We start from the raw sequence: 72,089 nt of genomic DNA, 5'->3' as shown, positions 1-72,089 counted from the left end.
ATGCTGGTTGTGGATGACGCTGGAGTCATCGGCCGCTGAAACTCCCCTTGAGATAGATGGGAGACAGATCTAGTGATCTTGCAGGCCGAACCAACATGTCGACACTCTTGAAGCATGTTGGGTTTCAACAACGCTATTTGAGCGGTCGTTGTCCTGGTGGAAATCATCCCCTCAAATGCTGTTCGTGAATGGCACCACCACAGATCGAATGACCAGACTGACGTACAGATTTGGTCAAGTTGAGTGCGATAATCACGAGATCGCTTCTGCTGTCAAATGAAATTCCATCCCAGATAACTCCAAGTGTAGTTCCAGTATGTCTAGGACACAGTTAGCTTGATTACGGACGCTAAACTGGCCTTCTTCTAGTCAAATTTCGACCGTCACGGAGGCAGAAACGGCTTTCTTCATGAAACACGACATACCTTCACTCGGCCCTCCAATGAGGTCTCGCTTGACACGAAAGAAGTCGAACAATGCAGTGATTTGTGATCAGTATAGTGCAACCTACAGGGCATCTGACGCGGCGCTGTCCTTGAAGTAAACAATAAGTGACAGACAGTTTGTTGTGTCGCTGCGGTGGTAACCGCTGCTGAAATTGCTGCTGCAGACACAGTACGATGCACCCCAACCATACGCTAAAGACAATGGTCTTCCCTCTTGGTGGTGACACACGGCCATCCGGAGCCCAATCTTCTTGCAACCGTACGTACCTGTGACCACGGCTGCCAGCCATCATGTACAGTGACTACATACCTGCCAAGTATTTCTGCAGTATCGCAGAAGGAACATACAGATTCCCGTAGCTGTATTGCACGACCTCGTTCAAACTCATTTAACTCTTAATAATGGCGTCTTTGTCGTCTTAAAAGCATTCTTCACTATCATCAACTTACCGGGTCCTACTACAAAAGTAACTAACGTTCATGACCCTTACAGCTCAAATTAAAACAAACCTGATTTTCGTCCTTATCCACTCTTATGCGATTTGAGCCGTGGGAAAAATTGCTATTTGGAAGAGCGCGCAGCGCGTAGTGTGAATCAGTCGCCCTCCGTTTCTGGCGGTGGCGCCACTGTGGCAATCGCAGCTTTGGTGTCTCCCTCTGGTGGGAAAGGGGAAAGGTTGCCTGTTCACGTGCATTTTAGGGACGCTATGAGCCCACCAGTCGGGCAGTCTGGGTCAGTCTCTCGTCCCCAGCTTGATAATCTCTTGTCCGCATTTGTTAGGCAGTTGGTGTCTGTCTGTCGTTCGGAGTGCTAGTATGTGTGTCGTTCGGATCAACCTTTAAAGCCGGCAAAATGAAAGTCTTTCCACTCCGCCAGTAAGAGAACTCAGCGAGTGGTCGCCCGGTCGGGGCTTAATTACGGCATCTGAGTCTGCGCTTTAGGCCACCAGTCTGCTCGAGTTTGCTCAGGCAATGGTCATTGGCGGTTGGATAGATCGGTTGGTCGGTCGCGCACTGAGACTCGAGACGACTCGTCCGTCTTGAGCGTCGGCGCATGTGGTGTCACCACGTGAGGCGTATAGCGAGGGGTAGCGACTTCGCGGTCGACACAGAAGTAACAGGAGTCAACCCACGACATCACTCTGGCCGGTGGGAGCTGCGACGCAGTGAGACGGGAGATCGGCGCTCCTTCCTGCATCCGTTGAAGCGGCTGGCAGCGGACGGTTCGGGAGAGCGATTTGGAGGTGCTGCGCCAGTTCTTCTCGAGAAATGGCAGTTCATTAGAAGTTAAGTGATTGGTGATATGTTGTGTGATTTACTCTTGTTATATTCTACTTGTTTTCTTGGTTAGTCTCTCGTCCCCAGCTTGCTCGTCTGTCTCTCGTCCGCATTTGTTAGGCAGTTAGTGTCTGTCCGTCGTTTGGAGCTGCCTCAGTATGTTTGTCGGATTTGGTGTGTTAACGAATTTATTGCTAGGAGTGTAACGTCCTAATTCCTGAAATATGTTTTGATCTTGCCTATCATCTTGAGAGGCGGTATCTGTGTAGTGTAGAGCATCTTAACTTGTTTAGCCAACCTTGTAGAATTTTATATAAGATTGCATTTTATAGGCTTTTATTTAAATGATCATTTTAGTATATAAAGTTGCCACCCTTTCACCGTAAGACTTTTTTTAGAAGTTAAATCAAGTTGCACCTTTCGTGGCAAAGTTAATATTTTAAATTTTACTTTTTTTGTACCATTTCAGTCCCTCCTACGGGGGTGCATAGTTTGTATGCTTGTGTAAATTGGTAAATTGGTCGTAACTACGGCCATGTCAAAAGGGAGCGGCAAGGTTCTCTGCCCGAAAGCTCGTACACTCAAAACTTGTTTCTTTCTGCCTCTGAATATATTGTAACTTGATATTTAGAGCGTGCTTTCTGATTATAATTTTAAATCTGTTTCTTTTAAAAAACGATATTAGGCACTAATTAAGTGAATTAAATTCCCATTTGTTAAAAGAAATTTGGTTATGATTTCACCAGTTACTCCCTGGCAATTACTAGCACGCTTACATAGTGTGATTAACTGTGTTAATGTTCTTGATGAATCGCTAGTAAATAAAATAAATTCTTAAGAATATTCTTTTGAAAATAAATCACGGTTCACGACTGCTACGAAATTCGAATACACATCACCTTTCAGATGTAGAAACACGTCTACGAAAGTTCGTTCATCTCGCACGCTTCCTGCTTGGTGCTGGTACATTTTTTTCAGATAGTGTGGATGTATGTATGTGACAAGTTATAAGGCTGCAGGTAATGACGTCATCCAGCAGCAGTAGTTGTGATTTTTTTTCCAGTCGCGTTCGTGGAAACCATTTTGAAATTCAGAGAGACATCGAATCTCCCTCGACATCTAATACCGTTTTGTTATAGTCAGTTGTCCTAGTTGCATCCTGGCACCTACAAAGTGTCAACAACTTCATAACTTATTCACTATTTTAAATTGTACGGTCAATACAACAGAACTTTTCTGTGCTTCCTTTCTCAGAGGTACAATATTTTACCGAAAGACACAGGAATTGCAGTAAAATACTATTAAAATCACTGAGGAGGCAAGGGACTTTTACACTGTGCTATCCATGACGTGCATCTGACGCCACAAGCCTAGTTATGGGACGGTATATGTTGCCTCAGACAGCTATCCCCGCTACAGGGGGAGGCCTATAAAGAGGTTACGACAAACAAGGCTATTGCCGGCGACTGCGGCACCCCGCCCACTGAATGGCGCGGCCGCTGACACCTCTTCCCACACTTCCGCCATCCTTCCCCCTGACCAGCCACTGAGATAACTCGCCAACTTATCGCGTGAAGCGCCAACTGCTCCCCCGAGGTGTACAAAACAGCGCCGTCCAGGACCGCCCACTCTCCACTGTCCGGCAGTTGTCTGGTGCTGCGGGCCGGCGGCGTGTTGAGGGCACCGAGTTACGAGCAGCCACTGCAGCGTGGTGCGCGCGTGCGCGCTAATGAATATTCGCGCAGCCAATCTGCGTGTTGTGTGCCCCGTGCCGCACCGCGAATCCGCGGTAATTTGATAACGCGTACCCCACCCGAGGCCCGTTTACGCGCCAGGTTTACAAGGTAATACGAACTGTTTAAGCCCCGCGCTAGACACGCCTCTCCGCCAGACAAACAGACGAGGGAGGGACCAGCGGCGTGGCCGACGTCTGAGCCCAAGTGATCTCCATTCAGTTCATCAGCGGTCGGACGTTTCGATCTGCATCCAAGCGACGACATTTCTGTCATAGTTAGAAACAGCACCAGACAGCGAGCTCCATTTTGGACTTCACTGACAGCATCTCAAGTGGATGACTAACAAGCAGTGCTTATTCGTCACCACCGATTTCGTCAGATTGTATGCTACATGTGTGGCTTGTTCAGAAATGGAGATCATATTATTGGGTGCCGCCATGTCCAAGCGTTTAGAACTAAATAACATTTTTGGCACGGATCGGGCTACGGAAGAACTATTTATGTTAGCGTACTTTCCATGCAGCTATTGGCGTAACGGAAGGACTTCAGAACGTTAATCCGATGGTCTTGCGGCCGAGTTCCTATGCGGAAAGTTTGTTTTATTTTCCTTTTTCCGTTACTTACATTGCTAATAAACAGCAAAAAGGCTCAATTTATTGTGCACCTTTCAAACATTACTCCTGGGAAACAGCGATAAAAAATTTAGAATAAAAGATTTTAAATGAAAACAGTCTAGGATCACATGTAAGTTGTTAAAATATATTCTTCAGCTGAATGGTTTCGAACGTAATACGATCAACATCAGACCATTAAGACTCCTTGATGATGGCTGGAGAGTGTACGGAGTATCAACCCTCTATGAAGTGTCTATAAACACTGCAATACTGACAACTTTCATGCGATCGTATATACTTTTTATTTAAGAACGTTCATTCAATGTGTTTCATTTTCATAAAAAGCTTAAGAAAAAGGTAAATCGAAATCTGGGACTTCAAACAAGTTTGTAAGCGGTAGCTGTAATTAAGAAAGCGTATCAACAACTTCCTGTGTACAATTAGACACTTTTATAATAATGCAGTTGTTGATTTAAAAGTACTTGGACGACACTCATCGCAAAAATGGGGGAAGCATTATTTTCATGTCATTTTGCACATAATACATACGTCAAATTTTCAAGCTTACATGGTATTTTAAAGTTTCTGTAGAGAAATAAACTTGGTTCGCATTCAGAAAAAAGTTCTCTCGCATCGCGCAGTCCGGCAACAAACCTCTCGTAACGCATTATTTCCCCAAAAAATTGGCAAAAATAACCGGTGATTTACGATGGAATGTATTTTGATGCAGTATTAATTCGGTTTGTTTTTACTGTAAGTAACGTAAAAATAGAAAATAAAAAAGTTTCCATCGACCACTGACCCTCGGATTACCGTTCTCTACTCTTTCTGCTGGGCCAAAGCTTGCTAACTACCTCATACCTCGCCCTACCCGTGCCACAAAATGCTATTTTTACGGTTCTGTATTTTAGTCGCTAAAAAGTGAAAACTTATAGGACACTTTGTTGTTCGTCTGCCTGTCTCTCCGACTGTTAAAAACGCTTTTTCCCGGAAGGAAGAAACATATCAAGTTGAAAATTGAATCACGTACAAAGGTTTGTGATGCCTTGGTAGTGTAAAAAAAATTAAGCTTGTAAGTCAATGTAATTAAAAGATACACCCATACATGTCACATACTTTGGTTCTGGCAAACTCCCTCATTGAGACGTATAGTCTACTTCCTGTTGACCTAGAATCATGAAATTTCGAAGAAGCAAGCTTTCGCGGTACAAGTAAAGGAAAGAAATTTGCCAATGGTTAATTTGTAATTATATCCCACGAAAAAAGTATTTTTTTCGCTTTTTGTTATCCGACTTCAAACGTAAATTGAAACACTCTCGAAACTCTTGGAATTCCCGGAACCGATATTTTTCCAGTATCAGTGTCTATAACAGGCAAAAATCGTCGAGATACTCGATTTTCGGGTCGGATGAACTGCCTGCATCCATGAATAAGTTATTAGGAACACTCAGAAGACGAGTCCTACTCGCTCATGGCCGAATTGTTTTCTAAACTCTTGTGCATCTGGCAAGTGAGGTGAATGAACTGTTAATTTGAGCGGATAATTTTGTGTCTTTCACATGTGTATGTATATTAGATCCTAGTGCAGTTAGGTAACAGCTCACGTGACCGTATATATAATCCGTAGTATCAAACAACGTGAATTGCAATAATTTAACAATCCAAGATTCTAACATCCCTTAACACAAGACGGGATGGTAAATAAGACTCGGAAGGGCAGGCACACAGTTGTCAACACCCGTCATTTACAAACTTATATTTATTTTTAATAAATGGTTCAAATGGCTCTGAGCACTAAGCGACTTAACTTCTGAGGTCATCAGTCGCCTAGAACTTAGAACTAATTAAACGTAACTAACCTAAGGACATCACACACATTCATGCCCGAGGCAGGATTCGAACCTGCGACCGTAGCGGTTGCTCGGTTCCAGACTGTAGCGCCTAGAACCGCACAGCCACTCCGGCCGGTGTATTTTTAATATACATAATACTTTAACAAACTGCATGGAAAATATGTGCCAATTTAAAAATACTCTGAAATTCACCAATAATTAAAATCAATGGCACCATAAAGGAAATTCTTTGCTAATTAAAAAATATCGAACTATCTCAGTCCTTACAGCTATAACTCTACAGTTAATATTTAATGACAGTTAAATAAAAGATTTCTGTAAAACATATTCCTCAAGGCATCTTCCGAGAGTTTTGGCTTTAAGGTAGGTAGATACAAATAGCCTTAACAAACCATATAATCTGGAGAAGTGGAACAATAGACAAATTTTCTTAAAAATGAAACAATATGTACATGACGCAAGATGACGTTATGTTAAAACATTAATTACTAAAAATCCATCCAGCCGGTGTGGAAGTGCGGTTCTAGGCGCTTCAGTCTGGAACCGCGTGACCGCTGCGGTCGCAGTTTCGAATCGTGCCTCGGGCATGGATGTGTATGATGTCCTTAGGTTAGTTAGGTTTAAGTAGTTCTATGTTCTAGGGGACTGATGAGCACAGATGTTAAGTCCCATAGTGCTCAGAGCCATTTGAACCATTTATGAACTAAAAATCCAGACATTAAAAATAACCTTCAGATGAAGGGAAAATTTTGTATATAAGACATTGCCGTAGAAAACTTATGCAATAAGGTTCACAAGCAATCGGAGTGAAAAAAGTGTAAGGGACGGATTTACTAAATTTTCCGTCGGTGCCCGGCAGGACATGACAATAACGGTAAAGAGGAAAACACTTCCTAACTTCTGCACAGTTTTGCAGAACATTAGGAAATGTTTTCCTCTTTAATGTAACTGACTGAACTGAAGGCTCACAACAATCTGAAAACATGACTATTATATACACACGCAGGCGTTAAAACAGTATCTTTTACGCGGGAAAGAGACGGGCTGATATATCTCAACTTAATCTGTAGACAGCCGACATAAACAAACTTGCACATGAAGGTGTGGCGCCGCCCCAGATACCACGCGATACCACAGACATCATGGTGTCACACCAACAGGTCTCCCTATCGCGGCAAGCACGCTACAATCACGCGAGGGCCCGAACTTCAGGAACACAATTAGCGAAAGAATACCATAACCTAAGCGAAAATAAATTAGGCCAAGACAACTCAAGCCTCTTCTAACAATGCTGACCAAAAGGCGCTATTAGGAGCTATTGATAAGAAGCCAGAGAATCATTCAGTCCGCTACGTATCTAGAAATGCCTTTACACATTTTAACATAAGAAGCTTAAAACAAAAACAAAAAAATGACACCACCACTTTCCAATGCGTCTCAGAGGCCAAAGCTAACCCGAACAAGACCAAGCGAAGAGAACAAATTAAAGACCAGAAAACGTACTTTAAATGTAAGGCCTTACAAGTACAGATACGGCAAAGGGTCATTAATGTAATCAGTGACTTAAAGGATACGTAAGCCTTACTTCTATAATTGATGGTATTTAGCATAACCTTTTAGCCACTTAGAAATACATCAAAATCTTAAGCTTGCACAAAATAAAACAATTCCCCACACTTATTAACAATCACAAAATTTCATTAAAAAAACGTATCTCTTTAAAATAATAAATAAGATGAAACAAATTCAAAGCTATCCCTAAGTACTAATGAATCTTCCAATTTTACGCCAGAGCTTGGCCCATAAGACTCCATAATTGTCAAATGGTTCAAATGGCTCTGAGCACTATGGGACTTTACACCTGAGGTCATCAGTCCCCTAGAACTTAGAACTACTTAAACCTAACTAACCTAAGGACATCACACACATCCATGCCCGAGGCAGGATTCGAACCTGCGACCTTAACGGTCGCGCGGTTCCAGACTGAAACGCCTAGAACCGCTCGGCCACACTGGCCGGCTCTATAATTCTCAAAATCCCATAAAGTAAGCCAAATATACACCACTGCACTTCGAACCAATCGCATAAGAACTGTTGCATAAAATTAAATTGCAACATATCTCAGAGAGCAACGCAATGCAAGAAGCGAGCGAGCAGACAGGTAATTAATACCGACCGTTACACAAGTAGTGCTGCGCAGTCCAAACACTTAAAATTTCAGTCAACGAACGAAATGCCAAATCTGCAATTACGGCAATCTAATACAATCGGGGACGATTCCAAACACCAATAACGGCGACGATTCCTCCAGTTCCTCTCGGCGCGCAGGGCTGGCTTCTCAAAGAACTGCCTGCCACCAGGCAGCGTCGTACTCCAGTACTCGGCTCTTGCCAACCCCGGGCGGGCGCGCAGGGCTTCTTATTTTTTCCTCGTTGCCAGGGCAAAGATAAGTGCAGAGACACTACACTACAACCATACCACATATCGAGATGTCAGTAACTAAGCCAAATAAAAGAGCTAAAGATTCGACGCGTGCTGACACGGCTCAGACACAAAAGTTACTTTATCTCTACTGTGAATCAAATTGTTTTGCTCTATGTAAGTTAGGTTTCCTATGTCGCATAAAATAATTAACAAGTAGATGTGATAATAGAAAGAATTCAGTTTAATGAAATCTCACAGTAATGGTGAGAGGCGTTTACAACTGTTACCAAGACGTACTTTGGCACTGTCCTAATTTAAATGCCTCTGTAGAAACTAATCTTCCTTGCTGCATCGAAGTGGTTTTGGCAGCTTGAGTGTAGGGTGACGTGACAGCACTGGAACGGAATGGGATCCACGTGTTTTGTTGTTCGCGAACTACGGGCATCACGTAACACGAGTACTGCCTGTTGGCGGCAGTGGTCGCTCGTTCGGGACAGTGGCGTTCATTGTGCGACATGGAGGGCTTTTGTGAGAGATATCTGTATCGCGTGTGAAGCTGCTCATTACTCTTTGTTTTCTTCTGGTGTCCGCTTTTTGGAACTTTGTCAACAGCTTTATAAATTACAGTGAGGTAATGAATATTTTTTGCCAGACTCTCTTCTATGCAAAAAGTACACATAGTTTATTATAAATTTACACATTTCACATGCCATACCTCTGTACATCATGCCAGACATTTTAATCATACGATATTTCATATTCTGTTACATGTAGTATTTTTTGCTACAGTCATATGGCCTCGCCGTCTCACCTTCTTTAATGCATAAATACAAACTTCCTCTTTACGGAACGTTCTTTGATTTCGCCCGTCCTCTCTAACGGTGTATAATACCAAATACTGTCACATTGGTACAGACTTGACGAATAAGTCGTATGAAACATACAGTGCGAAATAATCTGCCTTGCGAGAAAAGATTTGGTTGTCAGATCAGATTTGCGGGGCCTAAAATTTGGTGAGCTCTGAGATCCTTGTGGATTATTTTAGGATGAATATTGGTCAACTTCAAGCTATCCTCAAAATCTGTTACTATAAAAACCCAGAAGAGAAAATACGTGATGTCGTCCTGGTCCTCCAACCGTAAGGAATGGGTTGTTACCGTAAAGAAAGTAGTCTCAAATGAGAGGTCAGTAGACTGTGGACTGCTCTAGCAAGCAGTCACAATATCCTACAGACCAAAAAAAAAAGAACCAGTTCAAATGGAAACCAATACTCTACATTTCTCTTCGCCGTTTGCTTTCGTACTGAGTCGTTCATAGTATAACATATATTTAAATCAATTCATTCCCATGGTATTTTATCCATGATGAACGTTGTTCAACTCTGTGGCTGTTGTCCAGTTGAAAATTGTTAAGTGACATCGTAGCGAGTCACAAATCTGTTCTTCTTATAGTCTCCCTCAACATTTTCTGTAATTCGGGAGCCCGCATGTCGTGGTCGTGCGGTAGCGTTCTCGCTTCTCACGCCCGGGTTCCCGGGTTCGATTCCCGGCGGGGTCAGGGATTTTCTCTGCCTCGTGATGGCTGGGTGTTGTGTGCTGTTCTTAGGTTAGTTAGGTTTAAGTAGTTCTAAGTTCTGAGGGACTGATGACCGTAGCAGTTAAGTCCCATAGTGCTCAGAGCCATTTTTGTAATTCGGGAAGTGAGGTTCGATAGTTCGCGAAATGGAGACGACAGAGAATATCCGATGTACCTTGCACAGGTGTGTTGGGCAGTGTCTCCAGTATGCATGTCGACCGCGTCACGTCTCTCCTTTCAGTTCTGAGCACACGGTGAGCATGTAAAGATGCCTAGAACAATAGTGCCTCCCGCCAAGTACAAGTGTCCGCTGTGAGGTTTCACCTGATTTCATGCAACACTACATAACCTACCCGTCATGCATTTCCTTTTGCATGACAATTCTCGGCCATACTCTGCAGGTGCAATGGGGAAGCCAATGCAGCGTTTTCGATGGAAAGTGTCTGATCACCCACCATACAGCCCGCACTTTGCTCCCTCTAATGTTCATCTCTGATCACATAAATCGATGGCTGTGAAGACAACATTCAGGCACAGACAACAAGCTGTAAATCATCGTAGAGAATTGCCTTCTATGAAGAGAGTATTGGAGAGCTGGTACAATGTTATGACAAATGTCGGGGCGGCGACTATGTAGAGAACTATCAGGAAGATATAGCTAACTGTTGCAATGAAAACATTTTTGATTTTTACTGTCATTTCCATTTCGTGGCAGATGAGACGTTACTTGCTAAATCGTCCCCGTAAGTGATACACCGCAACCCTGTTATTGTAAAACGATAACTCAAATGTGCTGCGAGGAAGCATTGTAGATCTCCTAGTAAAATATGCATAATTAGATAATTTTCATTGTTTATTGAGAACTGATGACCCCTAGTATGAATCGGCGAAACACGTTTGGTTTAAAACATCATAATCAGTCAGTAGTAATAGAAGGCTCGGTTCTATCAACGTCATGAACACAATTTAAATGAACAAATTTCGTAAGAGTAGTTTATACGTTGGTCGAATACTTGTAAAATGAGAGTCATAGTGATAAGCGTCGATGTCCAGAATAACCTGCTGTTGCTTTTGTGATGTCCATGCTCTTTTCTCCACACTTTTACGTCTAGCGAAGTCTCGAAGACACCAGTCGTCTACACTCAGTTAATATCCGCGTGAGCAGTTTGGGTATAAAAGCAGTAAAAGTCAAAGTGGCACATAGCATTTCATTTTATTTCTGATATTTGTAGATACATTGTCTTAGGGGTGACGTCCCTTGATGGGAATAACTGAATACGATGCAGTGTGTTTACGGCAGCATACTCGCGTAGCTTTCAAATTCTTGTACGAACACCTACATCTGGGTTTCCTAAGGTTACCGTAAATGGCTTAACATGAATGCTGGAGTAGTTCCTTTAAAAAAGAGATTACATAATTTCTTGCATTACTTTTCCTATTCGTACTTATGACCCGTCTCCAATGACATTATCGTTGACAGTGCGTTAAACATTAATCGTATTTTTCTTGAGTGATAAGAAAATTGCTGTCACTTGAAGGCCTTGTTTAAGTTGATATCCGCGAAACATTGGGTTAAGAGTATCTGCGGCTACCGTAACTTACATATTAAAATTAACACCATCAGTCAACTCTCTTGCTTAATGTTTTCTTTGTATACTCTCAAACCTCCTCGGCTATGGTCACACATGCGATTTTGTCAATGGGATTGGAACTCGAAAAAGCGGCAGGAATTTCATTAAGTGTGCTCCCACACACAGCAGGAGAAACTGCCGGCCCTCGGTCACCATTCGGCCGTGCACACGCGCCAGAAAAGAAACATACCAAGCTCAATGGACGGCGTTTTCTTCAACACAATTTAGTTTTCACGCTATGTTTATTACGCGAAACTCGCTATCGAAGTCAAAGACGGCAGAGAAATAGTGAATTCAGCCTATATTAGATAAAATATAATCAGAGACAAGGTCTGGTATCCTACATAAGCAACTGATTTATCCGGATAATTTTTTGAGTATTATCAAATGCCAGTTAATTCAATCGAAAAACTTGTGCGTAGTGAAAACTGCCATTTCTAAAACGAATATAGTGATCAGGGGTTATACGTTTTGGTTGTTCTAGTAGGTCTGAGAGATAGCAAAAAGTGTTCCGGATAGATGGACGTGGGAGGGTATCAAGGACACTGATATATGTTCAAAGTAACTGATGCAGAAAAAAAGTTTACACACAGATAGTAAATTTGCCTCCGTCAAACCATCTTGCGTTGGTGGAACACGATCCGATGTCCTCAGCTGCGTTGACGCCAGCGCCAGACGCGTATCTCTGATAGTGTGGCAACAATGCATCATCGTCGTTTTCAGCTGCCATGACGAGAGCGTATGTCCAATTAGACTGCCGTTGCGCTTTGGCCATGCTCAGGGTTGGGTCTCGGTCTCTGCTTACATGAAATCCCCTGTCTTTCTCTATTAGTTCGTCGTGTACTTGGCACTCTACAGCCTCTTTTAGAACGCAATCCCTGAAAGTGCTGGACTCTTCCGGCACCTTGGTGGTGCCATAATTCCTATGTTCGAGAGAGACGCAATGCTTGTCACAGAGGACTCTATCGGCTGTTCTGGTCTGTGTGCTCTCTGCATCTCTACCGTACCGTCCTGAAGGGCTGGCCTACATACACTTTACGGTACTGACGAGAGATACGGTAGACTCCTGGTTTTCGGAGTGCTACGTTATCATAGATTGGTCCCAGCAAGGCTTTCGTCTCTGTTGGTGGGCAGAACACGTACTTTAAATTTTATTTATGGCGTATTCTTCCAATTTTTATTATGTGTTCCCGACGTCTGAGATAATCGTCGTTTCTCTTTATAGTAATCAGGCTCCAGTCTCTGCTTCTTTGTTCATAAGTACTATGTTGCGGTTGCAGTAACCGGTCATATGGAACATGGCCTGTAGATGACCATTGTCTTGGTCCAAGATTTCGCTTGTTCTGTGAAGTAATGTGCTTAGGACACCTTCTCGTTGTGAAGCGGTATGACAGCTGGATGCATGCAATCGAAAATTTGTATGTATCTGTTCACGATAAACGCTGTGTCCTAGTGTGCAATCTGGTCTCCGCTTGACGAGCACTTCCAGAAATGGAAGTTAATTAAGTTCTTCCATCTACATAGTGAATCTGATACTTTGGTGCAACGAACTTAGTGTTTCAGGAGGATTTGTAGGTAATGTCGTCCGTATGGCTATATTCACTTATGTAAAAAGCCATTAGTGCTTGCAGACCGACGATTTCTGGGCTTCTTCTTCAGATGCCTCCACAAACATATTGTTCATTGTAATTTCTGTCAAATAGAAAGTAAACTATCGTACGCACAAATCTAAACATTTTAGTTACCACTGGCCCAAAAGTTTCTCCCAATAATATTTTTGAGTCTCTAGAGGTTAGCTCAGAATGAGGTCTTCTTGGCGTAGTTGGAATTTCTTTAGCTGATGGACTGCTTCGCTGCCTTTCTGCAAGTGAGTGACATCCTGTACACTTTTTCAGAATGCTCGGGTGACAACGACCATTTGTGACTGTGGCAATTCCGGTACATCAGATCATCTCTTATGCGAATATCGTATAGTTGGAGGATATAGCAAGTACTGCTGCGCGGGCTGAGCGGTTCTCGGCGCTACAGTCTGGAACCGCGTGACCGCTACGGTCACAGGTTCGAACCCTGCCTCGGGCATGGATGTGTGTGAAGTCCTCGATTTGCTGAAACGTCGTAACTCAGCCTCAGTAAGAAAATTTTAACTGAAACTCACCCGAATAGGTGAGTTGACCAACGGTAGAGCGTTAACAGAATGTGGCGGTCGCAAGCAAGAGGCTGCGAGGCAAATTATTTCAGTTTTCAGCTCCATCACGAATTGCTTTACATGCGGCCGTTACTCGCAAATTAAATGCGGCTCGCCTTAACTACGCGACTATAAGCGTATTAGCAACGAATTTATATTTACATGCCCGCGCTACGGTGAATGCGGGGAATGAAATACGGCCGTCCGCACGTTCTGACTGCCCCCTTCCCCGGTCCCCCTCCCCTTCTTCGCTCGCAGTTCTCGCGCCGTAGCCCCTCCATCCCTCAACGGCCAGGACGAAAATGTTTCGGACGCCGAATTAACGCCCCATTTCACGATTTCAGGCTAGCGTGGCGGGAAGCAGCCTCCCAGTTCCTTTCTGGGGCAGGCGGTTCGCCGCACCCGAAAGCGAAACTCTGCCCAGGCCGATCCGCTGCTGTGATCTGCAAAAGCCCGTGGCACCTGCAAATGAAATGGAAGCTTTCATCATCGTCGTAAATACATCTGCAGCATTACGACAGGGATCATATACGCTCCGTGATTTTAACAGCCACCAGTGTTTCATCTGGTTTAAAAATCATTTTAACTTTTCCAGAAACAATGTCTCTGTGTGTATCCAGTGTTAAATTCAAGCGTATGCATTCTCCTTGGGATCTGAGCTTACTTCGAATTGCACCTATCCATCACACGGCAAACAGTCATACCCTTATAGACGTGTTTGCAATGAAATCCCCAAACTGAGCAATTCGTACCTCGCATATACGAAGCGCGTTTAGTAAGCAGGTTGGTTTTATTCAGGACTCCAATAAACCATATTATTCCCCGCTCTTTTAGCTACAAAACCCTACTTTTTCGCATAATTTCCGTTCAATGCGACGGCTTTACACCACCTTGCTTGGGAGGCCAGCGTACTGGTTTGGTACATCTCTACAGGTCGACGTGAGAACCAACATCTTGCTGCATCAAGAACTTCCCCATCATCCTATGGAGAGCACCCTTTATTGGGCCAACCAGATGGGTGTCGGAAGGTGCGAGATCAGGGCTCTAGGATGGAAAAAGTAACAACAGTCAAATGAAGTTGATCGTGACACCATCCGAGAGGACATCAAACAGAATAATCTCTTCAGAGCCCCAGAACAACGGTTGAGGGTGCGGTTTTGAACTTGCCTGCGGAGGTGGTGTGGCGCCACTACGAGGATTGCCATGTTGTTTCCAGTCTGAAGTGATGAACCCATGTTTCATCGTCTGTGACGATAATCGACAAAAAATTGTCACCATCAGCCTCGTAACGTGCAAGCAATTCCAGATGGTCCTCCATTGCTCTTTACGGTATTCCGTTGGGTGGCGAGAACCGCAGCATGCCCACACCTTTGAGCACCCAAACTGGTGGATGAGTATGTCAACACCACCAACAGAGACGTCCAGTTGTGCAGCGAGGTATTTAGTTACGATCCTTCGATCACTTCGAATGGGAGTGTCCTCAGGTTACAACATTGAAGAGCCACAGCTGTGTGCGGGAGATCGAACATATGTGCGCGACCTTGTTGGGATGACGATAGATACCTCTCCCAACCAATCAGCATGCGTTTGTTCTCTGCCAGGTCTCTGTAGACAGTCTGCAAGCGCCTATGAATATCAGCGATGCTCTGATTTTTCCGCCAAATGAAATTCAATGACAGTTTTCTGCCTGAAACGTACGTCCCTTACAGTGTAAGTGGGTTGCTTCTGTGTTGGCAGCGCCAGCCGGGGTGGCCACGCAGTTCTAGGCGCTCCAGTCTTGAACCGCGCGACCGCTACGGTCGCAGGTTCGAATCCTGCCTCGGACATGGATGTATGTGATAACCTTAGGTTAGTTAGGTTTAAGTTGGACCAAGGTTTAGGGGACTGATGACCTCAGATGTTGGGTCCCATAGTGCTCAGAACCATTTGAACCATTTTTTTGTGTTGGCAGCATTGTGTAGCGCTTTGCATTGGCTCTGTGACTGCGCTTTCTTTGTAAGATACTATGTGGCTGGTTGGAAGCTAGTTGCCAGCAGTGATGGAAGTACTGTTGGGCATTCGGAGGTGAACAGCCAGCAGGGATGGATGTTAGATGTGAGAAGTTCGCATTGATGGAGGGTAGAGGTCTGGCGAAGGCTAATGATCTGGAAGTATCCGACTTGGAGATTGAAAATTATTCATGATTATATATCTTTGTATTGGATGTCAATGACGATTTATATTCGTGTTAGAACTGGATGTCACATTATTAAGGTAAAATAATATATTTTCTGGTTCGCAACAAAATCTTTCCTTTGCTAACAACATGCCTATTAGTAGTAAGTGGCTATAGTAGTTAGAATCTTTTATTTAGCTGCCAGTATTGACGCTTGTAAGTGGGATACGGAAGTACTAAGGAATGACGAGATACGTTTGAAGTTCTCTAACGCTATAGATACAGCAATAAGGAATAGCGCAGTAGGCAGTACAGTTGAAGAGGAATGGACATCTCTAAAATGGGCCATCACAGAAGTTGGGAAGGAAAACATAGGTACAAAGAAGGTAGCTGCGAAGAAACCATGGGTAATAGAAGAAATACTTCAGTTGATTGATGAAACGAGGAAGTACAAACATGTTCCGGGAAAATCAGGAATACAGAAATACAAGTCGCTGAGGGATGAAATAAATAGGAAGTGCAGGGAAGCTAAGACGAAATGGCTGCAGGAAAAATGTGAAGACATCGAAAAAGATATGATTGTCGGAAGGACAGACTCAGCATACAGGAAAGTCAAAACAACCTTTGGTGACATTAAAAGCAACGGTGGTAACATAAAGAGTGCAACGGGAATTCCACTGTTAAATGCAAAGGAGAGCGCAGATAGGTGGAAAGAATACATTGAAAGCCTCTATGAGGGTGAAGATTTGTCTGATGTGATAGAAGAAGAAACAGGAGTCGATTTAGAAGAGATAGGAGATCCCGTATTAGAATCGGAATTTAGAAGTGCTTTGGAGGACTTAAGGTCAAATAAGGCAGAAGGGATAGATAACATTCCATCAGAATTTCTAAAATCATTGGGGGAAGTGGCAACAAAACGACTATTCACGTTGGTGTGTAGAATATATGAGTCTGGCGTCATCCACACAATTCCGAAGACGGCAAGAGCTGACAAGTGCGTGAATTATCGCACAATCAGCTTAACAGCTCATGCATCGAAGCTGCTTACAAGAATAATATACAGAAGAATGGAAAAGAAAACTGAGAATGCGCTAGGTGACGATCAGTATGGCTTTAGGAAAAGTAAAGGAACGAGAGAGGCAATTCTGACGTTACGGCTAATAAAGGAAGCAAGGCTAAAGAAAAATCAAGACACTTTCATAGGATTTGTCGACCTGGAAAAAGCGTTCGACAATATAAAATGGTGCAAGCCGTTTGAGATTATGAAAAAAGTAGGGGTAAGCTATAGGGAGAAACGGGTCATATACAATATGTACAACAACCAAGAGGGAATAATAAGAGTGGACAATCAAGAACGAAGTGCTCGTATTAAGAAGGGTGCAAGACAAGGCTGTAGCCTTTCGCCCCTGCGCTTCAATCTGTACATCGAGGAAGCAATGATGGAAATAAAAGAAAGGTTCAGGAGTGGAATAAAAATACAAGGTGAAAGGATATCAATGATACGATTCGCTGATGACATTGCTATCCTGAGTGAAAGTGAAGAAGAATTAAATGATCTGCTGAACGGAATGAACAGTCTAATGAGTACACATTATGGTTTGAGAGTAAATCGGAGAAAGACGAAGGTAGTGAGATTGGAATACGTCAAGCAAATAATTGAGGACGTAGGTTGCAAGTGCTACTCTGAGATGAAGAGGTTAGCACAGGAAAGGAATTCGTGGCGGGCCGCATCAAACCAGTCAGTAAACTGATGACCGAAAAAAAATTGACGCTTGCTGTAATGCAGCAGTTCGCGTAATGAAGATTTTTGTGAAGTAAGTGCTTAATGAAATGTATAGGTTATTGTTAATATTTCTTTTTAGTCAGGGCCATTCTTTTGAATTAATTATTTGAAATCAGGTTCTAATTTTTTTGAGCAGTCAGATTGTGTTGCGCTAGAATACTGTGGCTCAGTGTGGACCTGATAAGGAAAATTAAAGAGAAAGTAGGCTCAGTACGTTCAGTTTTACTCAGCTGTTTCAGAATCAAAAAACCTAGGTTTCATCTTCTCGGTCAATCAGCAATTTATGTACAGACACACACATTTAAATAAAAGGGTTTCAACACATGCCATTTTGAGGGCTACGGTTTGCGGCTGGCACCCATCGGAACGCTATGAAACTGTAGGGGCTGGAGCGGGAATATTCCACTATGTCCCGTAACAGATACCGCATTATTTCAAACAAAACTGGCCGAGGAAAAAAAAGTGTTGCGTTACTTATGGCACACCCCTCGTACGTCTCAAACATAGACACCTGGCATGTGTGCCCGCGCCGTAATTTTCATGACGTACGCGATAGAATGACAGGAACGAAACTACAGCAGACTTTAAACGTATCAATGTATTTGAATTTGTAGATGAGGTGCAAGAAATGGTCTGGGAGACGACTTCCGATCTTTCCTGGACAGAACGGAAAAATGGTTTAAGCTTATCCATTACGGATGTGTTAGAACCGCTGACTATTAATTCAATGTAAATACACAAACAGAGGTAGCACCCAGCATTATGTTTGTAAAAGCTGTGTAGCTTCCTGTACAACATCTGAAGAAGAGCCTGAGAAGTTGGAAAACCAGTTCATGGGATGAATAAGTAACTACTCCAAAAAAGTGACTGGTTGCGATTTTATGTATTTACATTCCATGGTTTTACTAACAAACATACTCAACTACATGACAAAAATGCATCCCTGAAGATCCTAAAGTCAGAAGGAAATCTGAATCTTGGCTAACTTCTGAAATAAACAGTTCATGAATCTCAGAGAACCGCACATCGGACAAACCAACGACGCCTTACAAGTGAAAATGATACCGTTTACAAGCAGAAGCGGAACACTCAGTCAGACTGGGTGAAATGCTAAGCTCAGGCATACCCATTGATTAACCGGCAAAAGTAAGATCTACATCTACATCGATACTCCGCAAGCCACCACGTGGAGCGTTTCGGAGGGTACAGTGTACCACTACTAGTCATTTCTTTTTCTCTTTAAAACAGAGAGAGGGACAAAGTGCTATCTATACACCTCCGTATGAGCCCTAATCTCTCCAATCTTATCTTCATGTTCCTTGCACGAAATGTACGTTGGCGACAACAGAATCGCCCTACAGTTACCTTTATATGCTGGTTCTCTAAATTTTCTCAATAATGTTTTTCGGCAAGAACGTCGCCTTCCGTGCAGCGATTCCCGTTTGAGTTCCCGAAGCATCTCCGTAATACTTGAGTGCTGTTCGATCCCATCTATATCAAGCCGAGCACCCTGCTTCTGCGTTGCTTCGATGTTTTGCTCTAATCCGACCTGCTGTACATCACGAACACAACAACACCACTCAACATTGGGTCACACTAGTATCCTATACAGATGAACCAATTCCTAAAATACTCTCAATAAACCGAAGTGGACCAATGGCCTTACCTGCTGCAGTCCTTACATGTTCACCTGATTTCATGTTGGTTTCGTCCGCCCCCGGCAGCTAAGTGACGCCGGCATGGCTCTGAGCACTATGCGACTTAACTTCTGAGGTCATCAGTCACCTAGAACTTAGAACTAATTAAACTGACTAACCTAAGGACATCATACACTGCCATGCCCGAGGCAGGATTCGATCCTGAGAACGTAGCGGTCACTCGGCTCCAGAGTGTAGCTCCTAGAACCGCACGGCCACTCCAGCCGGCTCGGTCAGAGGGCTCCTCGCCCTGTGTAATAAAAAAACTGAGTAAAGGAATCAACGATCAACTTGAACGAATGTCTTGTTACGTCCGCCCAGAACAAACGCAAGGAACAATACCTAACAAAATGCAATAAATAAATAAAAAGTGGTCAGCGCGACAGAACATCAATTATAAGTCCTAAGGGCCCGGATTTGATTCCCGGCAGGGCGGAGATTTTCTCCGCTCAGGGATTGGGTGTTGTATTGTCTTAATCATCATAATTTCAGCCCCATCGACGTGCAAGTCACCGAAGTGGCGTCAATTCGAAAGACTTGCACCCGGCAAACGGTCTACCGGACATTTTTATGTTTTCTTTCCAACGTTACGCCTAGATATCAAATCGACGTGACTGTGTCTAGCAGGACGTTACTAATACTGTGTTCGAACATTATGGGTTTATTTTCACATTCATCTGCATTTACTTACATTTTCCTATATTTAGAGCTAGCTGCCATTCTCACACCAACCAACTCATCTTATATCGTCCTACAGACACTCAACGACGACACCTTCCCATACACCATACTATTATCCGCAAACAGCCGCAAACTGCTGCTTGCCCAATCCGCTAGGTCATTCATATATGTAGAAAATAACACGTCCTATCACTCTTCCCTGAGTCAGTTGAAAAAAGCGTAGAATTATTGTGGGACATGGTGGAATATTCCTTCTTCAGCTCCTGTAGTTTTATGAAGTTCACGTAGCCAGGGACGCTATACTTAGCCTTCAAAATTGCGTCTGTAACGGAGGTGCGTTTCAAGCGGAGAGCTGTAATTGAGTTTGTTTTGACGGATAACCGAAGCATCGGAGACATTCATAAACGTTTGCAGAGTGTCTACGGAGACGTGGCACCGAACAAAAGCACATTGCGTCGACGAGCGCCGCGTCTGTCATCGTCTCAACGAGGTCGCACAAGCCTCATATGCACTGCAGCAAAGCCTTCCGACTTATGTCTGTTTGGTCCAATGAAGGATGCACTCCACGGGAAGCAGTTCGTGGATGGTGGAGAGGTTATTGATGCAGCAAGACATTGGCTCTAACGTCAAACAGTAGAGTGGTACCATGCGGGTACAGAGGTGCTTCCAGTAAAGTCGCTTAAGGCCGTCGCACTGAAGAGAGATTATGTTGAAGAATATAGAGTTTTGTAGCCAAAAGAGTGCGAAATAGTATGATGTATGGGAATCCTGAATAAAACAAATCTGCTTACAGAAAAAAAAAGTGTTGCCTTACTTATATAACGCCCTTCTTAACAGTTGCATCTGATCACATTGTCCCACCGAGGAACTGAACCAGTACTTCACATTACCTACAACCACAATGACACCAGAAACTAAACAAAAACTTGAGCCGTGGCGACATCTGCGAGGGCACGCCCGCGATCCTAGTGGCGCCACTTCCGCGTGCGTTACGTCATCTTTGCTTGCTTTTGTGTTTCCTCTGGGGCTGTGTGGGAGTGATGTGTTGGACACGAAGCTAGACGGATGTGCCTGGAGCGCTCGGCGTACTGGCTATTGTAGTGAGCCGAAACCATTACCGATGGGCTGTATGGTCTCGCGTTTCGTGCAGCGCTGACAGTTGCTACCGCCGTCTTTAGGGGGACAAGGAGCGGTAATCGTTGCGTGCAGCCTGGTTACGAGTGCAGCCGTAAATTTCAGTGTACTAAATGCGCCGGGATGTATTGGCTACCTTGTTAGCAGCTACGAACAGAAGGTTAGCATTATCCGGGGCCTAATCGGAGTACTGAAGCTAGAAGCCTCCTTGGCACTTATTTCAAAAAAGTCTGCGAGCGTGGGGTTGATCTGCTATTCTGTTATTCTGCGCAACAGATTAATCTGAGATGTACCCTTTACCCTGTGGCTCCTGCAAGACGCAATTTCCACGCCCACACTATTACAGAAATCAGACAGACGCTCCTAACGATCTAAAGAGAAATTCCTGAAGAACTTTCAGCAATAAATAACTTCTGGAGTCGTCCGCTGTAAGGAAATGACACAAAAATTCACAAAATTTCTTACGTAACTAGTGGGATACCTGGGCACTGGAGTAGTGTTAGTTCGTGTAAGAAAAACATAAAAGTAACGAAAATTATTATTTATTTTGCAAAAATTCTGAGAAATCACAATGACACATGTGGTTATGAATTGAACAAGTTATATCCTGGTTCTTTTCGGAATGTGAAGTTACCTCTCAAGGATAGGATTCGCTAATGAAATTTCTATACAAAGTTTGTGATTGACTTGGCAGAATGACTGAGAGGCGTGCCTACTCAACTTGAATAATTATCCTTTAGAATGTTGCTAGGTGCGGTCGAGGCTGTCGCATGTGAAATGTCACTGCATACAGGGTGTTACAAAAAGGTACGGCCAAACTTTCAGGAAACATTCCTCACACACAAATAAAGAAAAGATGTTATGTGGACATGTGTCCGGAAACACTTAATTTCCATGTTAGAGTTCATTTTCGTTTCATCAGTATGTACTGTACTTCCTCGATTCACCGCCAGTTGACCCAATTGAAGGAAGGTAATGTTGACTTCGGTGCTTGTGTTGACATGCGACTCATTGCTCTGCAGTACTAGCATCAAGCACATCAGTACGTAGCATCAACAGGTTAGTGTTCATCACGAACGTGGTTTTGCAGTCAGTGCAATGTTTACAAATGCGGAGTTGGCAGATGCCCATTTGATGTATGGATTAGCACGGGGCAATAGCCGGGGCGCGGTACGTTTGTATCTATACAGATTTCCAGAACTAAGGTGTCCCGACAGGAAGACGTTCGAAGCAATTGATCGGCGTCTTAGGGAGCACGGAACATTTCAGCCTATGACTCGCGGCTGGGGAAGACGTAGAACGAAGAGGACACCTGCAATGGACGAGGCAATTCTTCGTGCAGTTGACGATAACCCTAATGTCAGCGTCAGAGAAGTTGCTGCTGTACAAGGTAACGTTGACCACGTCACTATATGGAGAGTGCTATGGGAGAACCAGTTGTTTCTGTACCATGTACAGCGTGTGCAGGCACTATCAGCAGCTGATTGGCCTCCACAGGTACACTTCTGCGAATGGTTCATCCAACAATGTGTCAATCCTCATTTCAGTGCAGATGTTCTCTTTACGGATGAGGCTTCATTCCAACGTGATCAAATTGTAAATTTTCACAATCAACATGTGTGGGCTGACGAAAATCCGCACGCAATTGTGCAATCACGTCATCAACACCGATTTTCTGTGAACGTTAGGGCAGGCATTGTTGGTGATGTCTTGATTGGGCCCCATGTTCTTCCACTTACGCTCAATGGAGCACGTTACCAAGATTTTACAAGTACAACACAACGTGTCGTTCATGTACGATGGAGCTCCTGCACGTTTCAGTCGAAGTGTTTGTACACTTCTCAACAACAGATTCGGTGACCAATGGATTGGTAGAGGCGGACCAATTCCATGGCCTCCACGCTCTCCTGACCTGAACCCTCTTGACTTTCATTTATGGGGGCATTTGAAAGCTCTTGTCTACGCAATCCTGGTACCAAATGTAGAGACTCTTCGTGCTCGTATTGTGGACGGCTGTGATACAATATGCCATTCTCCAGGGCTGCATCAGCGCATCAGGGATTCCATGCGACGGAGGGAGGATGCATATATCCTGGCTAACGGAGGACATTTTGAGCCTTTGCTGTAACAAAGTGTTTGAAGTCTCGCTGGTACATTCTGTTGCTGTGAGTTTCCATTCCATGATTAATGCGATTTGGAGAGAAGTAATAAAATGTGCTCTAACGTGGATAGTAATCATTTCCAGACACATGTCCACATAACATATTTTCTTTCTTTGTGTGTGAGGAATGTTTCCTGAAAGTTTGGCGGTACCTTTTTGTAACACCCTGTAGAGTCGCACTTCGATTCGCTCTCGATAGAGGTGCTCTCCCAGTGAAGTACTGAGGAGAGACTTGTTCCTCGCTCCAAGAGCGACAATGGAACGGCGCCTCTCCACGCCAGACGTGAAGGGGTATATCTTTCGGTCTCTTCCGTTACTCCTTCAGCTCAACGCGTCAGAAATATCGTCTGCCAATTAGCATTGCTCTTCTAAAACGGGACAATGACGTTTCGTTTTAGGCAACGAATCCAGAAATCTGTAGTATCGGCGTTTGGCGTTTGCTGTCACCCTGTGAAAATCTCTGAAACTGTGTGCTATGTGTAAAGAATGCGTAGGTTGGACGCTCCCACACAATGTAGTGGAATTTGCTTTTAAGCCGAACACGGAGTCATTCCCCCTTTCACTCGGGCACACGCTGTCTGCTTCACGGGCGGCCGAGGTTGACTCGTCCTCTGCCTCTGTGGGCTGCCTCTCTAGAACTAAATGTATGTGTATACGCCAGCCTCGAGTATTTCAACCCCACTGCGCACTTGTTTTTTGCATATCGTTTACATGAATTCATACAACATTGACTATCTTATCGAGTTCGGGTTCGAATGAAGCGTCTTGATGTGCGGAATGTGATTGTGAGGGCGGAATATGTAAGCAATGAAGGTCAGGAGACCACGACGTCTTACAAAAGTTTAGGAAGTCTCTTCAATAAGTACTGTACCAAAAGATTGTTAGTTCTGTCTTTGGTGAGCTGGGCCGGAATCGGGTTCCTTTACGCCTTTCAGTGTCAATCATGAAGTTTCTGTAAGCGCCAAGCTAGTATTTGGAAATATTTAATCTGGTGCTTGAAATCATTGTTTGTTATAATTATTTAATACTACTAATTGTAATCTATGTGTGCTCTTGACCTTATGGCCCTTTCTAGGGCGAGTTATTAGATTTGCCTTACAACTAAAGGTATGTGCGCTCAGCCTAAAGATGTGTGTTAGTATTCGCGCACTGTCTTGCTCCGTGTTGAGAAGTACTTCGGGTTATGGATATACATTTTAACCGCCCATCTGTCATATTTCGGCAGCGGTTGACGCACTGATGTTGTGCTGGTCCCAGACTGGGACGCGTTTTGCTCCTGTTTCAGCGGCTTTCATGTCATCGCACGAGGGCTAGGTGTCGGCAGGCCACACTCGCTTCTGCGGATCTCCCGTTCCAAACTCAAGTAGCTTATTGTCATTCTTTTGGCATCGTGCCACGGCGGATTAGGCAGCAATATACCCAGTGTTTGTGTTACTGTAAGGTCCTTCTGGGCGTGTGTAGAAAGTCTTTGTTCAATCTGAGCACTGAGTTTCTTGATTTCCTTAATAAAAGGAGGAGGAGGAGGAGATTAGTGTTTAACGTCCCATCGACAACGAGGTCATTAGAGACGGAGCACAAGCTCGGGTTAGGGAAGGATGGGGAAGGAAATCGGCCGTGCCCTTTCAAAGGAACCATCCCGGCATTTGCCTGAAGTGATATAGGGAAATCACGGAAAACCTAAATCAGGATGGCCGGACGCGGGATTGAACCGTCGTCCTTCCGAATGCGAGTCCAGTGTGCTAACCACTGCGCCACCTCGCTCGGTCCTTAATAAAAGAAAAGGGTTTAATTGTCATTATCATTACAAGAATGTTTTAGGGACCCGGCAGTGTATTTAAATTCTTAACTAGATTTATGTGTAACAGGCTTTTTTGCCAATCAGTGAAGTACTACTGTTTGCTTGGGTTTTTTCACGTTGGCAGCGTTTGGCCAGCTTGGCCGTTTCTTGTCCGTATGAGAGCAGTATAACCAGTGGAGATATATGCATTTTAATGCCTTTAATTTAACGTTTGTTGGACTTACATTCCAGTCTGTTGGGGGATTAGCTCATTGATGTGATGCTAGTCGCGCGGACATAATGCCGCCGCAGGTTCATTTAGTCAATTAATTGTTTGTGATAGGGCAATCATTTACTGCACATTATACAACTTCTTCGAGTGCCATTTTCAGTTTTATGTATAATGCAAGTGCCCATATGCATTGTGATTTCAGTTTGAAAACCTTAACTATTTGCATGTGTTTGGTAATTGTTATTTGACATGCCACAGAATTGTTATTAAATAAAAATATTTCTTTGGGAATGATAAATGGAGCATGAAATTGGGCCACCCATTCACGTGTTTTCCTTAAATTAATCCCGATCCTTGTCCCGCGTCTCAAGTCTTAGTCATTCCTTAGTGGGGATAAACGACGGTAGTCACGAAAATTTCTTAGGTATGTTATTGGCAGTACCGTGGAAATGTCCATCGTGCGTATTAGATCACCATCTACTGGAGACGGTGGCGTCGCAGTTGTAATCATTAAGCGTAATACTGACCCACTATTGGCCACCATATTAAATATCTTCAACTACTCTTCAACCACACCTGTTTTGCCTGAGGCCTGGAAAAAGAGACTAGTTAAGCCAATACGAAAAAAGGATGTTGCCACAGTACCCTCTGATGACTGGCCTATATGAATACTTCCGGCTCTATCTAAGGGCTTATAATATATTGTAAACGACCAGGTAATCAACTATTTGAGTACCAACAACCTTCCAAACGAATACCAATCGTTACACAACTTCTGCTTTAATAAAAATAGCAGACGGCCCTTATGCTTGCCGTGGATAGACAAGAGGCGACTATCACGTGCTTCTTAGACTTTAACAAGGTCTTTGTCTACTTCGACATCTTACTTGCTAAACTTAGTACAGTACAGTGCAGTGTTCACTCATAACTGACGTATCGACAAAAATGTGTCATGTCCGGCATCATAAAGTCGTATCAGAAGTCCCCAAAGTTCGGTCTTAGGTTCTATACCCTTTTCATTGAACGTCTATGATGTACCATCGCCGGCCGCGGTGGTCTAGCGGATCTAGGCGCTCAGTCCGGAACCGCGCGACTGCTATGGTCGCAGGTTCGAATCCTCTCTCGGGCATGGATGTGTGTGATGTCCTTAGGTTAGTTAGGTTTAAGTTGTTCTAGGGGACTGATGACCACAGATGTTAAGTCCCATAGCGCTCAGAGCCATTTGAACCATTTTTTTTATGTACCATCAGTCTTGTCCTACTGTACGTACCACATGTATGCCGATGACCTCCAGTTGCATCTAAGTGCAAAAATGAAACACTTGAAGACAGCTATCGATAATTTCAGTATCGAAATTGGCCCGGAATACAGGGTTAGAGGTCAATCTAGTCATAATCCAAGAGGTCCTGGTACGGCATTCTAGGTTCATTAACCCGAAATACGGCAAAACACTGCCGTCTTTAATGTTAAATGGTACAAATGTCAACTTCTCGCTCGCAGCAAAGAATCTAAGAGTAATAATAGATTAGGAGTTAAACTGGGTGAAGCACACAGTGGCAGTGTTGAAGAAGACATCAGCATCTCTCCACGCCCTATAGAAACATGCAATAGGTATTCCCTTTAGACCTGGCAAAAAAATGTAGAAATGGCTATACTTCCAATTGTTGATTACGGTGATATTATACTACAAGGTCTTTGTCGGGAAAGCTCAGGGTGCCTGGAACTTGTGATGCAAGTCTGCGTTCGATATATCTGTGACGTACAACTTATCATATTTCTCCGTCTTGAAAATAGCCATCCTGGCTAAATGCAAACAAGTACACAGATATCCATACCCTCTGTCTCCCCTACTATCTTATCAACGCACACTGTTCCTCATCTCTCTCCTTGACCTTAACTCTCTGGTCTGAACAACATGAAAAGAATGCTAGTTCACATCAGAGCAACAACAATTACTTCCGTTGTCCCAATAGGCATTCGTTACCTCATTACATTCTCCTTTCTAACCAGATATTTCTTATTTCCAAGTATCCGTAGGTGGATTAGTCTACCTGAACTTCTTTTCCTCACAACTTGCTATTTCATAAATAACTTACGTACACCCGTAAGTACACTTTGTATCTGCGAGTATCACTATTGTTAATATTAGACTGTGGTTATAGCGGCAACAGCAGAAGCCAATATTATGTTCAACATATGTTCAAATTAATTTTAAATATGTAATACTATGTTGTTACCATCTGCCACATAAAAATTATCGTCGTTCATTACGTAACAATTACTTAAATAGAAGGTGCTGTACATGTGAAACCCCAGTTCGGTGTAGGAGAGAGCCCTCAAGTTAAATAAATTATTTAAAAAATAAAATAAAATATATGAAATGAAATTGAACGCTTCTCAGTGCACTGGTTACAGTCGGAAAGAATCTCTCTCCTAAAAGAAATGAGGAACACGGTGGTATATCATCACGAAAAAGTTCCACGCGTATTTCGTACTCCCTTACCATCCTAAGGAGAACATCCGAATACTCTCTGGCATAAGAACAGACACACGCCGACCGTTCCACGAAAAGGTCCATAGTTCACCCGATAAACGTTTCTGCGCTGCTGTGCTACCTTCTCGGAATTTCAATCACGGCAATCCGGGGGGAGTCCACGACTGTGAGAAAAGAAATGGTCTTCCTCTTTTCCGGTGAATAGGCGGTCATTTGCTACTTACGTTACTGCTCTGGTCGCTCACAATCCTCGAAGCTCTGACTCCAAAACTATATAGGAGGCCGAACTATCTCGTTTACGTCAGAGGCTGATGGTAGGTTTCACCCAGTACTGACACGTCATAAACAGTGCAGTGACTCGTCCTTCTAAATAGAGAAGATATAACCAGGAAGCTGTGGAAATACGATTTCGCGCCAAGAATACTGTTGATGTGTGTGCTATTTCTGGCTATCACAAAACGTTTCCTCGAAAGATTCGTAAGAGCTATAGCTGCAGCGAGAGACCCTTTTTTAACATATATGGATGGGTAGCAGGAAGCAAAGATTGTGCGTCCCACCAAAACATATAAAGCGCCTCAATACATGTCTAAATTGTACAGATTGTGGAGTACTGTGAGATTAAGAGCTACTAGTCCAAAACGAATATTTACTTATCGACAAACACCTTCCAGCAACAGATATATATATGTATTCTTATTTACTTACAGTTTCCTTCATGAAGTGCACTTTATTGTTAGTCAAAGGGAATTTATTACACCAGCAAGCTGGGCGCAAGATACTTATGGGCTTCTTATGTGATGAGGTATTGCGGCACGACACGTTACTTTTTACCGCCTTGCCAGTGTCCAGCAATGTTCATTTGTCTAGCTAAAAGCTATAGTACACTTTGTACTACTTCACGAACTCGTAATTAGCATTTTTCCGCGATTTTACAGTACTTTCGTCGGAGCTGCTTTCAATGAGATGTTACTAGTTCGAGCCCTCAGCCCCGACCACGCTAGATCACACCAAAGTCTTTGTTCCCAGAATAGACTGGTACGAGCCTGCATTTTTCTGATTGGCTGAACAAACAGCAAATCAGGTTGCAGTAGTATCTCGCGCTAACCCGCGCTTTTCTTCAATGACCAATCATAGTAAAACATTTGTTTCTATGGCAATTGCTAAATAAATACTACTATTAAAAACAGTCTTGATCACGATTTATTTTACAAGGTGACCGGTTTCGACCACTACTGTGGTCATCTTCAGACCAATGAGTAGAAACCCCTTTCTGTTGGAGAATCACAACTTAGTTGTGATTCTCCAACAGAAAGGGGTTCCTACTCATTGGTCTGAAGATGACCACAGTAGTGGTCGAAACCGGTCACCTTGTAAAATAAATCGTGATCAAGATTGTTTTTAATAGTAATTATTTACAAGACATTGATCACTGCTGTTCCCATAATGCATTCAAATGCTAAATAAATAAATTTAGAAAAGTATCAAATATAAAATTACTCCTTCTGAAATTACCGATTAATTTGTGTTCTACTCACGATTTATTAGTACCATAAACTGACTGCACATTTAATTATAGTAAATCCCCTGTATAGTTTAACTGGTACTTCGTGAATAAACAAAACAATTTTCATTTACTTCTGTTCTTCTTCACTCATACAACACTCACACTGCTAATTACTACACATATAAAACAATTATAATTATGCAAATACATTAAATATTAATCAAACATAACCTTACAACATTGTTTTGGCTACGACTGCTAGCACTGTCCGTGAACTGCTGACCTCTGCCGCCTACTAGTACAACCACGTGCAGCTCTGTAACTCAGGTCCATGTCAGCTGGTGACATCTGTCGATGACTCATGCCTATAACGATATCGTCCCAACAAGTGACAGGAGCGATGCGAAGGCGCTACACCTCGGTATCAAAATTTTCGTAGTACGAAGTTTTGGCCGAATCGGTGTCATTTTGTCCCTAGGACTCAAAACATCTTACATGACTGCTTCTAGACCAGAAAAATATACTGCTTCCAGCCCTAGATATCAGATTGGGGCCAATGAAACAGTTTGTAAGCGCTTTTCCCCGTGACGGACCTTGCTTGAAGTACCTTGTAGCTGTCTACCGACCAGAATATAAATATTGGAACGTTCTTACTTGGTCCACCTTTCTCTTCGCACTCCCAATCCTGGATGCCCAAAGAACATTAAGTTCGCTCCAGGTAGGGGCCTAAACTAAATCACCAGTGAATGCATAATGCTTAATTAAAATGATGGTCTGACTTATAAGGTTCACCTGACTGCGTGTAATGTTAAATAAACTTCTCTCCTAGTTTCGTAATCTAAAGTTGTAGTTCTCTGAGAATTTCTATAAAATCGCAAGAGTAGCCAACGCTCGCTTCTTTTCATAAATATTTAAACTGCGATAAAACTGTTCAGTTATTAAACTCGAAATCAGCTATCACAGCGAAATATAGTCTCTCTACGGCAACACGAAGCTACCTGACAAAATATCATAGATGCTTTAACACATTCCAAAGACATTACACGTAATGTGCCACATTCCTCCCTATTTATCTTTAAAGATTCAAATTCCAAATAATTTCAGGAAGAATCTTTACCAGGCGGATAATGGAATGAACACATCAATCTATCAAGAATGCAGTTCAACTAAATCTACATAGTTAGATTTTCTGTGTTTTGGATGTCACACAATTCCATCTTTCGGCTAATAGTACAGCAACCTCTTGTGGAATAACAGGCAGTCTCGGCTGCTAAATGGTTTTTTATTTATTTAAATTGTGACACGTTTCAGTCTCACAGGAGCGTCACCAGACATATGAGGAGAAAAAAAGTTTCCTCAGTACACATTTATGAGCCACGAGTCAGCTGTAAAGCTACATTGTCAGTTAAATAAAGCAACTGGGGAACCACGACCTGAGTTGTGGAAAGAGCGTAACCAAAGACAAACTCACTGGCTAAAAACACACGACGACCACTGGCTAGTGTACATAATGTCACGCAGTCACCAAAAATGGCACGTCATCCAATAAAATATACAGCACAGCCACCTACGAAAATAAATAAGAATACACTATGTGATCAAAAGTATCAGGACAGCTGGCTGAAAATGAGTTCCAAGTTGATGGCGCCCCCCATCGGTAGTGCTGGAATTCAATATGGTGTTGGTCTACCCTTAGCATTGATGACAGCTTCCACTCTTGCAGGCATAAGATCAGTCAGGTGATGGAAGGTTTCTTGGGGAATGGCAGCCCAATCTTCACTGAGTGCTGCACTGAGGAGAGGTACCGATGTCGGTCGGTGAGGCCTGGCCCGACGTCGGCGTTCCGAAACATCCCAAAGGTGCTCTATAGGATTCAGTTCAGGACTCTGTGGAGGTCAGTCAATTATAGGGATGTTATTGTCGTGTAAACACTCCGCCTTAGGCCGAGAATTATAAACAGGTGCTCGATCGTGTTGAAAGATGCAATCGCCATCCCCGAATTGCTCTTCAGTAGCGGGAAGCAAGAAGGTGCTTAAGACATCAATGTAGGCATGTGCTGTGATAGTGCCACGCAAAACAACAAGGGGTGCAAGCCCCCTCCATGAAAACCACGACCACACCATCACACTACCGCCTCCGAGTTTTACTGTTGGCACTACACACGCTGGCAGATGACGTTCACAGGGCATTCGCCATACCCACACTCTGCTATCGGATCGACACATTGTGTACCGTGATTCGACACTCCACACAACGTGTTTCCACTGTTCAGTCGTTCAATGTTTACGCTCCTTAACAACAAGTTAGGCGTCGTTTGCCATTTAGCGGCGTACTGTGTTGCTTAGGAGGAGCCGCTCGATCATGAAATCCAAGTTGTTTCACCTCCCGCCTAACTGATATAGTACTTGCAGTGGATCCTGATGCAGTTAGGTATTCCCGTGTGATAATCAGGATACATGTTTGCCTATTATACATTACGACCCTCTTCAACTGTCGGCGGGCTCTGTCAGTCTACAGACGAGGTCGGCCTGTACGGTTTTGTGCTGTACGTGTCCCTTCACGTTTCAAGTTCACTATCACATCGGAGACAATGGACCTAGGGATGTTAAGGAGTGTGAAAATCTCGGGTACAGATGTATGACACAAGTGACACCCAATCACCTGACCACATTAGGTATCCGTGAGTTCCGCGGAGCGTCACATTCTGCTCTGTCACGGTGTCCAATGACTACTGAGGCCGCTGATATGGAGTACCTGGCAGTAGGTGGCAACACAATGGACCTAATATAAAAAAAGTGTTGTTGTGGGTGTCCGGATACTTTTGATCGTATGGTGTATGTATCAAGGCGAAGAGCGGTAAGCGGAACAGACATAAGAAACCCTGTAAATAAGGCTGGAGATAAGGGAACAAATATAGAGGGCTAAGAGACCTTGGCTCACAAAGTATATGAGTAATATAAGAAATAAAATAATACAAGGGTCACATGTAACTTGCGTTTACGCACACTCACCCTTAACACAACCCGGGGCATGTTTACAACAGAGGCCAGATGTACAGGGTGTTACAAAAAGGTACGGCCAAACTTGCAGGAAACATTCCTCACACACAAAGAAAGAAAATATGTTTTGTGGACATGTGTCCGGAAACGCTTGCTTTCCATGTTAGAGCTCATAATATTACTTCTCTTCAAATCACATTAATCATGGAATGGAAACACACAGCAACAGAACGTACCAGCATGACTTCAAACACTTTGTTACAGGAAATTTTCAAAATGTCCTCCGTTAGCGAGGTTACATGCATCCACCCTCTGTCGCATGGAACCCCTCATGCGCTGATGCGGCCCTGGAGAATGGCGTATTGTATCACAGCCGTCTACAATACGAGCACGAAGAGCCTCTACATTTGGTACCGGGGTTGCGTAGACAAGAGCTTTCAAATGCCCCCATAAATGAAAGTCAAGAGGGTTTAGGTCAGGAGAGCGTGGAGGCCATGGAATTGGTCCGCCTCTACCAATCCATCGGTCACCGAATCTGTTGTTGAGAAGCGTACGAACACTTCGACTGAAATGTGCAGGAGCTCCATCGTGCATGAACCACATGTTGTGTCATACTTGTAAAGGCACATGTTCTAGCAGCACAGGTAGAGTATCCCGTATAAAATCATGATAACGTGCTCCATTGAGCAATACATACTGACGAAACTAAAATGAGCTCTAACATTGAAATTAAGCGTTTCCGGACACATGCCCACATAACATCTTTTCTTTATTTGTGTGGGAGGAATGTTTCCTGAAAGTTTGGCCGTACCTTTTTGTAACACCCTGTATAAAGCGTCCTTGTGGCACACGTTTACGGCTCGTACTACAGAGCTGTGAATCAAATTAACCGACACCGTAGTAAGTGGCGCAGCCAGACGGGAAAACGGAGTAATGAGAAACTTAGATCCTTGTATAATATTAAAACAAGAAAACACAACTAAACAATATCACAGTGTAAACCAAAGTCACTTGTGCACAGACGTTTATTTAAAAAGTAATATTGTAGCCTCGAGGTAACCCTTGTTAAGAACGGTCAGTTGTTCGTTCAGCAAGCCTAGGCTCTTAAAACAAACCTGTTTCGAAATTTCAAGTTCTTCGAGAATGTTCACCTTCTTGTCTTTTATACAACATGCAAAATATCGGTATTATTTATGGATGGTGGAAAATGGCCGGAAGTTTTCAAATGTTGCATGAAAGAGAAATATTTTATACATAGCCCTTTTTTTTGTTAGAAGATTCTCATTGAAACAGGTTATAAAGGATATAGTGTGCGTCACAATCGAGACATGTAATTCTATATACTCCCGATCTCTAGAAGGGGTAAGACGTTACTCATTGTGAGGGAGCAGGAACTGTGTCCCCACATTTCTAGAGAACACAATTCGTACCTTAGTATTCCTAAACAGTTTGGCCAAGTCATAACAAAAGAGGCCCAAATAGTAGATAGTTAAACGCACATCAGCGCCAACCGTTTGTGGTTGTGAACTCGTGGCCTTAACTTCCACTCGCTTCTGGTATTCGTTGTATAAGCGACGGACCAAAGACGAACTAAAACCATTTTCGTGTGGTATATACGAAATGTTGCTTACTCCTTTTTCAATAGAATCCAGGATTAGGGGAACTTCAAATATTCGAACAATTGCCGATCTAAAAAAGCATAACTTAAACTGCGAAGGGTCCGCTGATGTAGCGTGAATCGATGAAGAGAGTGTACTAGCTTTCCTTTAAATATCGAAAGTTACCTTGTTATAAACCAATTGGAGGAATAAATCTAAGAACTTTAGCATACCCTGCTGATCCTGAGCTTCATGGGTAAAAAGCAGTCTAGGGTGAAGACTGTTAAATTCGAGTAAAAGGGCAGCATTGTCCACTTCTTGGCCTTTAAAAATGATATGTCATCGACGTACCTTCTATAAAAAGGATCTTGGAGGTCGAAGCAGTTACACGGGAAAAACACGCGTTTTCGATATTGCTTACGAATACTTCCGCGAGAAAGCCTGAGAGAGAATTCCACATAGTCAGGTCATCAGCTTGCTTATAAATATTATTATTAAATTAAAAATAGTTATGTGCAGTAACTCCAGGGGGGAGTTTATCTCATCCATTTCCTCACTGATGACTGATGAATTACTTAACAGGGAATCCGTTATGATTTCGTTCACCAGCAAGTAGCGCCCCGACTTCCTTTGGTGCCGGGTATTACCCCTCCGCTAGCTGGCCGTTGTGGTCGAGCGGTTCTAGGCGCTTCAATCCGGAACCGCGCTGCTGCTACGATCGCAGGTTCGAGTCCTGCCTCGGGCATGGCTGTGTGTGATGTCCTTACGTTAGTTAGGTCTAGGGGACTGATGACTGATGACCTCAGTCCGATAGTGTTTAGAGCCATTTGAACCATTTGAAACCACTGTGCTGTCGTTACTAACGTTGCCGGGTAGCAGGTAGTTTTCACTTCCCAGACCCCCCTAAATCCTGAAAATCTCTTTGTAATAGATAGCTTATGCAACACATTTTTGCAAACGTTACGACACATAAATCCCGCGCTTGTACCTCGTCTGGCAGCTCAGCATTTTGGTCGATGAAATTTATCTTTACAATGTACGTCAGGAGTCAGATTACGTACTGTCCGTCTTCATATGCGAACCGTCAGAACTCTTCTGTGAAATTAATCTTCATCTATCCCATACGTCGCATTAAACGTGATGAAGAAACTCTATTGTCTTACCAATATTCTTCAATCGAACACTGCTGTCACGCACGCAACAACATCTGTTTCCCCTCACCTCCATACAATAATCATCTCAAAGAAACTGCAGTAGGCTCTCTCTTCCTAATCCAGGATTCCACGCTGACATTCATAAAGTCTACGAGCAGTTGTAATAAAGTCTTAATTACATCCATGGAAAAAAATCAAGCTGCTCTGATGAAACTTGGTCATGTCATTCGTCCTTCTTTACATATCAAGGTTTTCCCAACGATGGATGAATAACCGAAGAAAATATTGGTGTAAGTCTTCGCTTTGTGTGTACAGTATAATACGAGTATATCATATTATTTCCAGTCATTTTAAGTGTTTTCCAGATATTTGACTATTGCTCGTGTAAGGTTCCAGAGACATTTCCGCACGTAATTCAGATATCGCTTTAGTCATTTTCGTTCTACACGCTATCATAAAATATAAAAGGCATTGCCGATATTATATGATCCCCACTTCTGCGACAGATATTGCCTACGTCCTGATAGAGTATGCGAGCTTACTGAATTCATTAGATAATACGTATCTTGAGAATTATTTCAAGACAAAAGCTTTATTTATCTTTGCGATGTACCTTAGCGGCGCGCTTCTAGGCTGGCGCAATTTTTACTGTGAATAAAACCGTAGATAAGTGTCACTAAATATTCGTGTGAATTATTTACTTATCCTCTTTACTGAAATATTTCAGACGGGAGAGAGATAATCTAGGAAATTTCTATAAACGTAAATTTCATGTGCAGTTTCTTGATCTTTATGGAAGGCAGAATTTCTTAGTGGCTGTTAAGAATAAATTTTATTTTGATGATATAGGAACCTGCTACATGTGCTGAACAGTAAAGCCTGCAATAATCACAATGTTTTCCAATGCCAGTTGCCGCCAGATAAGACGAGTGTTACTGTCGTCCTGATTACAGTACTAGCACTCGTAAACAAAGCATCCGTTTCGCTGTTCCAGTAGTAGATGAAACTTCATAACAATGGGTACCAAGGACAATAATAACAGCACACTATGCACATACTAACTCATCTCGTCGTCATTCATGAATTACCTATCGTGCTAAGGGTTGTTCTTCAGATGATTGAGGATGGATGAAGCAGTCACTGGGTGTCATGTCAGGAGAGTATGGTGCTGGGGGATTAAAGGGTAAGCGTCGTATAACCCACAGGGCGGCGATTTGTCACGTCCAAAATGTTTTGAAAGACGTTAGTTAATGATCCACGATTGATTTTCAGTATTTCTACAATCGCCTCCGGTGTCGTACGGCCGTCATCGATCACATTTCCCTTGAATTTCCCGTTTTTCTCAGTGAGATGGTCTGACACCTCGTTTTTCTCCCTTCAGACTTGTTTCACCAGACTGGAAATGACTGCTGCAACCAACCACTGTGTCAAACCATGGTGCACTGTTGCTGTACACTTCCAACAACTCGGCTAGGTTTGTTGCAGCGTTACAGCTTTCAAACGGAGAAAAATAATCGATGACCTTCGCTATTTCGCTGTGGCTACTCTAGCGACAAACTATGGTATTGTGCCGCGGGTTATTTCATTGTGTACCAGGACTGAAATGTTTACCTGTAAACCATCGAATAACTGATTACTTAAATTTTTTCTAGATGATAATTAAAATTTTGTGACTGCTCTTCCTGTCATTCAAAGGTGTATCTAGTGACATAGGAAAAGTGTCGATAGCTTTTGCTATCGATTTCTTTTATTTCGATACGGACACATTTTACTCTATACTTCTCAGATGATACATTTACTCTTACCACTAATTTGTAGCAGGTGTCGTATCGGATGGTCCTAGTAATAGTTTACTATATTTTTGTTATTTTCCTCAAATTTTAGGCGCCCGACTCAGATGCTGCACTTTCATCAAATGAAACACCAACTATCTTACAACGGAGCGAGAGGTATGCGTGTCAGAGAGAGTGCGTGTGTACGAAAACATTTCCGACACTTCGCCAACTTAGGAAACGTTTTGTTCGCAGGTAAATGACTTGGGAACCCTTTGGTTTCACGATTACACTTACTTGTGTGTTTCTGTATTGCTGATTAAAACATACTGAGTGAAAGAACTAAGTAATTAGCAGGCAGAACGGGGCCTACAAAAGTACAATTTGGCAGTATTTTTGTAAACTGAATGACAATGAACTGAGGAGCAAAACCTGTTTAAGAAGTTTAAAGTCTTTGGGAAATACTTCAGACAAGGAAAAACATTTAAGAAAACACCATATACCACAACAAGCTAAAATTATTTACACAACAAAATAATAAGAGAATGGCCGAGTGTTATGCGATGACATGAACGGAAAAAGAGCGTACGTAAAAAAACTAGTTTTGTATATTGTTCACCTGTATTTCTTATTATCTGCTCTATAAGCTCATATTTCAGTTCCAAACTTTTCAAAACTGTAATCTGTAACGAAAACAGCATTGCTTGATTTAACGGTTCTATTTCTCTATCCGAAATTTGTGAAAATCGGCTCTCTCTGTTATAAACAGATTTTAAAAACCGAGAAAGAGATGTAGGAGCCAATAAAATCTACTCTTATCTTTGTATAAGAAAAATTTCGATACCTCAAGTTACATTTATTTAGACATTTTTATGGGTCATTCGATACCACTCTCTAGCGAAGTGACAATACTTCTCGTTCTAGCCTACTGCCATATTCTCTCCAGTAAAGGTCAATGCTCCTGATCAGTGTAACTCCACCCTCGGTCCTCGCTGTTTCTGCAGTCAGCAGTCGCTCTCCCACTTCCCAGTGCTGTATATCGCCTCTTGGTTCCGTGTTGCCTTTCATCCCTTCACGCTTCTTCTCAAAATTTATGTGATGCAATGCAAGCTGACATCCATGCACATGTCACAAGCTGAACTGTCATCTACATTATACCTTCGCGTCTGTGTTTTTATAACTTAGCCATAAAAAATTCCAGTTTTGATTCCATTAGCTTATTACTTCGAAACATACAAAAGCTGTGTGTATTATCTTGATACTATTAGACGGAAAGTGGATTATATGGGTGATGCCTGCCAGTCGCTAGTGTGATGATGGAATAAAATTACCAATAAAGGGGAAAATTCCCCCCCACGTTCAATGAAGAAACCCGCGACGAGTTGTACAGCTACTTTATTAATGAGTACCTCATCTGCGGACAGGTCTATCTGCAAGCAACTCGGGGCACTCGGCAATGTTTTACAAACAACCTTCTTAATAAGTAACTAATATTGTGAGACCAAATATTACTACACTTCCGCGAAGTAAACGCCATTTCTGGACAAGAAAAACTGTTTACCGGATTGGGATTCGACTTCGATTTCCGGTCGTCAATTACAGCGTGCAACAAGTTGCACTATCCGATATAGCCATGCGAGCGGACAGACTGAAAAAGCATGCCTTCCAAACTGCGGACCGAACCCCCCCCCCCCCCCCCCCACGGCAAATACTGCGACTAGTCCCTGTAGGATCGCGGAAAGCATTCTGCTTGAGAATTCTTTCTGATCTTCCACGATTCTTTCATTTTTATCCTCCGTGGCGTATCTTTGTATCTTCAATCCACCTTGTCCCGAATTTCTTTGGAACTTCTTTCCCTGACCTCACACCCAACCTGCATCTTGTCTCTGAACATGTTTATGTCTTCAGATTCTGTTGCATTGATTTGGGCTTTTCTACTTCAAGTTGGTAGTGTTCGATGGCCCCTTGTATTTATGTCGTAATTAAGTTGGTGAGCCTATTTGGTGGTAGCCTGCGGAAGAGTACGTGTAACTTCAACCCTCTTTTTCTGTCTACTGCTAGGTATGTGTGATCAATATGTCTCTTATATCAGCTTTGGGAGGAAAGTTTTCCTCTTGATTTGTGGTCATTTCTTCAGTCATTTCCATATCGCTTTTCGTATGCAGCGCTTGCAACCAGTATTCCAGGCTGTGTTACAGAATCTGATCTATGTGTGAATGGACATCCATTTCTTACTTTATGTGTCCTGTATCTTGCCGTTCACTTTCTTTATTTTTGTAGTCGGTTTTTCTGTGAGATATCATCTCCTCCTCCAGAATCGAGGTTTTCATGTACACATCTGAAATCTGCAACTCTCTTGCCCTTTCTGTATTTGGAATCTAAGTTTTGTATGCTTCATCTTGGGCAGAATAATTCAGATTTGTAGGTCAACTTTTTCTGCTCGTTCGTTTAATACATCTATTTGTTTTGTTTTCTGTTGCTTTGTTGTCTCAACAATGGTTCAAATGGCTCTAAGCACATTGGGACTTAGCATATGAGATCACCAGTCCCCTAAACTTAGAACTACTTAAACCTAACCAACCTAAGGACATCACACACACACATGCCCGAGGCAGGATGCGAACCTGCGACCGTAGCAGCAGCGCGGTTCCGGACTGAATCGCCTAGAACCACTCGACCACAGCGGTCGGCTTTGTTGTCTATGAGTATGACCAGGTCGTCTGAAGAAGCTGTAGCTGACATTTCTATGTTGCCTTGAGATATCTTAGTCGTATTTGTGGAATCGTCCACAACAAGGTCGGCAAAGCACATGCATATCAAAAACGTTAGCGAGGTTCCGCTGCAACAACGAATCGAGGGTCCTCCTGCAGACTCGCTCCCTCTCAGTACAGCGGTACCCTCACGATGAGGTCAGTGTAGAGACTAGCTTTGAAGAACTCATCCACAGTTAGAGACCTCAGCTGCACTGGTCAATATCATCGACTAGCTAAAGTTTCAGGTGAACTCGTTTTGTTGTTAATACTGAACATCGTACCTCAACAGAACAATTTTTTAGTGATCATACACTGTAGGTTTTCTGGGCTGGAGTGTTCTTCAGTTAAAACTTCCGGGCTGAGAGGCCTTGGTCGATGAACAAATCTGCTTACTAACGTTTTGTCCCCCACTGAGGGAGACGTCTTCCGAGGTAAAATGGCTCGGAGGATTTCTCCTGCAGTTGGAAGCAGTTTTACGCACGTACCACAGCCTCTTAGCCCAGATTGGCGATCCTTTACAGAAGCTCGAAACTTACCGTGGAGTCCAATGCGAGACACCTGTAACAGTTTCCACAACGAAATATTGTCTCGAAACCTGGCAGAAACTCCAAAGAGATTCTGGTCGTATGTGAAGTATGTTTGCGACAAGAAACAATCAATGCCTTCTCTGCGCGATAACAATGCAGATACTATCGAAGACAGTGCTGCCAAAGCAGATTTACTAAACACAGCCTTCCGAAATGCCTTCACAAAAGAAGACGAAGTAAATATTCCAGGATTCGAATCGAGAACAGCTGCCAACATGAGTAATGTAGAAGTAATTATCCTCGGAGTAGTGAAGCAACTCAAGTCACTTAATAAAAGCAAGTCTTCTGGTCCAGACTGTATACCAATTAGGTTCCTTTCGGAGTATACTGATGCATTAGCTCCGTACTTAACAATCATATACAACCCTTCGCTCGACGAAAGATCAGTACCCAAAGACTGGATAGTTGCACAGGTCACATCAATATTCAAGAAAGATAGTAGGAGTAATCTATTAAATTACAGGCCCATATCGTTAACATCGATTTGCAGCAGGATTTTAGAACATGTATTGTGTTCGAACATTATCAATTACCTCTAAGAAATCTATTGACACGCAGTTAACCTGGGTTTAGAAAACATCGTTCCTGTGAAACAAAACTAGCTTTTTACTCACATGCAGAGCTGAGTGCTATTGGCAAGGAATTTCAGATCGATTCCGTATTCCTGAATTTCCGGAAGGCTTTTGACACAGTACCACACAAGCGGCTTGTAGTAAAATTGCGTGCTTATGGAATATCGTCTCAGTTATGTGGAAGGATTTGTGATTTCCTATCAGAGAGATCACAGTTCGTAGTAACTGACGGAAAGTCTTCCATGAAAACAGAGGTTCCCCAAGGTCGTGTTATAGGTCCTTTGCTGTTCCTTGTCTATTTAAACGATTTGGAGACAATCTCAGCAGCCGTCTTCGGTTATTTGCAGATGATGCTGTCGTTTATCGACTGATAAAGTCATCAGAAAATCAGAACAAACTGCAAAACGATTTAGAAGAAATATCGGAATGGTGCGATAAGTGGCAGTTGACTCTAAATAACGAAATGTATTAGGTCATCCACATGAGTACTAAAAGTAACTCGTTAAACTTCGGTTACACGATAAATCAGTCTAATCTAAAAGCCGTAAATTCAACTACATACCTAGGTATTACAATTACGAACAACTTCAATTGGAAGGAACACATAGAAAATGTTGTGGGTAAGGCTAACCAAATGCTGCGTTTTATTGGTAGGACACTTAGAAAATGTAACAGACCTACTACGGAGACTGCCTACACTACGCTTGTCCCCCTCTTTTAGAATACTGCTGCGCTGTGTGGGATCCTTACCAGATAGGACTGACGGAGTACATAGAAAAAGTTCAAAGAAAGGCAGCACGATTTGTACTATGGCTAAATATGGGAGAAATATGGGATATGGGATTTGTTCTGGAAATCATTAAAGGGAAGGCGTTTTTCGTTGCGACGGAATCTTCTCATGAAATTCCAATCACCAGCTTTCTCCTCCGAATGAGAAAATATTTTGTTGACACCGACCTACATAGGGAGGAACGATCACCACGTTAAAATAAGGGAAATCAGAGCTCCTACGGAAAGATATAGGTGTTCATTCTTTCCGCCCGCTATACGAGATAGGAATAATAGAGAATTGTGAAGGTGGTTCGATGAACCCTCTGTCATGCACTTAACTGTGATTTGCAGAGTATGCATGTAGATTTAGATGTAGATATAGCACTAAGGAGCTAGTTAATGTGTGCACCAAGTGGTGCTTCGCCAGTTCATGACAGTTGTCAGTTATCCAGTACTCTCGTGGCATTGAGGTGCGTCAAAGTTAATTAAATATTTTATTCATTTATAAAATATAGTGATCTAGTACTTCATGTGTGCTAGTTTGACGAGCCTTCTCCCAGGAAAATCAAAGAAGGCAATTATGGGCAAACGAAAGCAATTTCGTCTGGTCACAAAAGTTTGGATTCCAGTTAGTTGGACACCCAGTTCATTTTCCCACTCTGTCATTACTTGTTTCGGATCAGGTCGGAGAATCGTGGGGATAAATCCATCGTCTTGGTGTTCTTCAGTTTTGATCATGAAGGGACTAGAAATTTCACCCATCCAGTTAACTTTCGACGTTGTGTCCGTCCATGTCTGTCTAATTACTGGTAGTTACATCGTGTTTAGAACGTGTTTCTGTAACATATTTGACAAGGACTGCTGTGAACGGAATCTTAGGTTTTCTGGAAATCTATGAATTTCAAAAAGATGCCGGTGGACGCAATCGTACGTACAATCCGAAAACTTTCCGCCAATCGGTTACAAACAGAATTTAAAACGTCCTGGTAGATTAAAACTGTGTGCCCGACCGAGACTCGAACTCGGGACCTTCGCCTTTCGCGGGCAAGTGCTCTACCATCTGAGCTATCGAAGCACGACTCACGCCCGGTACTCACAGCTTTACTTTTGCCAGTATTTCGTCTCCTACCTTCCAAACTTTACAGAAGCTCTCCTGCGAACCTTGCAGAACTAGCACTCCTGAAAGAAAGGATACTGCGGAGACATGGCTTAGCCACAGCCTGGGGGATGTTTCCAGAATGAGATTTTCACTCTGCAGCGGAGTGTGCGCTGATATGAAACTTCCTATCAGATTAGAACTGTATGCCCGACCGAGACTCGAACTCGGGACCTTTGCCTTTCGCGGGCAAGTGCTCTACCATCTGAGCTACCGAAGCACGACTCACGGCCGGTACTCTATCACTGCAAGGATCGCAGGAGAGCTTCTGTAAAGTTTGGAAGGTAGGAGACGAGATACTGGCAGAAGTAAAGCTGTGAGTAGCGGGCGTGAGTCGTGCTTCGGTAGCTCAGATGGTAGAGCACTTGTCCGCGAAAGGCAAAGGTCCCGAGTTCGATTCGCGGTCGGGCACACAGATTTAATCTGTCAGGAAGTTTCATATCAGCGCACACTCCGCTGCAGAGTGAAGATCTCGTTCTTAAAATTCTGTAACTAGTTTTCAACGCCATCTAGGGGCGCTTTCTTCGGAAGAAACTGCTACCTTACATGTGGTTAAAAGGAAAATATGAGCGACATCGCTCTAGTCAAGACGTTAAAACCACAAATAAAATATTTTCCACTTGGATTCATAACTGATTAGTCAAAACACCAAAAAAAATGTGTATACATGTCTCTAAGGGTACTACAGTGGTGTAGGCCACGAGTAAATAACAGGTGTTATGAATCCAAGTGGGCCGGCTGTTGTGGACGAGCGGTTCTAGGCGCTTCAGTCTGGAACCGCGCGACCTCTACGGTCGCAGGTTCGAATCCTGCCTCGGGCATGGATATGTGTGATATCCTTAGGTTAGTTAGGTTTAAGTAGTTCTAAGTTCTAGGGGACTGTTGACCTCAGATGTTGTCCCATAGTGCTTAGAGCCATTTGAACCATTGGAACCAATTTTTTTAATCTAAGTGTAAAATATTTTATTTGTGGTTTTAACATCTTGACCAGAGCGATATCGCTCGTATTTTCCTTTTAACCAGATGTAAGGTAACAGTTTCTTCTGAAGAAGGCGCCCCTAGTTGGCGTTGGAAACTAGTTAAAGAATTTTAAATTCTGTTTGCAACCGGTTCGCTGGAAGTTTGTAACATTGTAATTAGTTACCGTTGCGGAACACAGCGATGTTCAAAACATCTGGAGTCGTAAAACTTTCTGAAAACTATGAAGGGGCATCTGAATGAAGCATTCCTGTCGGTCTTGTTTTTTTTTTCTATTACGATCGTTTTCAGGCTTGAGCTTTGTTTTGTGCATGAATGGCGTGGTGGATCAACTAGGACAAAAAATCGATCAATACGACTGATCAATTTTTTCGTCCTAGTTGTTCGTGTGTTCTTTGGAGTGAGCATTTTCTGAGTTTCTGGACTACTGTTAGCACTTTGCCTGGAGGAACCAACGTTCAGTGTTCGAGTGCAGATGCAGAAGACAGCCTTCTCTTGGCACTTTCGTAAATGGTATTTTCCGTATTTCACAGTTGTCTCCCTCTGCACCCCCTCTACATCGGAGTCCTACTTTTGACATTTTTGGAAATGTTCTTGGGAGGAGATACCGCCGTAATGACAGATGTGACGGCGCCAGAGTGTTTGCTTGCCGGCGCGTCCGTTCCCTGGCGCCTCTTCATTTCGCTGCCACAGCTTTCCAGGCCGCGGCAATTTATCGCCACTGCCAGCGGCGCGAGCGCACCCGCACAAAAGAACGCACACTACTCCGCTGATAGCTGCCTCCCCCCCCCCCCCCCCCCCCCCCCCCCCCCGCGGCAGCGCGCTAGCTATTGTTCCCGCACGCTGGCTGGTTGTACGCCGCGAGCCACGACTCTCCTATATTATTCTTTCTGCCCAATGGAGTCAATTATGCCTTCCACGAAGGCCCCGCCCGTAACGACGCACCGCCGCCACCTCGGCGGCCGACTGATGGCCTCCTAATGGCCAGCTATCGACGCCGCGCAGCGAGCGCCGAACCGCACACGCCTGCCCGCCTGCCTGCTTGCGCCATTTCGCTTCTGTGAGCGACTTCAGAGGCCGCCGTTCTCTTTGCAGCTGTGACTTCTCCTCCCCAATTTCAACAGTTTCTCTGAATTAGAAGTCGAATAACATACACTGAATAAATATAGAAGAATGCAAGGAGGGTAAGAAAAAAGGACTTTACAACATTGGAATGACCTAGAAATTTAGAGAAATAACTCACAAAATAGATAAATGTATAATTTTGTGGGACACAGTCTCAAGTTTGATTCACATAGTGCATCAGTACCACATTCTGCCACCAGGAGCGGCCCTTAACAGATTGAAACTGTACGGGCTTTTCTTCTTCATGGAGAAAACTGTAGATCATATGGTTCAAATGATTCTGAGCACTATGGGACTTAACTTCTGAGGTCACTTAGAACTAGTTAAACCTAACTGACCTAAGGACATCACACACATCCATGGCCGAGGCAGGATTCGAACCTGCGACGTAGCGGTCGCGCGGTTCCAGACTGTAGCGCCTAGAACCGTCTTCCACGAGTAATGAGTGTGGTAGGGTGGGGCACTACTAATGTAGTGTGTAGACATACAAGTTGAGAATGTGGGTCTGGCGGAAGCCGTGCGCGCTATCCTCTGTGCTCTCGGTGGCTCAGGTGGATTGAGCATCTGTTATGTAAGCAGGAAATCCCTAGTTCGAGACCCGGTAGGGGCACACACTTTCACCTGTCCCCGTTGATACATATTAACGCCAGTTAGCAGCTGAAGGTATTAATATAATTCTAATTTCGTTCTAGATGGCTGCAGATGGTCAATGGCATCTGTTCTTTCGGACATGTCCGAAAGAACAAACACCATATCCATATAAATATATAGTTCTGGCAAGACCACCTATGACCCTCTTCTTCTGTGTGGATGCACACATGTTCCCCAAAATCTTACGGGACTTGGAAAGAATGTCTTCCAAGAGTAATGAGTGTGGTGGGGTGGGGCACTACGATTGTAGTGTGTGGACACACAAGGTGAGAATGTGGGTGACGCGGGAGGCGTGCACGAGACAGTCCCTGCAGCAACGCTATGCTCTGTGCTCTCGGTGCCTCAGATGGATAGAGTGTCTGCCATGTAAGCAGGAGATCCCAGGTTCGAGTCCCGGTCAGTGCACACATTTTCACCTCCCCGTTGATACATATCAACGCCCGTTAGCAGCCGAAGGTATTAATATAATTCTAATTCCGTTCTAGACGGCTACTGGTCATGTCCGAAAGAACAGACACCATATTCATATAAGTATAAAACCGTAACTGGTGTTGTGTATTTGGATGTGCTCGAAAAATTTTTAATTGCACGGATCGATGACGAAGATGGAGAAGGGATGGTTTACTACCAGTAAGGCGGTGCAACACCTCACTTCCCCACGAAAGTTCCTGGCTCGGTGCATTGGCCGTGAAGGACCAATCGAGTGACCACCTCACTCCCCACCACTTGATTTCCTTCTTTGGGATTTCATCACATATCGTGTGTATGTTAATCCCCTACCAAAGAGTTTAGCTGACCTGAAAAATCAAATCTGCGGTGCCGTTGCACAACTTACGCTCGATTTGCCGCAGTGAGTGTGGGAAGAAATTAATTGACGTGGGTTGTTCGTCACATCGCTAGTGGTAGTCACATGGAACCAAAATGTTGCTTGACACTTTTATGTGTATCTTTAGGTTGTCTGCTACAAAAGGACAAATGTTCCAGATCTAGATAAGTATTCTTAATAAATCCCTACATTTTTCCAAAGTTGTGAAGTCCTTTTTTACTACCCAGTATTTACAGCATTCAAGGAGAGAAAAGCTACCATCAGTGGTATCAGCATTATATTCTAACTTCTTAAATTAGTGAAAGTACAGTACAGCACAGAATAATCCCTACATGTTTCTAACTTAGACGCCCGCTGCTCTTTTCTTTTTAGGTGTGAAGGTTAGTCTCAGGAACTACATCGAGATTTAAATAGGATTTTCGCTAACGATAGACCTGTTGGGGCACATCCTACTCTGGAACACTGAACTACATGGGGCCTGTGCAGCAAACCGATCTCATAGAGAGAGAGAGAGAGAGATGCAGTCATTAAGGCGACCCCGCTCTACGTGGCAAGAAGACACATTAAGAGTGAAAGAGTGCTCATGCAGGAAGCTGACGAAGCGCGAAAAGCTAGCCAGCGACTTCAGAGGGTGAAGCTCTGGATAACAAGAATAAATAAATCATCACCACCGAACGGCGACACCTGATTGCCATGGCCTTTTGTCTTTCCGAGGTGAGGGTGCTACTTGCTGGTGAATTACAGAAGAGGTGGTATCTGGCGGGAAAATCTGTAATCAGGCGCTGCAGCTTCAGAGAACACCGAAACTCGTCCAGAACCTCTTCATATTATAAATGAATGTGTCCCGCCACATTCTTATATCTGCAGCCCCTGACACATTTTACTCTCTGTGCGGTGTAGCTAATCTCTGAAACTACTGTAGGGATTTTGACACAGTTTTCAATAAAAGATAGATTGATTCACGTTGAAGGTTTGTGTACATTGTATATAATATCATTAGTGATAAAAGAAAGAAATTGATTAATAATGAAGTTCACGTGGGAGTCGAACCGTCACCTCATACACATCCGCCTTACGAAGTTCGAACTTCGTTAATCACTCAAATACAATATACCCTAACGTCCAGCACCTACGCACAGATACATACGCCACATATACTGAAGCGCCGAAGAAACTAGTGTAGGCATGCATACTGAAATACAGATACATGTAAATAGGCAGAATATGGCGCTACGATCGGCAACGACTATGTAAGACAACAAGTGTTTGGCACAGTTATTAGATTGGTTTAGGCAGCTACAGTCGCAGGTTAACAGGATTTAACTGAGTTTGAACGTGGTGTTATAGTCGGCGCACGAAACATGCAATACAGTATCTCCGAGGTAGGGGATCTTCCCATATGATCATTTCACGAGTGCACTGTGAATATCAGCGTGCGAACTATTCAACGAAACATCATCGATTTGGGCTTTTGGAGCCGAATGCCCAGTCATGTATAAATGATGACTGCACGACACAGAGCTTTACGCCTAGTCTGGACCCGTCAACACCAACATTGGACTGTTGATGGTTGTAAACATATTGCCTGGTTGGACGAGTCTCATTTAAAAATCTATCTAGCAGATGGACGTGTATGGCTATGGAGACAGCTTCATCAATTAATGGAACCTGCATGTCAGCAGGGAACTGCTCAAGCTGGTGGAGGATATGTAACGGTGTGGGGCGTTTGCAGTTGTAGCAGTATGGGACTGCTGATATGTCTAGATATGACTCTGACAGGTGACACGTACGTAAGCATCCTGTCTGTTCACCTGCATTTGTTCATGTCCATTGTGCATTCCAATGATCTTGGGTAATTCCAGCAGGACAATTCGACACCCCACAAGTCCACAATTGCTACAGAGTGGCTCCAGGAACACTCTTCTGAGTTTAAACTGGCCACAAACCTCCCCAGACATGAACATTATTAAGCATATCTGGGATGCCTGTATGACGTCGTGGTCTCCTGACCTTCATTGCTTACATATTCCGCCCTCATAATCATATTCTGCACATCAAGAAGCTTCATTCGAACCCAAACTTAATAAGATAAAGTCAATGTTGTATGAATTCATGTAAACGATATGCAAATGACAAGTAAGCGCACCGTGGTTGAAATACTCGAGGCTGGCATACACACATACGTTCTAGACACAATATTCACAGCAGCTTTTAGTTCGGGAGAGCAACCGCACGCCAGGAGGCCGGTCCCAACCTATCTACGTCGGCCGGTGACCGCCCGTAGAGCAGACAGCGTTTGCCAAAGTGAAAGGACGATCCCGTGTTTGGCTTAAAAGCAAATTCCGCTACATTGTATGGGAGCGGCCAGCCTACGCATTCTTTACACATAGCATGCAGCTTTAGAGATTTTAACAGGGAGACAGCAAACGCCAAACGCCGATATTACAGATTTCCGGATTGGTCGCCTTAAACGAAACGTCATTCTCCCGTTTTAGAAGAGCGATGCTGATTGGCAGATGATATTTCTGACGCCTTGAGCTGAAGGAGTAATGGAAGAGACCGAAAGGTATACCCCTTCACGTCTGGCGTGGAGAGGGGCCGTTCCGTTGTCAGTCTTGGAACGAGAACGCGTAAGGAGAGCGTTTGCGGTCGTACGTGTACTCAAAGAGCGAGGAACAAGGCTCTCCTCAGTACTTCACGGGGAGAGCCCCTCTGTCGAGAGCGAATCGAAGTGCAACTATATTGAGTCTTTGCGATTAAGCGTTGTTCACTGTGTTGATCGAAACACTTATTGTGCGGTGTGAACGGATAGGGTTATAGTTAAACGCCTGCAAGCGAATTTTTTAGTGGCATCGCGGTGGACTGGTTATCTGACCAGTGTACCATGCCAATAGTTAGTCTAGGGGCGAATAGGAGTCCTTGATTTCATCAAGGTGTAGGGAGAATTTGATTGGCGAAGGTCAATCAAGATAGAACGAGAGTTATCTTATTTCTCAGCAGCGAGCGGCGCAGACTGCAGTCATCGCAGCTTACGGTATTGTGCACTACAGCTCTTGCGAGCCCCATATTTCCTCCACAACAGTACCCTTCACTGCATTTCACACGCGACAGCCTCGACCATACCTAGCAACATTCTAACGGATAATTATTCAAATTGAGTAGGCGCGGCTCTCAGCCATTCTGCCAAGTCAATAAGAATCTTAAACTTTGTATAGAAATTTCAATAGCGAATCCTATCCTTGAGAGGTAACTTCACATTCCGAGAAGAACCATGAAATAACGTGTTCAGTTCATTACTAAAAGTGCCATTGTGATTTCTCAGAATTTTTGCAAAATAAATAATAATTTTCGTTAGTTTCATGTTTTTCTTACACTAACTAGTACTACTCCAGTACCCAAGTATCCCACTAGTTACGTAAGAAATTTTGTGAATTTTTGTGTCATTTCCTTACAGCGGACGACTCCAGAAGATATTTATTGCTGAACATTTTTCGGGAATTTCTCTTTAGAACGTTAGGAGCGTCTGTCTTACTTCTGTTGTAGTGTGGGGGTGGAAATTCATCTTGCAGGAGCCACAGGGTAAAGGGTACATCTCACATCAATCCCACGCTCACATGCCTTGCAAGGTGCTGTTGAGAAGAGATCTCCACTCCCTCCTACTCTTACGGATTTATGGACAGCCCTGCAGGATTCACGGTGACAGTTATCTCCAGCACTACTTCTGACATTAGTCGAATCCATACCACGTCGTGTTGTAGCACTCCTGCGTGCTGAAGCGGACCCTACATAATATCAGGCAACTCTACCAGTCTTTTTTGGCTCTTCAGTGTAATAGACGCATAAAACATCTCTTGTTTTCTTGGAATTGCCAGAGTAGTGCACCTTGCTACTTACACACTATGTGGTTATAATGGCCTACTAAAGGTGTACAAATTTGGAAGTAAATCTGTGATCCCTACGTCGTGGTCCCCCTTGGAAGTTTGCACGAACGCTCAGTGCGCGAATCCTAGTCGCAACTGGCCAAAACTATCTTACATAAATTAAATGTCCGCAGCTCGTGGTCGTGCGGTAGCGTTCTCGCTTCCCGCGCACGGGTTCGATACCCGGCGGGGTCACGGATTTTCTCTGCCTCGTGATGACTGGGTGTTGTGTGCTGTCTTTAGGTTAGTTAGGTTTTAGTAGTTCTAAGTTCTAGGGGACTGATGACCATCGATGTTAAGTCCCATAGTGCTCAGAGCCATTTGAACCATAAATTAAATTAGCCTTAAAATCGAATGGTGGTCATTATTTGTCTATCTTAGATTTATCACTGTGTAACGATGCGGAAGGTATTTAAGGTTGAGCAGTAGGTAGGTGTGGACTCGTCAGTGCTCTTCGTGTTCTGTTCGGTCGTTACTGGAGTGCTGCAAGTGGCTGTGTGGCTAAGGAGCAGCTCGACTAACATTTCAATGGACTTGGAACAATTGTCATGAATGTGAGTCTCAGACTTTAACGTTTCACTAGACTCTGTTTATTTGATTATGTTTTTGGTGACGATCCTGGGCTGCTCTACGCTTTCACGATAGAACCGAATTAGGACTTACAGTAACCGTGTAGACTACACAAGGAAAGGTGTCTGCAATGTGCTAGTACGTGGTGTTCGAATTCTGACCTGTCTGTGCTCGAATATAGCGTGTTATATGTCACTCCTTTGTGTTGCTTTCGCACTATTTTCGTCTGTCAATAAGTGCCAGAAGTGGAAAACGTAGTGAAAGAAAGTTCCTGATGGTACTCAAATTGTGATGCACCTGTCTGTATGCGTGAGTGTTTCAAAACATACACTGTGTGACCAAAAGTGTCAGGACACCCCCAAAAACAAACGTCTTTCTATTAAGTGCATTGTGTGGTCACCTACTGCTAGGTACTCTATATCAGCGACTTCAGCAGATATTAGACATCGTGAGATAGCAGAATGGGGAGCTCCAAGAAACTCATGGACCTCGAATGTGGTCAGGTGATGGGGTCGCACTAGCGCCATACGTCTGTACGCGAGATTTCCACACTCCTAAACATCCCTAGGTCCTCTGCTTCCGATGAGATAGTGAAGTGGAAACGTGAAGGGACACGTACAACACAAAAGCGTACAGGCCTATCTTGTCTGTTGACTGACAAAGCCCGCCGACAGTTGAAGAGGGTCGTAATGTGTAATAGGCAGACATCTATTGAGACCATCACACAGGAATTCCAAACTGCATCAAGAACCACCGAAAGTACTATGAAAGTTAGGCGGGAGTTGGGAAAACTTGGATTTAATGATCGAGCGGCTGCTCATACGCCACACATCACGCCGGTAAATGCCAAACGACGACTCGCTTGGTGTAAGGAGCATAAACATTTTACAATTGAACAGTGCAAAAAGTAGTGTGGTGTCACGAATCACGGTACACAATGTGGCGATCCGATGGCAGGGTGTAGGTATGGCGACTGTGCGGTGAACATCTGCCAGTGTGTGTAGTGCCAACAGTAAAATTCGGAGGCGGTGGTGTTGTAGTGTAGTCGTGGTTTTCATGAAGGGAGCTTGTCCCCTTGTTGTTTTGCGTGGCACTATCACAGCACAGGCCTACAATGATGTTTTAAGCAACTTCTAGGTTCCCACTGTTGAAGAGGAATTCGGGGATGGCGATTACATCTTTCAACGCGATCGAGCTCTGTTCCCCACGCACGGCCTATAACGGAGTGGTTACACGACAATAACAACCCTATAATGTACTGGCCTGGACAGGGTCCTGGCCTGAATCATATAGAACACCTTCGGGATGTTTTGGAACGCCGACTTCGCGCTAGGAGTCACCTACCGACATCGATACCTCTCCTCAGTGCATCACTCCGTGAAGAATCGGCTGCCATTCCCCAAGAAACATTCCAGCACCTGATTGAACGTATGCCTGCGAAGAATGGAAGCTGTTATCAAGGGGAGGGCCAACACCATATTGAATTCCAGCATTACCAATGGAGGGCGCTACGAACTACAGTCATTTTCAGCGAGGTGTCCGGATACTTTTGATCACCCTCAGGGAAATCATGTGTTTCTCTTTTTAAAAAAATAAAAACTTGGTTCACTAAAACTCTTTGCATATTTGCTAGTTTTACTAACACATAACCAAGTTTTTACGAATACCTGAAGCACGTGTCATCGTTTCGAATTATACAGCACACGAATTAATGGCATTTATAGTCGAAAAAGTTAAAAGGAACAGCCCAGTTGCCACAGACACGGTGAGTGAGGCCAGAATCGAAAATGCTAAGTCTGCTTAAGGTGCTTGAGGCAGCTGTGAGCTATAGTTATTGCTCCAATTGATTATATTCGTGCGTAATCAGGATAAAATCCAATTATTGGTCGCAAAATCTGAGAAACGTACGGTTTCCGGGTGTAATTTAAAACGAGGAACCGGAACGAAGCCTGTGAACGCACATCTGGAGAATAAGAAATATGTTGGAGGAACGGTCACCTTACAGTAATGAGAAAGTTGACCACATGGACGTTGTGAATATCCAAGAACACGTGGCCATGGTGCATCGAGCGATTCCACAAGAGGCGTTTGCTGACGATTTCCAACAGCTTTAGAACAGTTGCCAGAAGTGGCTTGCTCTGAAGCACTATGGGACTTAACATCTGAGGTCATCAGTCCCCTAGAACTTAGAACTACTTAAACCTAACTAACCTAAGGACATCACACTCATCCATGCCCGCGGCAGGATTCGAACCTGCGACCGTAGCGGTCGCGCGGTTCCAGACTGAAGGGCCTAGAACCACTCGGCCACACTGGCCGGCAGTTGCCAGAAGTGTGTTGTAGTTAATGGAGATAACTTTGAAGGCTATTAAAGGTATTTTGTTTGTAACTCTTATTTCCTTTGTTTTCTTAAACCTTTTACTAAGCTTTTTGGTCACGCCCTGTATAACACCAATAAAAGTGAAAAAAAGCCAATGATGAGTAATCGTATTGAAGGGGTTTATTGTAAGGGGAAGATATTGGAAAATGAGACACTGTAAATCGTAGATGAGTTTTTCTATTTGGGCAGCAAGCTAACTGACGATAATAAGAGTAGAGTATGAAATTCATGACTGCAGTATCCAGAAAAGCTTTTCAGAAAAAGACAGTACCGTCGAGATAGATCAAAGAAGCACATCATCAAACGGCTGTACGACATGCTCAAGGAAAGAGAAAGTGTTGATCAAGGCTCCGAAAGTGGTCCACCGCTGTGCACCAAAAATGTTGGTCGATATTCTATTCGTGAATTCTTTGGTACACGCAAAGTCTGTGCTGCGCCCGTCAGTCCAGTCAGATCTCCTTACTGTATTTAGTGCCAAAAGACATTGCGCAAGTGCTTAAAACCTCTGCCAAAAGGGATTCCTGAAGACAGTCAGAAATGTGTAGCTTTCTATCATCAGTTTATGTTGCTTATAACGCAAGATAAGGAATACTTAACGTTTAGCGTGAATCTGACTAGGCATAGTCCCTTTTTTGTGGCTATATGAATGAAAACAAGTCGAACATTTGTACTACGATAAATACACATTAGCTGCTCGAGACATCTTATGACTCACGTTAAGGGGCTTGATGTGCAACGTCACGTAGGTGAATTTTGCTATCACGGTAGACAGTGAGTGCAACATTTAATAAACAAATCGCTTGAATACCAGCTACGATAAACTCGGTTTCAGCAAGACAATGTTACCGCTCTTACAGACAACTACACTATAACGGATTGGAGTTTTGAAGAATAATTTGGTTCTCAGGGGCTACTGGCCATTCATATACCAACTTCCGCAAAGAAACTGAGATATTTTTTATGCTTATTAAACGGAATATTTTTCTGTATTTACTGTTCGTTATCGGCATGGAAAAAACTGAGGAGAATCTCATCCGCCGTTAAGCGGCCAATCTTAAACATACTGAACTCATTCAATACGAAAACATTAATGAACAGCACCGAGCTTGGTGGCGTAGTGGTTAGACACTGGACTCGCATTCGGGAGGAAGACGGTTCAATCCCTCGTCCGGCCAACCTGATTTAGATTTTCCGTGATTTCCCTAAATCGGTCCAGCGAAATGCCGAGATGGTTCCTTTGAAAGGGCACGGCCGACTTCCTTCCCCATCCTTCCCTAATCTGATGAGAGTGATGACCTCGCTCTCTGGTCTCCTTCCCCAAACAACCCAACCCCCAACATTAATGAATAGATTTCTCTTTACTTTACTAGCTTTGAAACTATTAAAAGATCAAAACAGAGAAGACTCCCACATTTCGAATTAATATTACAGACTGAATTTCTGACTAAAAAATATCATCAGCGTAATGGCCGACCAGATGCTTCTAGGGAACGAGAGCACCCCGCAACTCGAAGTACTGAAATAGAGTTATTAATTACACTTAATGGTGGCTATTATGGAAGGTGCTCTCTACTTCAATAGCCTACATTTTCTACTAACAATTGGACATATATTCTGATAACTTACAGACAGACTTACATTATATATCATACTGTGATACAATGGCGGCCTTACGCTAGACCAAGGCTTCCCAACCTTTTCAGCTGGTGGACCCCTTCTTCAGTCGAAAATCCATGGGGGACCCCTCGTCAGTCAAGAGCACAGTAACTTTAAAATTTCAGAGAAACACATGGGAACTGAAAGCTTCTTAAGGCAAGCTCCATGTTCCCAATGCCCCCCCCCCCCCCCCCTGAGGTATCGGTAGTCTTTGGTTTAGAGATGAATGAAAACAACTTGAAGGTCAAAAATCGACTTATGAAATAGGTAGTGCACTGACAAAGCAAGAATGATGCCTGGGGCCGCATACGTGCCAGCGAGCGCTGTGATTGGTCGACAAAGCTCGCTCCGCGCATGCGTAAAAGGTTTCAGCGTATCTACTTCCGTGAGCCGGCGCGCAAACGACCCCCGTATTGTTGCGAAACAGTCGATCAGAGAAGCCGCATTCTCCGGCAGTAAACTGTGTATGCGTTCTCACTTAGAAAAAGCAAAGGCTGCTTGGAAATACGACCAGAAGTAAAAGTACACATGTCTTTCACACGAAAAAAAAGTGATGAATTCGATTTTCACATTTTATTCAATAATTTTACTCATTTTTTTACACGATTTGGTGAAGGGTGGTCGCGGACCCCCTAGAAAGAGCCGGCGGACCCCTAAGGGGTCCGCAGGCCATACGTTGGGAAGCCCTGCACTAGACGAAACAAGCTAGGGAAAAAATCTAAACCAAAAAACGTTATCTCTGTTCTTCTGCATTTACATTACACAGATACTATAAACAAAAGGCTATTTGTTAAACTCATCACTGCTTGCGAGCTTTACAGATAATAAACTACACTTTTTAATATTTCATATTCATCGTGCACACGGACGCAGTCTTTCAATAATTTATAGTTCAAACTTCACTATTTTTTAACATACAAAAACTCCATTTTAATTTTTCTCGAAATGTCAATTTGTGTGACGTTCCGTCACACACTGGACTAATGCAGTCCATGCAGCTCTGGTAGCCATAATGTAACCTTGGTGTATTGGTTATCATACAGGGTGTTTCCAAAATTGCCGGTATATTTGAAACGGCAATAAAAACTAAACGAGCAGCGATAGAAATACACCGTTTGTTGTAATATGCTTGGGACAACAGTACATTTTCAGGCGGACAAACTTTCGAAATTACAGTAGTTACAATTTTCAACAACAGATGGCGCTGCAAGTGATGTGAAAGATATAGACAACGCAGTCTGTGGGTGCGCCATTCTGTACGTCGTCTTTCTGCTGTAAGCGTGTGCTGTTCACAACGTGCAAGTGTGCTCTAGACAACATGGTTTATTCCTTAGAACAGAGGATTTTTCTGGTGTTGGAATTCCACCGCCTAGAACACAGTGTTGTTGCAACAAGACGAAGTTTTCAACGGAGGTTTAATGTAACCAAAGGACCGAAAAGCGATACAATAAAGGATCTGTTTGAAAAATTTCAACGGACTGGGAACGTGACGGATGAACGTGCTGGAAAGGTAGGGCGACCATGTACGGCAACCACAGAGGGCAACGCGCAGCTAGTGCAGCAGGTGATCCAACAGCGGCCTCGGGTTTCCGTTCGCCGTTTTGCAGCTGCGGTCCAAATGACGCCAACGTCCACGTATCGTCTCATGCGCCAGAGTTTACAACTCTATCCATACAAAATTCAAACGCGGCAACCCCTCAGCGCCGCTACCATTGCTGCACGAGAGACATTCGCTAACGATATAGTGCACAGGATTGATGACGGCGATATGCATGTGGGCAGCGTTTGGTTTACTGACGAAGCTTATTTTTACCTGGACGGCTTCGTCAATAAACAGAACTGGCGCATATGGGGAACCGAAAAGCCCCATGTTGCAGTCCCATCGTCCCTGCATCCTCAAAAAGTACTGGTCTGGGCCGCCATTTCTTCCAAAGGAATCATTGGCCCATTTGTCAGATCCGAAACGATTACTGCATCACGCTATCTGGACATTCTTCGTGAATTTGTGGTGGTACAAACTGCCTTAGACGACACTGCGAACACCTCGTGGTTTATGCAAGATGGTGCCCGGCCACATCGCACGGCCGACGTCTTTAATTTCCTGAATGAATATTTCGATGATCGTGTGATTGCTTTGGGCTATCCGAAACATACAGGAGGCGGCGTGGATTGGCCTCCCTATTCGCCAGACATGAACCCCTGTGACTTCTTTCTGTGGGGACACTTGAAAGACTAGGTGTACCGCCAGAATCCAGAAACAATTGAACAGCTGAAGCAGTACATCACATCTGCATGTGAAGCTATTCCGCGAGACACGTTGTCAAAGGTTTCGGGTAATTTCATTCAGAGACTACGCCAAATTATTGCTACGCATGGTGGATATGTGGAAAATATCGTACTATAGAGTTTCCCAGACCACAGCGCCATCTGTTGTTGAAAATTGTAACTACTGTAATTTCGAAAGTTTGTCTGCCTGAAAATGTACTGTTGTCCCAAGCATATTGCCACAAACGGTGTATTTCTATCGTTGCTCGTTTAGTTTTTATTGCCGTTTCAAATATACCGGTCATTTTTGAAACACCCTGTATCTGCTAAATAAGTAGGAGATCTGGGTGTAAATCCCGGCTTCGATACAAATTTTAATCTATTACATCAGTTTCTACCCTCCTTCTGGAGAATGTCTTCAACATTTGATTTAGAGACGTTGCTCCACTCCGACTGTGACACAATAAATGTCGACACAGTACGGACGCACGTACACTGCCTGCTCACAACTGACAGGAGTAATGCACGTCTGCTTATTAATGTTGTTATTTCAGGCTCCCACCTTAATTTGTGCTCTGACATCAAGAATAAAACTAGTCTCGAAAGTTTTTGAACAGCCGGGCGTATTTCGTTCTGTCTTATTACACAGGTTTTATCCACTAAGGCTCCATGTAGTATAATATCTGCTATTTCCTGATTTCGTACCAGATGTCCTATGACTTATTTTTGTTCCTATAGTCGGTTACGTATCGGATATCCATACGGCTGTCAGCTGTAATCCTTATACTCGAATGAAAATTCGTTTCCTTGCAGCTGTACTTTGATTTTTATCTCCTACACGTACTATCGTTTTCAAGACAATATTGTTTCACCTTCAGGTACCTGTTAGGCGTGATTCTTGAATCGATTGATATAAGTACTGTAACATTATTTTCATCAAGGGAGGTGCCTATAATGCATCTGCCACACAGTCGCGTAATCCGTGCCAATATCTCCACTACAAACCCAAGCTGTCGATACTCTTGTTAGCGGCAGGCGAAACAGCTTTCTCTTCCAAAAACACCGTGACTGCCGCAACAGTGATCTTGCTTTAGGTATATCGCTCGCACTCTGCTGAATGATAGGAGTCAAGCTGGAGAAAGCATAGTGCCTCCTTCACACGCGATAAAAATACGTCTTAGTTAGAAATGCAATTTTTAAAACTTGCGATTAGTGAGCAAAACTGTTACTCTGACGAATATTCAAGAAAGTCATTTTGGTTTGTGTAGTTTGATGTTAGCTATTTTTTTGAGTGCTTATATCTAGAGTGGAAATACCGCGCAAGTGTTTTCCGTGGATGCTGTGGAAGTTACTGAAACAACCTTGACGCTATGTTGTGTATTAAATAACGCCCCTTGGCAATACAATCTTGTAAGAAAGTGTAGCACATATTACACCACCAGTTGCTCGTAAAGTCATTTTATTTCTTTGTTTCATAATGACATAGCCCCAATTACGGTTTAACTTCTTTGAAAGCTACAGGTTACTTGTACTATTTTACAGCAGAAAACATAACTAGGTGCTTGAAGATGTACCACGAGGAAATGAATTTATTACACGAAACTTAAGTAGCATGAAATTGAGATATATGTAAAACCTAGGCAAAAGATGTATGGTCCATGGGTAGCAAAAGTACATAAAAGAAAAATCTTAGAAAACATCTAAAAATAAATGTATAAAACCTACAATAGTTCCCACTATTAGCGTCATTAGGAACCTAACCGTAAGATTCAAGTGAAGTGGAACATCTATGAACTGATATGAAAAAAAAAACGGAGATGCCTAAAGCTGGTGGCAGATTATAGTGCCTCACGTGTGTAACAAAGCAGTTATAATGGAAGGCACCTGAACCTGTCTACATTTTCTGAAGGCAACTGTCTACAGCTGTTATATTTTTTTTCATGCAGGAGACGTAGCTGTTTAATTGTCGTTTCGGCTTACACCATCATCGCTATATAAAAGAGCAAATATTAATCATCTATTAGAGCATATCTTATCAGTATGGTAATATACAGAAATAATGATATGCTACAACATCTGATTTATATATATTTGATTTTTAATACCATGATAACAGTGTAAACCAAAATCGATACTTATAATGAAGGACAATTGAACAGCTACATATCATCTAGTAGTTGTAGTAGTAGTAGTAGTAGTAGGCTCCTAAGGGACTCGAAGCTCCCGTGCCGATCTCATGATTCCTATAGATGCTCCTGTCTTGTGCTGCCTCTTGCCAGTTATTTATTCCCAATACTCCGCATATGCAATTAATTTCATTGTGCCAAGTACTCCTGGCCCCGCCCCCCCTGGTCTTCTGCCTTATGGCTTCTACCTGAATATCCCTAACACAATTTTGTCTTCTTTCACCCTCCAGCCCATTGCTGTCTTCTAGTATTTATTATGTTTACTATCATTGGTTGTTGTGATAGCTCCTGAATTTCTATGTTGTGTCTTCTCTTCCAGCATTGTGATTCCTTGTCATAATATGGACCAAAGATTTTCCTATAAACTTTATTCTCAAACGTAAATAGTGGTCTTCTGTTTTCGTTAGGCTCCATGTTTCTGCCCCATACATTAGAACGAGTCTGATGATTGTATTATACAACTTTATTTTAGTTTTCCTAGTTAGAAGTTTGGACCCTAAGAGATTTTGTATTGCATTATAGGCTCGGTTAGCATTTTGCAGTCTCGCTTTTATTTCTACCTGTCTCTGATTTTGTTCATCTGTCACTGATCCCAGAAATATCAACTGTTCAACACGCTCCAATTTGTGTTCACTAACTATTACGTGTGATTGGTTATTCCATTGATCTCTACATCTTCGACTATCATGTATTTCATTTTCTCGTCATTTTCTTTCACATCTAGTCTTTGTGCTTCTCTTGCAAGCTCCACAATTAATTGTCAGCCATTACATTCCACAAGCTTTGTCTATGGATGAAGTCATCAGCTTTGATGCTTTTGTTGCATATCATACGTTTAAAAAATGAACCCACGTAGCCTACAAACTAAAAGTCAAACAACAGACCATACTGAAGGATGGAGACTTAAAAAAACCCTAAGCAACGACAGAAGATGTATTAACTTGTATATGTGCAACTGCTCAAATAGAGGCCAAAAAAACAGAGAAAACAACATGTAACTAGAGAAGACTTGGAGAGGATAAGCGGTTTTAACACAGCAGTTACATAAACGGTACCGCATGTGACAGTAAAGGTCATTGACAAGTCTTTTCCAATAGTATTAACTACTTTATGATCAAAACCTATCGTCTGGGCTCTAGCAAAAAAGTCATGGTAACACGGAGATAGAAAGAATTATTTCAGAGGTTAATTTTTTAGGCGGGTGCTATTACATGATTAGCACACATCATAACATTGTAACAGTTTTGATCTGAAGTGTTTAGTCTGTTGATACACTTCCAGAAATATATGTAAGAAATGTAATAGCGTTAGACGGACAAAATACTCTGCTGTACAATACTACTACACACTGTTAGCAGTAATGTCAGATAACATTATTTTTTATCATTATATCTTTCCGTCAATGTTTATCACTGATACGAATCAAAATTGTAATTATCATCTCAGGAAAGTAAAGTTACATAATTAATTTTTAGTTTGTTGGCAAAAACACGACCACAATTAGAGCACAGATTAAAATTTCCGAACCACAGAACCCGAGCACTAGTACTACTAGACAAGCCAATGCAGGATGGCGCAGTCCACTGATAAAGTGGGTATGGGGTGTGTTGCAAGGCGAACATGGACTCCTCTAGAGCCTTCGGTTCGTTGGTGCCAAGATTTAAATCGTAATAGGGCTGCAGTCGTGTGGTTTGAAACAAAAAGTTACTTAACGCTACTTTTGCTAGGTGGAAATTAAAACGTTATTCCTACCCCTCATAATAGAGAAAAATCCATGCATAACGGTAAGATCATGTTTATTTGGTACAGACTCTCCAGCCATGTACTAAAATATGATTATTTCCCCACGTTCGACGTGGAAACAGCCCTAGTGGTAAAGAAGTTACTTACGGTATGCCTACCCAGAGAGCAACACATCTAATGCTCTTGGGAGGCGAGTCGACACGACTGCTGCTTCTTTTATTCACGATTATCTGAATATAGTTTTGCAATTTTTTAATCAGCATTAATATCTCTTGTGATTATTTAACCCTTTCAGACATGGCGTCCAATGTATTCGACACCGAATTTTTATACGTTTTATAGCAGCAAATGATGTCCTTCACCTTTGAGACCCAGTGGCCTGTTTACTGGACATTTGTAGCTTTTTAGTTTCGTGCTTCTTTCTGCCCTCTGTCGCTAGAATGGTGTACTATATAAGAAAGTAGTGAAGATGGCGGATCCATTACAAACTACGCCAGGTCAGTCGTGTTTATGTATTAAATACTGCAGCATGTACAATTTCTGGTGCACGAAAAATATATTGAGAAAGAGCCATCTGTAAAGACTGAGTTTATGGTAAGAGGCAGGAGACTACTGATATTCTTTTACTGTTGTGACAATAAAACTAGTTGTCCAAAATTCTGGACTTCAGGACTGAGTGGCAGTATTTCTTATCTAGTAAGGGGCATCGAAGGCCATGAGATAATTGTTCCTCCCAAACAACTACTCTCTCACTATGTCCATTCAAGTTGCTATTGTGACAGTAAAGGTAGTTATACTAAATTCTAGATCACAAGACTCAGTGGTAGTATTTTTTATCTAGTAAGGGGCATGGAAGACTATGAGATAATGGTTGCCACCAGACAACTACTCTCTCGTTATTTCCAAGCAACTACCGTTGAAAGTTAACTTAATAAAAGTAAAATGATTGTTATTATTCATTACAAGCTTTGCTTGCAGTGAGTGTGAGCAATCTCTAAGCATACATTACAACACAGAAATTCGTAAACTTTGAACATAAGAATTCGACTGCGAGAATGTGTTGCAAAATCTAACTGCGTGAGAGTAACTTGAAAGTGCATGCCCGGTTCCCCTGTCAGTTTAAACATCGGTAAAGTAAAAAATACTCTCTGAATTCATCTCTGTGAATCATTAAACTTTGAACCTGATAAATCAGCCCCGGAAAGAAACCAGTGTTCCCTCTTTTATTATTTAATTTTGCCTTCACACCGCTCTTGTCTTGAAAGCAATTCGCACTTGCTGATCTACAACTAATTATTGAGATGCGCCTGGTCCAATGCGCTCTCTTTTAAAAATATGGTAACGCGTACTTGGTTCATAACAAATCTGAATATGTAAAAATGATAACTCATATTTTAGCATGGACTTTGGATCCGAACAGTGACTTGGAATTAAGTATAATATCAAACGTAATTAGTTTTCTGATTAGAGTTTTTGAGTGGACAAACATCAAATGAGATTTTCTTAAAAATGTAATTCATTAAAATGGCATTAAATATTCAACAGTTACCCCCCCCCTCCACCCCAACGGCCGGGGTGGTTAGGTTTAAGTAGTTCTAAGTTCTAGGGGACTGATGACCTCAGAAGTTAAGTCCCATAGAGCTCAGAGCCATTTTAAACCCCCCCCCCCCCCCCGGAATTCAAACTGAAAATTGTGCAGGACTGTTTATCCTTCACTATATTCAAGTTTCTGGGTGTCTGAACAACGAATGCATAGTTTATGCAGCAATAAAATATAAAATCTGAAATCAGTTACGTTAAATTTGAGCCTCTTCTATTACTCAACAAAAATCTCTTAATAAAATAATCTTCTCAAAACGCTTCTGTCTCTTTCCACATCTCAAATAAATAATTAATCCGTATATCATGTTCCGCTTACTCTGAATCTAGCTGCCGTACCACTCATACTTCTACTCATGGTATACCACTGCCGACTACTGTGACTCGTCATCTCACAATTAACAGTGCGCATCATCTCCCGCGCATCTTGCGAAGCTGAGATGATCCAAGAAAAACTCCAGGCGTCACTCTATCTCTAATGACACTGCGTGCACATAATTTCAATCAGTAAAAAGGCGTTTACGCGTTCATGACATCCAAATACTAGAGAAATGGCCATGAATTTATCTACAGGCCCCTATCAACGTCTCATGTCCCTTTCGGTTCACAACTTACAGCTTGAGCTTATAATTTGTTTTAGGGAGATTGGTCTGTAATTGTGATGTATTTTACGAAGTTTTGTAAAATTCAGTGCTGTTTACGGATAACAGAAAGTTGTATGACATAACTAATACAGATCACGTAGAGGAAATCGTGGACTTGTTGGAACGAGATGTTACTGATACCGGTTTTGAAGTGTCGGAAGTTGAAGATAATCTTGAAAACATTCAAGATGCTGTTTGGCGAAATACAAAGACAGCTTTTGAATAAATGACAGCAAAAGAGGATGTGTTGATCACACAGAAGATATTCATGTGAGCTGCAGTGGAGGAAGCTTCATTTCATAACGAAGATCTTACGGATGAAACCATCTCCCAATGGTAGGTCAGTACAATCTGCCAAGATAAATCAAAATTAATATGTTAACAATGTGATGTTAACCGCTGCCTAAAGAAGGATGCAAATTGATTCTTGGCTTTTCATAGGAAACGTATGTATTTTTTTTTCTTTTCTGTATAAGATCAACATACCTGTTGTCCTGTACATGATACTATCAGTAGTTGAAGTTACTGGCATTATGTGTTAATTCATGTATTTCATTAAAATTCCACTTTAGGATAGATTTTCCACAATAAATAATGCTGTAAAATGTAAAACTGTTGACTTTTTATTTCGCATCCTCAACTATCTCCCAGACCCAATGTCCAATTTATTAGCCACTGTTTCTATTTTCTAAACCAATTATGCAAATTTAAGTTTTCCTGAAATATACGATAAATAGGTCCTTATAGATATGAAATATTGCAATAAAACTTTTTTCTATAGTTGAAATAATTTAGGATCGAAGGGACTAAAATAATGATTTATCTTTTTTAATTTCATTCAAACCATTTGAAACCTAGTTAACATGTTACAGTATTCGCAATAGCGTCTGTGTATGACTTGTTTCCAGTATCACTAACAAGAATCCATGATCAGGTGCGGAATAACGAGTGACGATGTCGAAGTTAGGGTATTCAGCGGCAATACAGGAAGAAAGAAGGCAGAACCGTAAAGTATTCAGACATGCCATCCGCTGACATTGACTAAACCTCTATCCTCAGATTCATTGCTGATGTAAGTGGTACATGCAGATAGGAATTCCTTTATTGACCTAATTCTTCCTATTGGCTATTCATTACACATTCTCTTAGCAACTTGCTGGTGATAAATAACGTTCCGGATCTACCTACAATGAATCTAAAACGATGGCAATTAATTACAACGTATCACGTTCAGAAACCGAAAGCAATTAAATTCCGGGAAAGGAAGAGAGAGAGCGACGGTCCAAAAGAAGGGCCGCCTCAGGATGATTTTGTGTGTGTGTGTGTGTGTGTATGTGTGTGTGTGAGAATGAGAGAGAGAGATAGAGAGAGAGAGAGAGAGAGAGAGAGAGAGAGACTGGGAAGAGCTGAATGTATTGTTGGCCTGAGATACAGGAAGGAGAGAAAAAGGAAGATGGGAACATAGTGTGAAAGTAAATGTGCCTGTATTATCCAGTCGCAAGACAATCTGAGATATCAGTGGAATCAGGATGAACTAAGACTTTTTCTCCTACGTCTAGTTTTGTTTTTAATGTACACGAATGGCCTTTATTAGTCGAATAATACGTGAAAGTACTTTTGTGAGGTGCAGATGGTTGTCTGGCAACTTTTATTCATGTTGCAGTGTTGTACATGTTAAGTATTCTCTTGCTCGTAGTCATCATTGAAGATATCCGAAAGCTATGTTTTCTCTGCAGAATACTTCGCTTCGAATTTCTGTCAGCACTAATTTTTTTAACGTAGTTTATTCAGTCGGATGTGCAATTGTTACAGCAGTTGGGTGATGGAATCACTACCCCCTAGTCCAGCAGCAGCCGCCGTGAATATATTAAACATGTAAGTCATCTAGCTATCACTGCAACGCCGGCCGCTGTGGCCGAGCGGCTATAGGGGCTTCAGTCTGGAACGGCGCGACCGCTTCGGTCGTCTGTTCGAATCCTGCATCGGGCATGGATGTGTGCGATGTCCTTAAGTTAATTAGGTTTAAGTAGTTCTAAGTTGTAGGGGCCTAATGACCTCAGAAGTTAAGTTCTATAATGCTCAGAGCCATTTTAAACATACGATAAGATTCAAATGGCTCTGAGCACTATGGGACTTAACTTCTGAGGTCATTTGTCCCCTAGAACTTAGAACTACTTAAACCTAACTAACCTAAGGACACCACACACATCCATGCCCGAGGCAGGATTCGAACAGACGACCGAAGCGGTCGCGCCGTTCCAGACTGAAGCCCCTATAGCCGCTCGGCCACAGCGGCCGGCGTTGTAATGATAGCTAGATGACTTACATGTTTAATATGTTCACGGCGGCTGCTGCTGGACTAGTGGGTAGTGATTCCACCACCCAACTGCTGTAACAGTTGCACCTCTGACTGAATAAACTACGTTAAAAAAATTAGTGCTGACAGAAATTCGAAGCGAAGTATTCTGCAGAGAAAACATAGCTTTCGGATGTCTTCAATGATAGAACTACTTAAACCTAACTAACCTAAGGACGCCACACACATCCATGCCCGAGGCAGGATTCGAACTTGCGACCGTAGCAGTAGCGCTGTTCCAGACTGTAGCGCCTAGAACCGCTCGGCCACTCCGGCCGGCAATCTTATCGTATGAGTCCATCTAATTTTCTACATCCTTCTATTGCACCACAACTCAAACGGTTTGATTCTCTTTTCCTCTCGTTCCTTTACAGTCCATGATACATTTCTATGCAATGCTGCGCTCCAAACGTGCATTGCTAGAAATTTCTCTCTCAAATTAAGGGCGCTGTGTTATGTTAGTAGACTTCTTTTGGCCAGGTGTGTCCTCTTTGCCAGTTGTAGCCTGTCGCACAGCTGTCTTAAGTAGTCGACAGTCGCTGTTGACTAGAAGATATCGCTGGGTGTAAAGGTAGTTTCGGGAACCTCACAAGGAAGTGTGAATATTATTGTTCACAATCTAGTAAACTTCTTAGGGCTGTCTGTGAAAGATGATGTTATATATGGGATGGTTGTATCGTCAGAAAACTGTATATAAATACAGGACAACCTACAGATGGTCAGTATTTACAGCTACGACTAGGACATAAATAAATTTTACACATTTCATACTAATAGTTGGTGGGACCCATTACTGTTATATTATATTACTATGTTGACGAAAAAGAGAAACATCCGTAAAATACATCGGACTAAGATTCTGAAGCGATCTTAACCAGAACGACCACATCAGATTAGTCACTGGAAAAGCTGATACCTGCCTGAGGCACGTAGGACGGTTTGTAAAGATACCAATTCACCGGCGAAGGAACTGGCTTACAAAACGCAGGTCGACGCATTCTTAAACGTTCTTCATCATTTTGGGACGGTTACGCATTAGGGAAGATAAATAGGGAAGCGAATTTCTAAAAGAAAACGGGAAACGGCGAATTTCGTCAAATGAATGCAAGAGCTTCACGGAGGTGCTCATTAAATTCCACTGACAGACCCTACAAGAAAGTTGTTGCCTATCATGTACTCTCAGACGTTCATCGTTAAATTTCCTACAGTGTACATTTGAAGAAGAGTTAAACCACACATCTTTGCCCCCACATGTACCTCACAATGTGGCCTGATAAGGGCCAACGATTATGTAAATGTAGGTGATAAATATAACGGAAATTCATCAAAAGTAGCCACAAGTATTATTTATCTCCTCTGAAGATTTCTGCTTAGTGTGCGTGGGTATAAAATACGATGCAAGTTCCTTTATCCCCTCGACTAATTACACAGAAATTCCGAATGTGTGTTAGGCGAGTTTCCAATACACATCAGTCCTGTGCATTTTTACTATCGTACATCGCACAATTTGCGTATAGGTTTATGAAAAGCCATTCGCGTGGATTATAGATATAGTATTATCTCATTACCATGTTAATTTAATACGGTAACGTGCATGCATTACAATGATTTAATTGTCTCTGCGTTAATTGGCTCGTATCAGTGTATATTATCATTTAAATGTCTTTCGATTAGCATTAAATTCTCGCTGATAACCAGTATCTGAAAACAATCATGAACGCGAAGAAAAAAGTTTTTCATAGTGCTATCATTTAAAATGTGCGCTAGAACCTTAATCTATGCTTTGGTAAAACCCGATAAAATTCCTGGCAACGTTTTCCGACGCAAGCATATACATGCTGTTATCGTAGCTTTGTTTTGTCACTGACAGCTTGCAAGTAATTCGTCACAGCTACTGTCATTACCTATTACGTGTTCTTAGAAGGTCATAATGGGCATAGAAGTAGTATGTCTTGCGCTTCCGGAAGACGCGGGGGCCGTAGGGAGAGATTATTTCAAATTTTCATGTTGTTAATAACACATGAGTCAATCCAAAGTGAAGAGCAGACTGCTAGAGACACAAGTTCAGAGGAAAAACTGGAGTTTATATCGTTTCGTAAAGAAACGATATAAACTGGCGGACCCTGAAGAGCACGTTCTGCCATCCGAACGGAAAGCGCTTTCTCCCGTCGCGGAAAATGACAACTTTCCTTGCGGTGTGTGGGAGTTGTGTCTTTAGTTTATCTTTTAATTGTCAGTGGGTATAAGGCATGCAGTATAGTGTGTTTGCGATGGTGAGAGGAGGGAAGAAAGGTGATTCCCGGTGCCTGCACATACCCCACGCCTCTCGCATGGCACTAAAGGGGTCGTGAAGCGTAGCGCCCCGTCAAACGGACGGATCACCATCAGCAGTATAACATGAAGAGACGTGATCAGGTACTTTAAGCCACCGGCTCTGCTCCCCTCCCTGGTCAAGTAATGTCAGTGAAAACTCCTTCCACCACCGCTCTTGAAACCGGATGCCTTCGTGTCAAGCACCTGCGTAGAGGCGTGCTTTAGAAACCTCAGTTGCGAAGGTGGGTTCCCAATACGTGAAACTGGAGTCAATACTAGCGCTAAGTTATGTGCTCATTACGGTGTTGGCAGAGAAATGAGATCAGTAGTATTTTTCTTCATTAGGAAATCTGTTATTTTATATGTTCCTTATAAAATACACTCCTGGAAATTGAAATAAGAACACCGTGAATTCATTGTCCCAGGAAGGGGAAACTTTATTGACACATTCCTGGGGTCAGATACATGACATGATCACACTGACAGAACCACAGGCACATAGACACAGGCAACAGAGCATGCACAATGTCGGCACTAGTACAGTGTATATCCACTTTTCGCAGCAATGCAGGCTGCTATTCTCCCATGGAGACGATCGTAGAGATGCTGGATGTAGTCCTGTGGAACGGCTTGCCATGCCATTTCCACCTGGCGCCTCAGTTGGACCAGCGTTCGTGCTGGACGTGCAGACCGCGTGAGACGACGCTTCATCCAGTCCCAAACATGCTCAATGGGGGACAGATCCGGAGATCTTGCTGGCCAGGGTAGTTGACTTACACCTTCTAGAGCACGTTGGGTGGCACGGGATACATGCGGACGTGCATTGTCCTGTTGGAACAGCAAGTTCCCTTGCCGGTCTAGGAATGGTAGAACGATGGGTTCGATGACGGTTTGGATGTACCGTGCACTATTCAGTGTCCCCTCGACGATCACCAGTGGTGTATGGCCAGTGTAGGAGATCGCTCCCCACACCATGATGCCGGGTGTTGGCCCTGTGTGCCTCGGTCGTATGCAGTCCTGATTGTGGCGCTCACCTGCACGGCGCCAAACACGCATACGACCATCATTGGCACCAAGGCAGAAGCGACTCTCATCGCTGAAGACGACACATCTCCATTCGTCCCTCCATTCACGCCTGTCGCGACACCACTGGAGGCGGGCTGCACGATGTTGGGGCGTGAGCGGAAGACGGCCTAACGGTGTGCGGGACCGTAGCCCATGGAGACGGTTGCGAATGGTCCTCGCCGATACCCCAGGAGCAACAGTGTCCCTAATTTGCTGGGAAGTGGCGGTGCTGTCCCCTACGGCACTGCGTAGGATCCTACGGTCTTGGCGTGCATCCGTGCGTCGCTGCGGTCCAGTCCCAGGTCGATGGGCACGTGCACCTTCCGCCGACCACTGGCGACAACATCGATGTTCTGTGGAGACCTCACGCCCCACGTGTTGAGCAATTCGGCGGTACGTCCACCCGGCCTCCCGCATGCCCACTATACGCCCTCGCTCAAAGTCCGTCAACTGCACATACGGTTCACGTCCACGCTGTGGCGGCATGCTACCAGTGTTAAAGACTGCGATGGAGCTCCGTATGCCACGGCAAACTGGCTGACACTGACGGCGGCGGTGCACAAATGCTGCGCAGCTAGCGCCATTCGACGGCCAACACCGCGGTTCCTGGTGTGTCCGCTGTGCCGTGCGTGTGATCATTGCTTGTACAGCCCTCTCGCAGTGTCCGGAGCAAGTATGGTGGGTCTGACACACCGGTGTCAATGTGTTCTTTTTTCCATTTCCAGGAGTGTAGTCTCAGACAGTGTAGATTCAACAAGAAAATATCTGAAATATTTGGCTAAGGACGTACTAACACACAGTGTTGCTGAAAATTTGAAAGGTTACGTATACATTGAAATATACGACAAAAAGACTACCCACTTGGAGGGGACTGCCAGCAGCGTGAAGAAAAATGCCAGTAGAGAAAGTGACGTTCAAAATCTAATGATAAAAGATGTGCGATACCTCCACGAATTTGTTTGAAGAGGAACGGAATCGACTTATTAGTCGGTGTAACATGCAAAGTATGACGTCTCTGATCTTAAAATGTCTACGTAGTGAGTTTGTACCCAATTTCAAGTACTGCATTGGCATACGTAAGCAGCGGGCTTAAAATTTCATCATTGCGACCCAGATTGAGGAATTTCTGTGATCCATAAGCGATGAGGATAAATGCCGAAATGGTTTCTGTGCGATTACTTTTAACAGCCTTTTTCGTTCCGAGCTCCGTCTCTGATGATCTAGTCGTCGACGGGACTTGAATAATCCTTCCCACTTTTTTCGAAAACATCGCGGACAGTTTAAAAAGATGTACTTGGAAATAAAAGATTCTCGAAATATCGCAGCGCTTTCACCCTTGTTCACTGTAATTAATTATCTTACACAGAGACCGTTGTTCAGTAATTAGTTTCGGTTCAAAAGGATGCAATGGGCGTACTTATGTTCTATTAGTTCAGCGTACAGACCAAGAACAGGGAAACATGGACGAATTTGATCTTGGGACAGCAATAGCATGGAGACTGAATGAATCCAGAAATTAGCACACAGGGTCCAAAGGTTTTAACAAGGTTCTTTGGAAATACGTTTTTCGTTCTAAATTCATAAAACATTACAACACATGATATGATATTTAAATATAGCATTCTGTATCAAATGCAGTAGAACAAGGCTCCTTTACGAAGAAGTTGGATTAAAATAGATCCAGAAAAATTAAATTCTTAGAACTGTGCGACATATGCTCGTAAAACTGTTACGTACTTGTAGTTGTCTGTGCAAGTACAGGTTGAGAACTAGAAGAACTGAACTGATCAGGCTTCAGATTCAGGTGGATTTCGTTTCCTTAAATGTGTTAACTGTAAACTGAAATTATGTCTTTCACAATGGTCTCAAGCAAGTGATATTTTGCATTAACAACCAGGTGGATTCTACTTCGCTGTAATTACTAGTAAGATCATATCTTGAAGTGATATATTCATATGGTTTGGTGAGGGACAGGTGGACGAGACGATAGAAGTGACATACGTGTTGCTATCTTGCAGCAAGCCAAGCTATTTCTTGTCCTTGTCCTTGGTCAACAAACCATTAAGATCCAAACGGTAAACGTAAACTGCAATGTAAGACTGAGCTTATATACACATAAAAATGAGATACATCGTACTGTACGCTTTAATGTGGTATAGTTAAACTAAATTTCCGCGGTCTGTAACACACAAAAGACAACAGTACACCTTAAAATTATGTAATCGCAACTGAAAGTTCGCTGAATACAGAATACAGCAAAGGATTACCGTGTATTTCAGGATTATTAGTACATGGCAAAGACTTGAAAGTCTGCTGACTGAAGTTATTTCGTGTGGAAACGTTTCTGCGTGCTTGTCGGAAGCGCACATGTGGTTAGCATCTGCCGTAAAATTACTGTCAAAGTCGCAATTGGGAGGAATCTAAGAAACTAAATCTGTGGAAATGGGTCGAGAAACTGCCATCGTTAAATATCATCCTATTAACTGTTCCTACGAAAGGAATTACAAAGTGAAGGAAACGGACCATAGCTGTGCTGGGTTGGGTAACTGAATAATGCTTTTACTTGATGTTCGCTTTCTCTCTCTCTGATGAAGCGGTTAAATTCTATAAAAGTGAGTTAAAGATGTACTAATAATCCTATGGTATTACCCTCCACAGCGAAATGATTAGTTGTTTCAAAACATAGTGACAATGAATGTGCTATTTATTTAAATTTATTTACTGATCATGCCCCATTATATTGTAATATCACATATTTCAAGGTAAATTCAAAATGTTATCTGTAGAATGTTAGATGCTGCAACTCTTATGTTTACATGAGGTACCATACTTTCCAAATACAATTTTAGAATGGGTAAAAATTTAACAATTTACATAAATGTCAGTGAAGATGCTAGCTGTCGAAAAGTAGTTACAATTAAAGTGATTAACACAGAAATTTTGTCTGCAGTTCGGTAGAAGGCTTATCGTGAAATTAAAAAGAGCGATGTAAGACCTGTGTCACTGTCGTGAACATCGAACAAAACAACATCCATTTTAAGTGACACTAACAAGAGAAATATGCATAACAAGAGTTTAAGTGCGTGAACT

The sequence above is a fragment of the Schistocerca serialis genome, chromosome 7 (assembly GCF_023864345.2).
Source record: "Schistocerca serialis cubense isolate TAMUIC-IGC-003099 chromosome 7, iqSchSeri2.2, whole genome shotgun sequence".
Taxonomy (NCBI): domain Eukaryota; kingdom Metazoa; phylum Arthropoda; class Insecta; order Orthoptera; family Acrididae; genus Schistocerca; species Schistocerca serialis.
Note: the sequence above shows the minus strand (reverse complement) of the source record.